Genomic DNA, 72,089 nt, shown 5'->3' on the forward strand with positions numbered 1-72,089 from the left:
GGTGATCAACAATGCCTTTACCAGCATGATGGAGCACCTTGCCATAAAGCAAAGGTTAGAACTAAATGGCTCAGGGAACAAAACATAGAGATTTTGGGTCCATGGCCTGGAAACTCCCCAGATCTTAATCCCATTGAGAACTTGTGGTCGATCATCAAGAGACGGGTGGACAAACAAAAACCAACAAATTGTGACAAAATGCAAGGATTGGTTTTGCAAGAATGGACTGCTATCAGTCAGGATTTGGTCCAGAAGTTGATTGAGAGCTGCCAGGGAGAATTGCATAGGTTCTGAAGAAGATGAATCAACACTGCAAATACTGACTTGCTGCATTAACTCATTCTGTCAATAAAAGCTTTTGTTACTCATAATATGATTGGACTTGTAATTCTGTATGTGATAAAAACATCTGACAAACACACATAAAACCAGAGGGCAACAGATCATGTGAAAATATTATATTTGGGTCATTCTCAAAACGTATGGCCATGACTGTACTAGCTGTAGCTGGTAACTAATGAAGACTGTAACAGTCCCACATCCCATGATGATACAAAGAAGGTAAAAAGGTAGAAACCAGCAGTATTGGAGTGACCGTGTGTGTCACTATATAAAGTGCACACACCAGATAGCTGCAATGTTTTGCCCAAATAATTAGAAATATTATAACATAGAAAATGGCTATTTTATCCCTTAAAACAAAGAAAAAGACAGAAAATTAGTCTTGCTAATAGCGGAGTCAAGAGAACCATCTACCCCCACCCTAAAGACTTAGGCCGCGTGCGCACGTGTGCGTGTGAAAAAAAATGCAATTCTGCAAAAGCCCATTGATCACAATGGGTCACAGTGCAATGCAAGTTCTTGTGTCCGTTGAAGCTATATAACAGTATAAGTTCACTCCCCATTAGTTATATTGTTCCTATCAGAAACCTATTGAGTCAATAAATGGATACAACTCACATTTTGTGTAAAAATTGTCCTTTGGATATTTGTACATTGTAGTAATATTGCTTAGTGTAATGAAGTATAGATTCTTCTCAAAGGTGGGATGTTTTGCTGGAAAAATCTGAAATATTTATGTAGGGAAAGTCCTTATGATGGGGGAAGATGTTTCTCTACTCTAGGCTCTTCTATTGGCAATACACTGTAATGAGTGTCTCTTAGTCTGATCTCGGTCCCTTGCACATTTGAAGGGGCACCATGTAATACTTTATTTTGTCTTCAATTAAAATAAGGGCAGACATACATTTGATGGCTGGAATAACTTGATAGCAATGATAATTGGAAATGCTATCATATGAGACAATAAAGTATACAATGTACAGGCAGTCTCTGACTGCCCATGAAAATGCTCAAATTTCAATCCCCTAGTGATGTTTACACAATTAAGATAATTTTCAACCCTTCACTTTACAATTTTATTCTTTTTAATTGCTGTTTTAGCTTTTATCACTCCCTATCCTGGTCAGTGTAAAATTCCAGAGTGTGGGTGGGGACTCTCTAAGCAGATACATTGATTCCTCTAGTGCTGTGGGATGCTATGTGCTGACAATGTGTGCTGCTATGTGGTTAGATTATGCTTGTAGATTTACTCTCCTCACGTGGCTGCTGTTTGCCAACAGGAAGTCTCTGTGTATGTGTAAGCTCTTCTTGGAATGCCAAAAACGAGCTCACTGTGTTAGGATTGGTACACAAAAGACAGGGGATAGTGTGCCCTGAGCTTGCCCCAACCTCTGTCCCTTCCTATAGCCCCCCCACGCTAAACCGTGGGGCGACTACTTGAAGACTCGAAATATTCTGGGTAAGTGTGGGAAGGGGAACACAAACAGACTGACAAACATAAAACATAAAAGAATCGTAAACAAGCCGGAGTCACAACTAGAGGGTACGTCAAAAGCAGAATCAGTAAGCAAGAGTCAAAGTCCAAAACTAGCCGAGTTAGCAACAATATAGATACAGATACAGAGCAATACAAACTAGCAGCAACCAGGTGGAGAAAGGGATTTTCAAACACTGGCACTGGTGACTAGTGAAGCTGCAATTTATGCAGCCAGAACTCCACCTCCAGAACCTGATAGGTGCTGGACAGCATCTGGGAATTAACCCCTCATGGTGCAGAAACAACCAAGCACCAAGCAGAGGTTCAAAGTCCCAGCCACTCCTAGACAGCGCGAGATCTTAGCAGCCGCTGCCCAGGACGAGAGGTGGAGTTTGCGCGGATACGCGCCGGGGTTCGGAGAACGCTGCTGGTACCACCAGAAGAACCAGAAGTCCCAGCAATCTCCCTAGCGAACCTGACAGTACCCCCCCCCTGACGGGGGGCCTTCGGACCCCTAGATCTTAAAGATGGCTTCTGAGGGTAGGTCTGATGAAATAACCTGAGTAACCGTGGAGCATGAACATCTCTAGCCGGAACCCAAGACCTATCCTCAGGACCAAAACCTTTCCAATGGACCAGGTACTGCAGGGAGTTACCTACCCATCTGGAATTCACCACCTTTTCCACTTCAAATTCCAGATTCCCCTCCACAATAGATGGAGAAGGAGGGTTAGAAAGAGGCAAAACAGGCTCAACATAGCGCTTCAGAAGACTCTTATGGAAGGTGTTATGGACCCGCCACCCTGCTGGAAGTGTAATCTTGAAGGAAACCGGGTTAACAATATGAGTAACAACAAACGGACCCACAAACCTGGGCGCAAACTTCAAAGAGGGGACCTTCAATTTAAGGTTTTTTGTTGATAACCACACTTTATCCCCCACCACAAACGTATCAGATTTAGTGCGCCTTCTTTCAGTTTGTTGGACCATAGAATTTTGTGCCCTCTGAATATTCTCCCGAACTTGCGACCAGAGCGAGCGCAACTTGGATGTAATAGCTTCCGCTCGAGGAATATCAGAGACAGGCACAGATGAAAAAGAGAAACGTGGATGAAAACCATAATTGCAGAAAAACGGAGATACCTGTGTGGACGAACTACAGTGGTTATTAATAGCAAATTCTGCCAACGGAAGGAATTTCACCCACTGGTCCTGACTGTCCGAGACAAAGAGTCGCAGATATTGAATCATCTCCTGATTCATTCTCTCGGACTGACCATTAGACTCAGGATGAAACGCTGAGGAGAACGACAGATTAACTTCCAGTCTAGAACAAAATGCTCGCCAAAATTTGGAAACAAATTGTACGCCCCTATCAGACACAATATCATCTGGTATACCATGGAGGCGTACAACGTTCTGTATAAACAAATCAGCCAATTCTTCAGCTGAAGGTAACTTTTTTAATGGAACAAAGTGTCCCATCTTGGAGAAACGGTCCACTACCACCCAAATCACTGTATAGCCTTGAGATGCTGGCAGATCAGTGACAAAATCCATTGACACTTTAGACCATGGCCTGGTGGGAACTGGAAGCGGAAGAAGAGGCCCCTCAGGACGTCTCCTGGGAGTCTTTCCTCGCGCACAGACCTGACAGGCTTGGACAAATGCGTGCACATCATTAGTCATGTGAGGCCACCAGTAACTTCTCTTTAAGAGATCCAAGGTACTCCGCATTCCCGGATGACCTGCCAATACTGAGCAATGCGTCTCCTCCAACACTCTCAAACGGCAAGAAAGAGGAACAAATAATTTGCCTTCCGGAAGGTCTTTGGGTGCAGATTTTTGTCCTGCTAAAATTTGAGAGGAGAGGTGGGAGGAGACAGCTGCCAACACAACACCTGGAGACAAAATATTACTGTCCGTAGTCGCTGGAAGCTCAGGAGTCCCGAAGCTACGGGACAAGGCATCAGCCTTCACATTTTTTGACCCAGGTCGGTAGGTGACCACAAAATTAAAGCGAGAGAAAAACAAGGCCCACCTAGCCTGACGTGAGTTCAAACGCTTAGCAGTATCCAAATATACTAAGTTCTTATGATCTGTGAGCACAGTTATCGGATGAAGAGCTCCTTCCAAAAAGTGTCGCCAGACTTCAAATGCCCACTTAATGGCAAGGAGCTCTCGATTACCAATATCATAATTCCTCTCACAAGAGGAAAACTTTCTAGAGAAATATGCACAGGGCCTAAGTCTGGTGAGAGTGGAGGACCCCTGAGACAACACTGCAACTACTCCTACCTCGGAGGCATCAACCTCCACAACAAACGGTAGAGAGAGGTCAGGTTGAACCAAAACTGGGGCTGACGAGAATGCCGCTTTTAAAGTTTCAAACGCTGAGCAAGCGGCAGGGGACCAGTTGTTTGGATCAGCACCCTTACGGGTTAGATCCGTGAGGGGTTTGGCGATCACAGAAAAGTTCTTTATAAAGTTCCGATAATAGTTAGCGAAACCTAAAAATCGTTGTAGGGCCTTAAGATTGGTAGGCCGAACCCAGTCCGTGAGCGCCTGAACCTTACTCGGATCCATCTGTACATCAGAGGGAGTCACAACATAACCTAAGAAGGAAACCTTCTGGACGCAAAAAACACACTTTTCCAGCTTAGCGAAGAGGTGGTTTTTGCGCAACCTGGTAAGTACTTGGCGGAGATGTTGCTGGTGAGAAACCATATCAGGAGAGAAAATCAAAATATCGTCTAGATACACCACCATAAACACACCGATGTAATCATGAAAAATGGAGTTCATAAAGCCTTGAAAAACCGCTGGGGCATTACTCAAACCAAAGGGCATAACCAGGTATTCAAAGTGCCCCAAAGGTGTATTAAATGCGGTTTTCCACTCATCCCCTTCTCGGACCCGAATCAGGTTATAAGCCCCTCTGAGATCTAATTTAGAGAAAACTTGGGCCCCAGAAACCTGATTTAAAAGATCCGGGATCAAGGGGAGGGGACCTGAGTTTTTTACCGTTATCTTATTTAATTCTCGATAGTCAATACACGGCCGTAAACCACCATCTTTTTTCTCAACAAAAAAGAACCCGGCCCCAGTGGGCGACTCAGAGGGACGAATATGTCCGATTGCCAAACTCTCATCAATATAACTCTTCAGTGCCTCCCGTTCTGGTACCGACAAGTTATATATACGACCCTTTGGCAATCTAGCATCAGGAAGAAGGTCAATTTTACAATCAAACTCCCTGTGAGGAGGAAGGACTTGGGACAAGGGTTTTGAAAACACATCTGAGTAGTCCGAGAGAAAACCTGGAAGACCCTGATCTTCCGTCACTACTGTACATAGTGAAACTCTGGTCAGGTGCTCCTTACAGAGAGGACCCCAATGAACCAGCTCCAGAGTTTCCCAATTAATTACCGGATTATGGATCCGGAGCCAGGGTAGACCAAGAATGACATTTTCAGACAGGTTTTCCATAACTAGAAAAGAACACCATTCTTCATGCATAGCTCCTACCATAAGCTTTATCTGCGGGGTTCGGAATTTGATCAACCCTGCCTGTAGAGGGGTCAAATCCGCACCCGACATCTGGATAGGAGTGGACAATGGAATCAATGACATGCAAAACTGAGAGACAAAATTATAATCGATTAAATTAGTCGCAGCACCTGAATCCAAAAAGGCGCGACCAGTGCAGGAAACAGACTGAAACTTAACCGTACAAGGTAAATACATTCTAGACACAATAGGGAGTACCTGAGCTCCTAAGCAGTCCCCCCGACTACTGCTTAGGAGCGGAAGTTTTCCTGCTGCTGCCTCTTGGAACAGGTGTTGATCTGATGATCAGGACTTCCACAGTAGAAACAAAGATGGCGTCTTATTCGATGTTGCTTCCGCTGTGCAGGAGAGATGCTATCCAGCTCCATGGATTCCAATTCTGGACTACCTGGAGACGGACTGGCCGCTGGCTGACAGTCCGAGGACACCCGAGGTGATCGCCTGGATCTTAGGCGACGATCAACTCGGATGACCAGAGTCATAGCATCATCTAATGTCTGAGGCTCGGCATAAGCTAAGACTAAGTCCTGTACTCGGTCTGACAGTCCGGACATAAATTGGTCTTTTAGGGCGCAGTCATTCCATTGAGAGTCAGTCACATACTGTCTGAACTGGGCACAATAATCTTCTGCTGTCCGTTTTCCCTGACACAGAGATCTAAGGTGGGAAACTGCAAGTGCTCGGCGGTCAGGTTCGTCATAAATCTGGCCTAAAGCTGAAAAAAAAGCGTCAAGAGAAGAACGGGATGGAGAGTCAGGTGGGAGAGAAAAAGCCCAATTTTGCGGATCCCCACGCAACAGGGAAATTACCACGCCCACCCTTTGAATCTCTGTGCCCGATGAACGAGGGCGTAAAGAAAAGTAAAGTTTACAGCCCTCCCGAAATGAAAAAAATTTCTTACGGTCACCAAAAAACACGTCAGGGAGAGGAACCTTAGGTTCAGGCGTGGGTGGCAGTGGATCCTGCGGTGATGTCTGCCGTGGAACCTGCATAGATTCCTGAATTTGGAGACGGGAAGCTAGATCCTGAACAAGCTGAGTTAGGGTCTGGACCTGAGCGACCACAGCTGACAAAGGCTCCATGGAAGGAGAGAATGTAGCAGGTCGGATACAGGATGCAGACCTATGTGTGGCCAGTGTTTCTGTTAGGATTGGTACACAAAAGACAGGGGATAGTGTGCCCTGAGCTTGCCCCAACCTCTGTCCCTTCCTATAGCCCCCCCACGCTAAACCGTGGGGCGACTACTTGAAGACTCGAAATATTCTGGGTAAGTGTGGGAAGGGGAACACAAACAGACTGACAAACATAAAACATAAAAGAATCGTAAACAAGCCGGAGTCACAACTAGAGGGTACGTCAAAAGCAGAATCAGTAAGCAAGAGTCAAAGTCCAAAACTAGCCGAGTTAGCAACAATATAGATACAGATACAGAGCAATACAAACTAGCAGCAACCAGGTGGAGAAAGGGATTTTCAAACACTGGCACTGGTGACTAGTGAAGCTGCAATTTATGCAGCCAGAACTCCACCTCCAGAACCTGATAGGTGCTGGACAGCATCTGGGAATTAACCCCTCATGGTGCAGAAACAACCAAGCACCAAGCAGAGGTTCAAAGTCCCAGCCACTCCTAGACAGCGCGAGATCTTAGCAGCCGCTGCCCAGGACGAGAGGTGGAGTTTGCGCGGATACGCGCCGGGGTTCGGAGAACGCTGCTGGTACCACCAGAAGAACCAGAAGTCCCAGCAATCTCCCTAGCGAACCTGACACACTGCAGCGTCAGACAGGAGAACAATTTGTCCTGCCTGACCATAGACTTCTGATTTATGGTCGGATCCAGGGCAACCGAAATTGTATACACAGGGACTGATAGGGACAGGTTGAAATTATATCTGTGAAATTCTGTATTTTTGTTAATAACAGTGAAATAGAGAATGTTGTATTTTTTTAAAATCCTAAGTATATTTCCGAATCTTGTCTTCGGGGGAATACCCATTCAAGGACACCGACTTACAGACTACCCCTTGTTACCCACAATTTTAAAATCCAACTTCCACTGGGTCGAAAAAAAATTGGTTTGGAGTTACAAAATATACCTGTTCCAACTTACATACAAATTCAACTAAAAAATCTATCTTGTACGTAACAGAGTACTTTCTGTATGAGCTTCTATATAATGATAAGGTTATGCCTTTGAAAGTTTCCACCACCACTTTGGAAATGATGAGTTCTGCAGGTGAAAGATATTAAATGTCTAGAAGAATGCACCTCCGTTTCAATCAGAGATGCATTATATTTTTTAAAAATTTTGTTTGTGTGTTATTTTTTCCTTTTTTAAATATTTCATCCCCTGTTCGTTTCTGAATTATTAATTTTAATAAAGTCTTAAAAAAAACAGAACCTAAAATATTTAGGTTATTTTACTTCAACAGCCTACAAATAAAGTTCCTGCTCAATATCATGCACTAAAATGCATAGTCGTTATATAGAAATAGGCCCATACTCCTCGTAACCAACACTTTACCAAACACATTTAGTTACGTGGAGAGCTGACAGAATACATTGGATACATACAGTAGTTTATAACTCTAGTGAATTTCTTTGAAGATCGCTACTTCTACATTTCCTTGCCTTTCCATACCCCTCCGCAAAAGTGACTTACAGGCTGCCATGTAGAACTGCAGAAAAGGATGAAGAGAGGCCACAACTACCAATACGAATCACTTTTATAGAACCTCTTATAAATACATTGTTTAAAGCATCTCTTATACATTCACTAGAACATACCACATACAATGTTTTTATATATATACTTTATTGCTCTGTTCAAATAGCTTGTCCTTCATGTAGACATGGAATGGAAGCATTTTTAGATGGATCCTAACAAGTCTTAGTGGATCTCATTGACCTAGAAGATGCTGACAAGGTGATAGTATCCATTAAAAACAGTGGAAACCTTAGGACCTTTCTAAACAGAAGACTCGTGTGCACAGAGACTCACACATAACCTAAAATAATGATGTCCTTTTTCAACTGCTTTACCACCCAGATTAATAGTACAATGTAGTCTACCTCTAAAACAGAATCATAGAAATAACTATAGACTTTTTTAATAATAAAATATGGAAATGGTCAGCCTTAATGGGACCCTATAATCAGCTTTTACCCCAGAAAACTAACAGCTAATTTTCTCATATGTATAACTATGTGAGATAAGTCACTTTTAGCTGATGGAGGTGAACAGTCATTTTAGATTGATCTTTGGAAACAATCTGGGACTCTAAATTGAGAAAGCATGTTAAATCTAATAAACAATCTAATCTTTCACATGATTGGTTCTGTGTGCTAAAAAACCAGAGACAACAGCGGTTACACATATACCACCATATATACTCGTGTATAAGCAGAGTTTTTCATCAAAATGTTTTTTGATGAAAAAGGTCCACTTGGCTTATATGCAAATATATATAACCCTTTCTGGGTTCCTCCCAGCATGAGCAGTTGCACATCTATGCACTTTGCCCGTGCACACACTATGACACAGCGATGATGCCGCCTGGCGATGTCATAGTGTGTGCGTGGTTAGAGCACATAGATGTGTATTTGCCCATGCTGCCGGGAACCTGAAGAATAGAACAGGAGATGCAGGGAGTAGAGCACCCTGAATTGTAAATACTAAGTTTATTTTTAAGGAGGGTCTGCTGGACATTTTATTGACAAGGGGGGATTGCTGGGCATTGTATTAATGACCGGTGGCTGATGGATACTGTATTAATAAGGGGAGGTTACTGGAAATTTTATTAAAGAGTAGCGACTGTATTTTCCACCCTAGGCTCATACTTGAGTCAATGGGGGACATGTATCATTATTTCTGCTAGTCAAATTGTCTCATTTTTGCGACTTTTGTTGTTTTTGTGACTTTTCACTGCAACTTTTGCTGTCGTTTTTCAAGTACACCTTGTGCAGTGTGCCTTATGTATCTTTGTTTTCCAGATGTTCTGTGCGACTTTTTTTTAATCTATAACTTTTTTTACTTATTTTTGCACCTTTTTAGGCACAAATCTGCACCTGGTCCAGGGCAGGTGAAAAGAAAATTTTTTTATGGACCCTATTTTAACATGTAAATTGGAATTATTTCACATGCTTTCAATGTTTAAAATTTTGCACAGTGACCTCTTTTTTTGAAAATCCATAAATATTAGCATTTTACTTTTTTTAAAAAAATGTATTGGTTACTTCTAAGGGTGAGGTAACATGTGTCGTTTTAATTGCATTTTAAATGCGTTTTGAAACGCATTACAACAGCTGTGGAGAGGTGATTTGCCTCATTACATTACTGTTAACATTTGTATTTACAAAGCCCAATAAAAACGTTATGTTAACGCATGTGTTAACATCGCATTTACTATACATTTTGTAAATGCAAATGTTAACAGTAATGTAATTTGGCAAATCACTTCTCCTCAGCTGTTGGAAAAACGTAATGTGTGACCACACCCTTAACACCACGTGTGACCGCAGCCTCATATGTCATAATCTCCCGGGGGTGTGACTAGAGTGCTTCAAAATGCAGGACACAGCCTCAAATCCAAAATTAACAGTAGTGTCCACTCCTGCACATAACCCCTCACGTGGCTTGTGTCCATGTGGATTTGAGACATTTGCAACAAAAAGTCTCAAAAAGAAGCCAACATTTGCGCCTGCCAGGATAGGAAAAACTGAACATGTATCACAAGTAAAAAGACATGATCATACATAAGGTGCAAAAAAGAGCTGCCAAATGTCTCAAAAATTCACCAAAGAAAAAAAAACCTTTGATATATGTCCCCCAAAGAGTTTATTTATTGCCTGTATCTTTGGCTCAGTAGCTCACAGAACCACAACCATGATGCTGAAATATGAAGTTCTCATATATAAAGACACAATGATTCTAGGTGCTATAAAGATGTTGGGGGGGAGGGGGGTCTGAAATTATGCCCCTTTCCAGCCTCTAAAAACTGACTCATCTCAGGATAAAATTACTCTCAGCCAATTTGCATATGTTTTTTTAGTTTCACCAGAACCTCTTTTTAACATTAAGTTATAATGCTGGAAAGAACATTTTTATACCCTACTGCCAGATTATTGGTGTAAAAGCTGGTGAAGGTGTCCCTTGTAAAGTTATTGTAAATATACTGCACATAATATGTTGCTGTAGGATAAATATTTGCAAAACATAATGTCTTTCTTATAATAACACTTTTGTACATCTTTTTAGTAAAATTATTTCTTTTATTGGCTTTATTGTTTTTTGTTATTATAAAGAATCTTGATAATAGAAAACATCAAAAGGCTGACATTCTGCCAAATGGGCCAGTGATGCAAATCTACATTGAATAAATATGAAATGTAGCAAAAATACATTATATCATGCAGTTTACTTAATTTCTATGTAAAGAAATTAAAGTCTATGGTAGCTAGCAAAGAGATGTCTAATTTCTTATATATTCTGCATTTCAAGTCTGCTTGTTTGAAGCACAGTTGTTTGCATGCCATTAAAATACTGCAAGAGGTTCAGAAAAAAATAAAAACAAAAAATAAATAAATAACAAAAATACATTATGGTACATGTGATATAGTTAAATGTAAACATTTCGTAAAAGATTATTTTTTTTATTATTATTAATGCTGTCATTTTTAGTCATAACCATAACACCCAATGTAACAATGTATTACAGGAGGTTCAAAATATTTCAAAATAAAAATCTGAATAAATCTAACAGTCCCACAAAGACCATTTCAACATGTCCTTTGTCCATCTTTAAACTGTATTTGAATATTCTGTCAATAAAGCAATGATAAAACTTCTAAAATAGCTTCTCCCAAAAAAATAAAATAATTCAGTAAATCCAGGAGGTAGACAGACTTGCTGCCTAAGCGTTTGAGTAAGCCAAACAAAATTGCCATAACCAAGCAATTACAGTACTGACATGCCATCAGCAGGGAAAAGATCTACCATAGCCGAAAAAATGAAGTGCACAGCTATTATCAAAATAATCTGTCATTTCATAGTAAGAGTTTAAGATGGGCTATTTCAATGTTTAATAATACAGTTTGGTTTCAATCATACATACAGTTACAATCAGATGTTTGTGACGGTTATCAATACGTATGACAACTGTTGCGACACTGCAGATCTTTGGATATTGGCAAGCTCCATGTAAAACAGCATATTCCGGAACAAATCTCAGAGTGGATTTTGCTAAATTTGCATTTGTGCCTTAAATACTTGTGTTATCTAGATCATCTTCTTCAGACTTAGCGTGAGACCTGGAGAGCATCAACAGTTTTTCTTTATTAGTGTACTGCTTCTGAAGATGTACTACATGTTCTGTGCTGGTATCTTCCAAGGGAATGTCTATGTCTATAATCTTGGTATCCTCACAGTCCTCCTGGGTTTTATTAGCTGAGGTGTCTATAGATTCAAAGGAGGTTCCTGCCTCCTCCAGATGAACATAGCCCTTATTGCTTGATTGGTCAGACCCTGAGCTCTGCGAATCTCTTCTGATTAATGGTGCTGTCGTAAGAGAATCCACAAGAACTGCAGGTTTTGTTTTGCCAAATGGAGAGGATTTCACCAAAAGGCTACAGTCTAAATCTGTGCTACTTAAAGACTGGCTACCTAAGTCTGACAGTGGACCAGGTGAGAAAGGTCTCCTGAAGTCTGGCAGACAACTTGTGCTCTGGCGCCTCAAGGGTAGTTTTCTATGGGTTTTGGGAATTTCCCAATTTAAGTCTACATGGCTAAAGTTTTTCAAACTTAATTCAATCTCACCCTTCTGTACTTCTTTGGCACTGTTACTTTCCCCACACTCTTCTTTCTTCTCCAAGAGACAGCTATCTAAATTCACAATGGGCAATGTAAATGCATTGAGTGAGTGGCCAACAATAGAACTTGTGCTGCTTCTACCCCACCTTAAATCAGGTGATCCTGAAAGTGAATCATTGTCATGCCCCCTCCCAGAAATTCTGTCAAATGGCAAGGCAGAGTTTGACCTCTCCCTGTAAATACTGTATACTGCCTCATTAATTGTAGGGTCCTCTGCTGCATGACGATGTTCCTTTGGAGAAGACGTCCTTGCTTCCCGAGGATTTGGCGGGGTAAAGGTAATTGTACCTCCAAGAGCAGAGTGCCAAGAGCTCTTGGCTAACATTGCAGCCCCAAAAGCATCTCCAGCCTTCCCATCCATGCCCCGTGATTGCACATAATTTACAAAGCCATTCAATGGAGCTCCATCCTTACATTTCATGCCGTGAACATCGATCACTGTAGAGTAAAGATCCCTCAGGTTGATAATCTTAGTTTTCTTATCTCTGTTTTCATGAAGAACTGCATTTGCACAAATAAATAGAAAAATTCCAATGCCCATTATTAGAGGACCAAAGACTTTAAGATTATCCGAGTGTAAGTATCCAGAAAACAGACCTGCAAGAAAACCAGAAGACCCAGAAGATTTTTTTTGCTGACGGCTTCTTAAGTTTGTGTCATTTACTTTGAAGGTATTAGCTCCTTGACTGTTGTGATGGCTCCATGAAAGGTTTCTATTAGCACTGCTTGTATTTGTATCCCCTGATGAAAATTTGGCTTTATTTGTCCCTAGATTTCCATGATAAACTGAATGACTTTTCGGCCAGTATCCCATAACAGCCATTGCAATTCCAACAAGAAGTACTAAAATTCCACATAGCGCAATTAACCCAGAAACAGAACAAAGTTTAAGTTTGCCTTTCACAACCACCACATCATTCTTGCGCTTCTTTTTTGCTTTGCGTTTGCGCTTTGGAGGTTGGCTTTTAGTTCTTAGAGGATCCTGTTTCCGTGCAGAGATCCTCAACAGACCTCCAGTGGCGATCATGCCGACCTCAGATTTCCTGTTAATTCACTCCAGCACCTATGGATCGAAAAGAAATAGTCAATAATATAAGTTTAAAACATAAAAAATGTAACACTGCAACAGTTTGAAAGGCTAACAATGGTTAACAAAACATAGGTCCATCCAATTGAGAAGTGATCCTACAAGGTTCATCCGGGGTTAGGCAACAAACCCCATGTTGCAAAAATCATTTACTTTTTTTTATCACATATTGTAAATATATTCTATGAAAATCATTTGTTTTACATATACTGTACATTTGAGTGCCACTCCTTTAATTTTAGTGAAAAAGTTCAAAATATGTCTCAAAGGAACACTACCATCAAAATAAAGCATTATCATTGATCCAGGCATGAGACTTCCAAATTTGTTATCCATGGTCTCCTTCCTTCTAAAATCAACTTTTAGAATTATGCTTATTATCATCAGCTGGAGAACCCCTCTCTGTGCATAAAATTGTTTACTTCATGTAGATAAAGTGGATTACTGATTCTAATGAGCCTTGCACCTGTGTGATATCACATAACCATAATCCATTTTTTTATCCACAGGAAGTAAACTATGAAGCTTCCTGTTAAATGGCAGCAAGAAGAGATCTAGAAAACTGAGGATCTGATACAGAAAGTATATTGAAAACTTTTCATTACTAAAACAATATCAATTATTTGCTGAAAGTGGACAATTCTTTTAAGCAAGGTAAGCTTCTTTCCTTTGCTATTCGTTCTCCTGCAGTGAGCAGTGTACCTGCAGCTCCATACACAGCTTAGACATAAGGAACTCTTTACATACTTAAAGAATATATTCCTTTAAAGGGGTTTTCCCACGAAGACAAGTTAGGCCCTATCCACGCAATAGGGTCTAACTTGCTGATCAGTGGGGTTCTCAGTGCTGAGACCCCCGCAGATTGCGAAAACGAAGGGTCTGACAGACCACTTGTCGCTCTATGAGAGTAATGGAGCAGACGGCCGCACATGACCGCTCTGCTCCATTAATCTTTATAGAGTTGATGAAAATTGCCAAGCGTCGTGCTCACCGATCTCGATCAGCTCCATAGAGATTAATGGAGTTGAACGGTCATTTGCGTCCATCTGCTCCATTACTCTCATGGAGCGACGAGGGGTCAGCACTGAGACCCCCACTGATCAGCAAGTTAGGCCCTGTCCCGTGGAGAGGACCTAACTTGTCTTCGTGGGAAAACCCTTTTAATATTTCCCTTGACGTATATTACAAAGTTTAATGCTATCACCTGTTATTAATTTATGCAATTTTGCAATTTTGCTAAGTTTATTTACACTTTAATCAGAAATTTTGATATACACACAGAGTAAAGTGCCTCTTTCTCCGCATACTTTGGCTGCCCACATGCTTCCTCTAGTCCTGATAAAATATGTTCCATTCTAAAATCTCTTTTTTTATTATGTCTCGTTAGTAAGATTGCAACTTACTGATGGGCAGCCAGAAGCTCTGTGCAGGCGTAGGGGAAGGAGTGAGTGGCAGCAGCTAGGTTTCCACCAATAAGCCTTGAGAAGACTGCATATTATGGATAGTAGCTGAAGGGGGGAGGACAACTAGAAAAAAGAAGATTATGACGTCCAGGAACAATGTTACTCCTCATGAAAACATACTGCAAAGTTTGTTGAAAGTTGACAATCATACATGTGTTTTCTCTCATTGATGCTATTTTTAAGGCTGAAAACAGAAATATAGTGTTCTCTACCCATTACCCACTAGTTTTAGTTTCACAAACCCTCAATAAAGTGAAACAAAGGGAAGGGCTTTGATTTCCATGAATATATAATATTAGAAACATTTGAATGAAACCTTGAAATGTTGAAATGTACAATATTAAGAACCTTCAGGGGGATTTGGAACACTAAATCACCCACAGGTCCTTATGGACATGTGGTGTAGTGTCCCAAATTGCCCTTTTGCAAGTCCCTCCATGGGCACTATAAAAAAAAACGCTTTGATGGGTGAAATGAGATGCACTGGACCCATCTCTGGTGCTCCCCACACCTCCGCACTACTTTAATAAAGCCAGAGCTGTATACCTTGCTTTATTGTGTAAGTGTTGTAACTACGGCGCATGCGCAGTGAAGCTGTGTTGTCCTATGCTGGCTTCACTAAGCAACTTTGCAGGCTGGAGAGGACCGCAACGAGGTAACTATAAACATTTTTCATTTTAATTACAGGAATATGGGCTTGCTAAACGGCAATTTGGGACACTAAACCTCCAGTCCATAAGGACCTATGGGTGGTTCAGTGTCCCAAATTGCCCTGACAATATTAAATATTGAAACAGTGGGGCAGATTTATAAAAAGTGTCTTATGGTGCTATATAAGACTGTCTAGTCCTACTCTGCACCTCCTATTAGTTGGCTTACATTACGCCAGAAAATTAGGACATAACTCTGTCTGGTTAGCAGTATTTCTGGCGCACAGAAATTTTTGGTGAGAGACCCCGCCCTTTTGTCAAGCTAGTCGTAGGAGAGCCAGAAAACCCATTATAAATGTGGTACAGTAAGTTTTTTAGTGCAGACAGAATTCTGCTATGAGCAGATTAATAAATCTCCCCGATTGATTTTGTGATACACATATTTGGAAGAGCAAGGAAGGATATGTCTGTATGGAAACACTATGACAACTATTGATACGTGAAAGTGTATCCGCTTTAGGAGTGGAAATTTGTAGAGGCTTCAAAAAATACTGCTCTTAAAATTTGAATTCGTCACACATGGCACCCAAGGCAATGGCAATCAACCAACTGGAATTTGGTGCACAACCCGGATAACCAGTGGGTCATATCAACTGATATGACCCACTGGTTATCCGGGTTGTGCACGGGGTAGCTGTATATCGATCCCCACAGCCTGCCTAATCGCTTGACCTAAGTTTACCTCGCACTTCAGGAAGGGTATCTTTGGCAATCTCATATATCCCCTGATGAGCCCAGGTAGAGTGAAGCAGGCCCTGTCAGGATTTGGTTGCTTCACCCTTTGATCACATTGCATTACTATTGGATTGGTTTCACCATCCCTGCTTTTTATTTTTGCTCTTACACTATTGGGACCATACCTGTATACTAGGTCAATACCAGGGCCAGTTACATAGGGTAAGGTTCCGGTCGGGGCTGTGGCCGTTTAGGACTGCTGCTCCAAGGTTAGGATCATAGGGACTGATAGAAGTACTAACTAGGGTGTACTAGGGATAGTGACTATGTCATCTTGACCCTTATTTTTGACACCAACTCTCTATCATCCCCTCTTCTGTTCCGTGCACCCTGTGTGGATGAATATGTGTAGCATATGACTGTACTGTCATATAGACATTCTTTTTTCTATCTGCAACCATTATCCTCAGACATACATATGAAGGAACGTGGACGGATTTCTTTTTGATGTTTAATACTAGCCCATAAGGTGAGCCCTCCATTAGCTCTGCTATAGCATTACTGTTGCTACATTTTTTGATAGGAGGCCAAGGGTCTCTTACACGTCTATGTTTTTTCTGTTTAGATGGGCACTACATGCAGAATATTTGCCTTGAATTATGCTTTGTTTTATCTTGTATATTACAGTAAAAGTTACGTTTTAAATCACTCACTTTGTATTTTAAGGCATTTTTAATATATATTTAGAATTTTGAGTTATTTTTCTTGAACTTTCTTTCTTTTTAGACCAGTCACCGAATCCAACCCCATGAATAATAAATAATGTTATCTTTTAGAAATGATGAACATGTAAGACAAGACCTGAGTTTTTGCTTATTTTTAAAATTTGCTTTAGTATTGTAGACATAAACCATGATTTCTGTGACATTTCCATAAATAAAGCACAGACATCACAGAATTGACAGTTTCTATATAGTGCCAGAACCTGTCCCTGTCACTGCTGAACAATCTGTCACATTATCACTGCACTGCCACTAGTTTTATGCCAACCAAGTATAAAGCAGTCATCCTACTGCTACTAACATGATAAGGCTAGAAACGTCATCTATTATCTTGTCATTAATAACCACACAGACAGCTATTCAAGGGCATATTGAATGGGTGCTAAGTATCAGAGAGGCCTCCAATGTGCCCTAGAGGCCTAAGGCAGCAACCTGGACTATTGCACTAGGCTCAAGAAATGATATGATATTACTATTTCACAGCAGATATAGCTGTGAGCTGCTGCCTTACATCATAACACACACTTGAGCTGCTGCAGAACCTCATAAGGCACATCTTGGCTTGTGCAGAAGCTCATCAGACACACCTGAGCTCCTGCAGAACCTCATAAGACACACATGAGCTGCTGTAGAACCTCATTGGACATGTCTGAACTGGCGCAGTACATTACAATATACACCTCAGCTGCTGATGAACCTCATCAGTACACACATCAACAAATACCTTGGTTATCTGCACCTAACCCCATACTACCATTTGCTATGGCTTATACATTGTTAATGTGCCTCCGACTACTTGTGATGGTCCACCTACAGAAAAATTGAACCTGCCTACATCAGAGGGCCACTTTAAATTCCCATTCTACCGCTGTTGATATCGGAGGGTACTTCCAGATATGTCTGGTTAGTCTACATTTCATTGTTGCACTTTTAGTACTTATCCTTCCTCTGGTAACCATAGAAACTAGCATCGACCTGTATATAAGTTCAAAAGCATCCAAACTGCATTACTGCATTATTGCTGGAGCACTGTCTGCCTATACCCTATCTGTTGTCTTTGTTGTCATCTGCCGTTAGCAGCCAACTCAGAAAAAACATGTAACAATACTTTCCAAGGCATCAAATTTTGTATTTTATTCAGTAGAATGTAGCCATTCCTACTGACAATTAAAGGGGTATTCTCATCCAGACATTTAAATGTAATTTAATTCATTTGCCATATGTAAACATTTCTTCAATTGGATGTTATTAAAAAAAAATTCCTGTGTGAAGATAATTTCTCATAAATGTAGTCATGTTGTTCTTTAGAAACGAGATAGCTTCCTCGGACACGACCAACTCACATCTTGGCAGTGGTGGCCAGACATGCGCTATTGAGTCCTGCCGGACCACTAGGATTCTTTACTACAGGACGGCTGCGGGACATGTAGTAACTCCCGGACATTTCATATACGAAAACCTTTTGTTTCTATGTGCAATCCTTTCATCAGAGGTGGCCGTATCCGAGGAGTCAGTCTTGTTTCTAAGGGACCACATGACTACATTTATGAGAAATTTTCTTCATACAGGAACATTTTTTTAATGACATTTAATTGAAGAAATGTTTATATATGGCAGATTAATTAATCTGGATGTGAATGAAGATAAGAAGACCCCTTTAACAATATAAATAGTAAAGTTACATAGCACAAAATTAATACTGGAGCTGAGGTCTCTCTATACCAGTGTATAGCATTAGGTCCTGGTAGGGTCTTGTGCAGCGTTTATCTAAGCGCCACGGAGGGCCAGCAAGGGAATATACGCAACCTGTGATGTTTCACATATGAAAAGTCGCTGGCTGCAGGGAGTGCACAGGCATGGAGACCTGATAAATATCCCCCATAATCTCTTCTCTAGGTGTGGAGGATGCCCCCTGTCTATGGTGATTTTACAACCACCCTTACTATAGGTGTAGAAGATGCCTCCTGTCTATGGTGATGGTAGAACCATATCTACTCTAGGTGTAGATGATGCCCCCATGTCTTGGCACAAAAAAATCTTGTGAAAAGATCTCTGTGCTGCCCCTTCAAATATTTGTAAATTTTTATGAGGTCTCTCTTCGTCATTATTTTTCTGAGCTGAAGAATCCAAAGTTTAATAATCTTGGGGTTATTCATATGAAAAAAGTTGTTACTCAACTGGTGTCATCTTTTTTTGCAAACAGGCCAAAAACCCTTATTGGTAAATCTTAATGAGAAAACTTGAAAGCAGTTATACAACACTAGTTTGTTAAACACTTGAGGCCATTGATCTATTTTATTGTTTGTAAAGCTGTAATCGGGAAGTAAGGGCTCTCCTTACAGAGACTTTGCCTATTAAGACCACCTTGGAGAAGCTCCACTGGGGGATTCAGAGAAATATACAAATATGTTTTCCAGGATGGGTAATGCTAAACCTCCCTGTGGCAGTAAAAGGATAACATCATCACAGGTCCTTTAACCTCCTAACATTAGCAAACATCACACCATGCATATATATGATGACGTAAAATCACAGCATGCATCCATAGACTTCTACTCCACCCTATCCTCCATGGAAATCTTCTTCTCCACAACTAATGCTGTTACCATGTGCTTTTATTTATTTCATGGTGTTACCCTGTGCTGTTATTTAGGCTATGCTGTTACCCTATGCTGTATTGCCGTGCTAGTACTGTGCCAAATGTTTAACATATATGAGCTCTGTACTGTGAAGCCATAGTGATTGTATGTGCTGCCATACCATAGATATATGATACTCTGGTATCTGCTAAGTGTTGCCCTGGAATATAACATCTTATAAAATATCAGATTTGTACATCTGAGAAAAAAAACAGTCCAATAGAGACATATTTTCCAAACCTTACGCAGATGGGGGCTGTTTTAGAAAAATATGTACTAATTGTGCCATCTTAAAGCATTATAAATTAGATTAAGCACTTCTGGGGACTACGTATAAAGCTAATAAGGTAAAAAGGTATAAAGGTACAGAATGTGTTGAAATAAATCTGTAATAAAAACGGTGTTATGCCAAGCAGATTCTGTGAATCACTGACTCTCCTCTATAATAACTATTGCAAAATAATAAATAAATAAAAATTTGCGTCCTTATATTTGTGTCTGAGTTATCATAATCCGATTTTATTTGGGTGCTTGTGTTCGATACAAATGAAATGCTGTACCAATACTCTGTGTCTGAGGTCTTCTTTCAGTTACCATGACAACCAGCATTGGCCTGTATGCACTGTCAGACGCGTCCAAGATACATTGTAACCCTGATCTCGCTCTACATCTGCTTTCAGCACTCTCTTATAGTGGTTAGCAGCAGCTTGGGCTTTTAGTAGTTTAGTAGAGCTCAAAACATATAGACTATATAGCGGATTAACTGGTCCTGGAATTATGAGTTTCTTATCTTTAGTTTAGTATACACTTTGTCTTTAACCCCTTAATGACATAAGGCTGCATGGAAAGTGTTAACGGTGTCTGCTATATTACACTTAGGCTGCATTCACACAACCGTATGCCCGCCAAGCCGTAGCCCGAAGAAGTGGAGGGGTGCCGTAACATGCGCCATAACATGGGCACGTAACAGGGGCTCCGTATCGCTCCATACGGAAACTGCCGTCTATGGGGGACGTATATACGCCCTCAAGCTTGTGAACGTATGTACGTCCCCCCAGACGGTCATGTGAATTCAGCCTTAATATGCACTGTAGTCACTGTCCCCCTTTTAGACCAACGTAAGAGTAAATCTAAGTAGTAATCTTCTTATATTTGTTTTCCATTATGCTAATGAGTCTGTAGGGTTCCTAGCTTCACACGCTGTAAAATTGTCTCCCCTTCCCCTCTGATCTCTTAGTGCTCCTCCTCCCTCTGTCTGATGTAATCTCACTGCAGCAGAGGATAATTAAGCACACAGTGGAAGAAGGAAGAGCTCCTTGTACACTGTAACAGCCTGTGAATCTGCAGCACAGAGGGGCTCTGGAGATGCCCCTCAGAGTCCTTCTGACTCATTAATATAATTTTCAGAGTTGATCTTAGAAGGAAGAAGGTCATAGATAACAAATATAAGAAGATTACCACAGTCAACGTACCTGGATCTAGAAGTAAGTGTTCCTGGTTTATCAGCACCTGTCACTGTGCACGGCTGTCTATGCATATTTATAGGATGACTACTCTAATATATTGGCTTGACCAAGCAATCAGATGACAGCTTGTTCATGCCCCAGAATGGGACAGTAAAAAATGTAAAAATAAAGTTAAAAAATAATTACAAATAAGAAAAAAGTGATTAAAGTCCCCTAAATGCACCATAAATACTCATATAATGCTCATATAAAAAAGTAAAATCACCAAACAAAGCACACACATAACATATTACAATGTCCGCACAATAAAATAAAATCATTACTAAACACGTACAGTGAACACCGTAAAATAAATATTTAAAAACATTGCAAAAATTAATTTTTGAGCATCCAACTAAACAAAAAAGCAAGAAAAAGATACAATACAGCTCAATCAACCAAAAATGTAAATGTTACGCCTCTTGGAAGATGCAAAACCAAATGTGTTTTTATTCAGCAAAATTATTCAAACACAAAAAAGCTATTTAAATGGCTTAAAAAAACATAACATAAATAACATATCTAAGCAACATGATGTATAAAACAGAAAATAAAAGTATCAAAATAGCGTTTTTTCATTCCAGCCAAAAAAGTTAAAAATCAGTGGGGTATAACCACTCCAAAAATAGTGTTACTATACTCCATGAGGGGGTCTCGTTTTCAAATGAGGTAAATTTTTATGGGTTGCTCTTGTTCTGCTATATTATAGGCTCAGAAAATGCTACATAGCACCTGTTTGTTTTATCAAAATTTGCCCTCCAAAAGCGTGATGGAACTTCTGTGGTTTGTTATGGGCCCATAGAGTGGTTTACATCCGGGGTATTGCCATACTGAAGGGAAACTGTACAACAAAATCTGACAAGTGTTTTCTCATTTTATTCTGCATGACCTATCAATTTTAGGGCTGAATAAACATTTTAATGTTAAAATTTTAATATTCTATATAGAGTCTCAACTTTGTTTTATTTCATGTTCACTGCTTGAAGGGTTAACAAGCCTAACAAGGGCTGTTTTGAATAGTTTGAGGGGTACATTTTAAAATATGGTACTTTGTGGGGAGTTTCTAAGAAATAGAACTTTTAAAACCCCATATGAATATGTATTTGATGGTTTTATACAATCGTCAGGATGATCTGCACTCTGTATACCATCCAGTTTCTTCAATGCAATCAATAGTGCTGACTTTCACTGCAGTAGGAGTCTAGTGTGTACAATGTTTTTAGGAATCTGATGTGGTAAAAATGTGCCTTGATCCCAAAAGCATTCTATGTTTCTACAGTTCTGGTGTGGTACATCAAAATTCATTTCAAGTAAAGTCCATTAACAATCCATCAGACACATTACCTCGCTGTAAAGGCGTTGGCCACTCTTTTACAAATGTTGCCCATGTGCTTTTACTGCCTTAATAATAATTCCTGAATGTTCATAAAGTGTTTCTGCATTCCTGCTACTTTGATGCTTTTTGCAAACTCTGCGTGATTCTTTATTTACATGTGTGAGTCCTAATGAATAGGAGGGGCAGAAGCAGGAGAGATATAAAATACCATCCCTAGGAAGTACAATTTCTTACACAGAAAACAAGCCCTCATATAGCTCTGTACATTGAAAAATAAAAAGGTTATTGATTTTTGAAAGTTGGAAGCGATAAACAGAAAGCAAAAATGAAAATGCCCATTAGTGGCAAGGGGGTAAAATGTCCCCTATAACACATGATGAAAAGTTTACAAATTCTCTGGGATAAGGTTCAGTGGTACCTGGGGCCACACTAACATGTGGGATTTTGGTTGTGTTATGGAATGCAAACCAAAGGCTCCACTTGTGATCATATGTTTTGGTAACAAGTTAACTAAATGTGAAGGAAATGCAATCTTACCTAGGGGACACTGCCAACATGTCAAAGCACCTTAAAACTATTCTATCAAAATCTGACCTACAAAAGCTCAATGGCACTCCTTCCCTTCTGCGCCTGCCATGTGCCCAGACAGCCAGGTACATCCACATGAGGGGTGTCCTCTTACTCGGAAGATTCATAGATGCATTTTCTACTTTTATTCAGTTGATGTGCGTAAATTTTAGGGATAAATGAACATAGTAATGATAAAAATTAGTGAATTCTAAATCAGACCTTCATTTGGTTTGAAGTTTTGTAAGATACTAAAAGGGTTTAGGGTTGAGAGAATGCTATACGATTTATGATCTTTCTAGTTCCGTAACAAAACAAAAGGACACTTCTAAATTGATACAAAGCTGAGATATGGTAAATGTTAAATAGTAACTACTTTGGGTAGTAAGACAATGGGGCAGATTTATCAAGCAGTCTGAAAGTCAGAATATTTCCAGTTGCCCATGGCAACCAATCACAGCTCCCCTTTAAAATATTCATGAGCACTGGTGAAATGAAAGCTGAGCTGTGATTGGTTGCCATGGGCAACTGGAAATATTTTGACTTTCAGACTGCTTGATAAATCTGCCCCAATCAGTTTGAAAAACAGAGTATTTAGAATTTTGAAAAAAAGCTAATTTTCCCATTTTTTTCATAAATAAATGCAAAATAAATAAATAAATAAAACCAAATTTTCCCACTAACTTGTACAAAATGTCACTGTACAAAATGTCACAGAAAACTACCGTAACTCAAAACTTTAAAAGGCTTTAACTTACCCAAGTGTTTTTAACTGGATAAGTGACACATGCTGGTTTCAAAAAATACGCCTTGGACATCAAGGTGCAAATGAGCTTGGTCACTAAGGGGTTAAACCGTAGTGACCAAAAAACCTCTACTCAGAATGTAAATAAGAAAATGTTCCATTCAATTTTAAGAAAACCCCAAAACATCATACAGTGTTGTTCTGAAATAGTCTGTAAGTCCCTGTAGGGATTTGTCAAATACTTGCTGTAAAACATTATGGCTCTAATAAAAACTGGCATCAGCCAAAAGTAGTAACATGATTTCACCTCTAGTTTGTTTCTTTAGCTGTGATCCCTGTTCTTGTATCTGCAGAGAGCACATACTGTATATACATTAAAAATACTTCAGGAATAAATCCTGAAGTGTTTCCCTAAGGGTACATTCACACACATGGTTGCCTGCCCAGCCGCATATAGTGGCAAGATGGAGAGGAGGAGAGGCCGGTGCCGGGCTGCCACTGCCGCCTATGGGGACATACTGTATATGCGGCCACAGACGTGTGTGTGAATGTACCCTAACTGTAATGTATAGTTTTATGGACACCTCTCATCAGGTCTCTGTCACTATTTCTGTCATCACTACCTGCTGGTGCAGTTCACAAGGATTCCATCCCAGCCTTTCTGCTACACACAGACACAGACATCAGCTACACAAGTACCTGACATGTTCTGCAATACACATGTGTGAGACACAGACATCAGCTACACAAGTACCTGACATGTTCTGCAATACACATGTGTGAGACACAGAAATCAGCTACACAAATACCTGACATGTTCTACCATACACATATGAGAGACACAGAAATCAGCTATACAAGTACCTGACATGTTCTGCTATACACATGTGTGAGACACAGACATCAGCTACACAAGTACCTGACATGTTCTGCTATACACATGTGTGAGACACAGTCATGAGCTACACAACTACCTGACATGTTCTGCTATACACATGTGTGAGACACAGACATCAGGTACACAAGTACTTGACATGCTCTGCTATACACATGTGTGAGACACGGACATCAGCTACACAAGTACCAGACATGTTCTGCTATACACATGTGTGAGACACAGAAAACATCTACACAAATACCTGATATGTTCTGCTATACACATGTGTGAGACACAGACATCAGCTACACAACTACCTGACATGTTCTGCTATACACATGTGTGAGACACAGGCATCAGCTACACGACTACCTGACATGTTCTGCTATACACATGTGTGAGACACAGGCATCAGCTACACGACTACCTGACATGTTCTGCTATACACATGTGTGAGACACAGACATCAGCTACACAAGTACCTGACATGTTCTGCTATACATATGTGTGAGACACAGTCATCAGCTACACAACTACCTGACATGTTCTGCTATACACATGTGTGAGACACAGTCATCAGCTACACAAGTACCTGACATGTTCTGCTATACACATGTGTGAGACACAGTCATCAGCTACACAACTACCTGACATGTTCTGCTATACACATGTGTGAGACACAGACATCAGCTACACAAGTACCTGACATGTTCTGCTATACATATGTGTGAGACACAGTCATCAGCTACACAACTACCTGACATGTTCTGCTATACACATGTGTGAGACACAGTCATCAGCTACACAACTACCTGACATGTTCTGCTATACACATGTGTGAGACACAGACATCAGCTACACAAGTACCTGACATGTTCTGCTATACATATGTGTGAGACACAGTCATCAGCTACACAACTACCTGACATGTTCTGCTATACACATGTGTGAGACACAGACATCAGCTACACAAGTACCTGACATGTTCTGCTATACACATGTGTGAGACACAGTCATCAGCTACACAACTACCTGACATGTTCTGCTATACACATGTGTGAGACACAGTCATCAGCTACACAACTACCTGACATGTTCTGCTATACACATGTGTGAGACACAGACATCAGGTACACAAGTACTTGACATGCTCTGCTATACACATGTGTGAGACACTGACATCAGCTACACAAGTACCAGACATGTTCTGCTATACACATGTGTGAGACACAGAAAACATCTACACAAATACCTGATATGTTCTGCTATACACATGTGTGAGACACAGACATCAGCTACACAACTACCTGACATGTTCTGCTATACACATGTGTGAGACACAGGCATCAGCTACACGACTACCTGACATGTTCTGCTATACACATGTGTGAGACACAGGCATCAGCTACACGACTACCTGACATGTTCTGCTATACACATGTGTGAGACACAGACATCAGCTACACAAGTACCTGACATGTTCTGCTATACATATGTGTGAGACACAGTCATCAGCTACACAACTACCTGACATGTTCTGCTATACACATGTGTGAGACACAGTCATCAGCTACACAAGTACCTGACATGTTCTGCTATACACATGTGTGAGACACAGTCATCAGCTACACAACTACCTGACATGTTCTGCTATACACATGTGTGAGACACAGACATCAGCTACACAAGTACCTGACATGTTCTGCTATACATATGTGTGAGACACAGTCATCAGCTACACAACTACCTGACATGTTCTGCTATACACATGTGTGAGACACAGTCATCAGCTACACAACTACCTGACATGTTCTGCTATACACATGTGTGAGACACAGACATCAGCTACACAAGTACCTGACATGTTCTGCTATACATATGTGTGAGACACAGTCATCAGCTACACAACTACCTGACATGTTCTGCTATACACATGTGTGAGACACAGACATCAGCTACACAAGTACCTGACATGTTCTGCTATACACATGTGTGAGACACAGTCATCAGCTACACAACTACCTGACATGTTCTGCTATACACATGTGTGAGACACAGTCATCAGCTACACAACTACCTGACATGTTCTGCTATACACATGTGTGAGACACAGACATCAGGTACACAAGTACTTGACATGCTCTGCTATACACATGTGTGAGACACTGACATCAGCTACACAAGTACCAGACATGTTCTGCTATACACATGTGTGAGACACAGAAAACAGCTAAACAAATACCTGACATGTTCTACTATATGCATATGAGAGACACAGACATCAGCTACACAACTACCTGACATGTTCTGCTATACATATGTGTGAGACACAGACATCAGCTACATAAGTACCTGACATGTTCTGCAATACCCATGTGTGAGACACAGAAATCAGCTACACAAATATCTGACATGTTCTGCTATACATATGTGTGAGACACAGACATCAGGTACACAAGTACTTGACATGCTCTGCTATACACATGTGTGAGACATGGACATCAGCTACACAAGTACCAGACATGTTCTGCTATACACATGTGTGAGACACATGTGTGAGACACAGTCATCAGCTACACAACTACCTGACATGTTCTGCTGTACACATGTGTGAGACACAGGCATCAGCTACACGACTACCTGACATGTTCTGCTATACACATGTGTGAGACACAGACATCAGCTACACAAGTACATGTCATTTTCTGCAATACACATGTGTGAGACACAGACATCAGCTACATAAATGCCTGACATGTTCTACTATATGCATATGAGAGACACAGAAATCAGCGACACAAATATCTGACATGTTCTGCTATACATATGTGTGAGACACAGAAATCAGGTACACAAGTACTTGACATGCTCTGCTATACACATGTGTGAGACACTGACATCAGCTACACAAGTACCAGACATGTTCTGCTATACACATGTGTGAGACACAGAAAACAGCTACACAAATACCTGACATGTTCTGCTATACACATGTGTGAGACACAGACATCAGCTACACAAATACCTGACATGTTCTACCATACACATATGAGAGACAAAGAAATCAGCTATACAAGTACCTGACATGTTCTGCTATACACATGTGTGAGACACAGACATCAGCTACACAAGTACCTGACATTTTCTGCTATACACATGTGTGAGACACAGGCATCAGCTACATAAGTACCTGACATGTTCTGCAATACCCATGTGTGAGACACAGAAATCAGCTACTCAAATATCTGACATGTTCTGCTATACACATGTGTGAGACACAGACATCAGGTACACAAGTACTTGACATGCTCTGCTATACACATGTGTGAGACACGGACATCAGCTACACAAGTACCAGACATGTTCTGCTATACACATGTGTGAGACACAGAAAACAGCTACACAAATACCTGACATGTTCTGCTATACACATGGCTGCATCCTGGAGCAGTTGTATCTCTCTTACACACAAAGATTGCAGGGGAAGTGGCCTCCAGCATCGGGAGGTATGGAGAGGAGCCAGAACCAGGAGTGCCTTATCATTATACAGGCTGCAGCCATGCCTATAGGAACATCTCATACATACACAGGCTGCAGGGGGCACCAGCACCAGGAATTATAGAGAGGAGCCAGCACCAGGAGTATCACATCATTATACAGGCTGTCGGTCCCGTGTATAGGAACATCTCATACACACAGGCTGCAGGGGGCGCCAGCACCATTAGTCTCACATCATTATACAGGCTGTCAGTCAAGCAATGGGGGGTGTGGCTGTGCCTCCCACTCATGAATAAGCTGGACAGCTTGAATATGATAATGACTCATTGGACATAACTCAGGTCGTTTGCATACAGCTTTAGTACCTGATTGGTAACATTTACAGGCATGTAGAGGGGCAATGAAGGTAAAGGGGTAATTCTTCCTAAGTAGCTGTAGCTACTGTTGGTTTCTCTGCGACTGCAAGGTTCCATTCACCTCCTCTACGTTAAAAGACACAAAGGTATTGGCCCACATTTATTAAAGTCCCTGCATCAGTTTCCCGTCTGACTTTGCACATTCTTTTCAGTGCAAACTGCTTGCACATGTATTTATAAAGTGTCCATGACGCATTTGTGTCACAGGTACACTTTGCCCGACGCAATACAAAATTCTGCACTGAAAGTGGAATTCCGGTGCTCAATCGAACCATGCGACACATTTATCATACCGTGTCCGACAGAATTGTGTTGCACACTTTGGGGCACATGAATTATCGCATCTGTGCCCAAAAAAGCTGGGATTTTAATGTTTTTTTGGCGCAGAACTGTTGCGGATCATTTATAATGAGTTTGCGACAGAAAGAACAGATGTTTCCGACTATCCCGACACCTCTGTCTTTTTTTGGCGCAAGTGGGCGGGTCTAACGTTTCCACATTATCCTCCACATTTATGTGTATTTTGTCTCTATTTTTAGGCGCAATTTTTGGCGCACAATAGACCAGGAAAAAAATGGTCAGATAGCAAAATTAAGGCGCAACCCTTGTAAGATTTTGGCACACATCTCATTGATGTCAGCATTTTTATGGCACCCGACTGATCAGTTCCATCTACCCATTAATTACTAACAGCCTTGCCCCACTTAAATTCATCGGGCTGTGTTTTGTGGATACTGATCTCCGATGCCAACAGACGTGCTTGCGCAACAATTATTAAATCCCCCCCTTTATGTTAAAGGTGCGCCAAAAAAAGCTTGATGCACGCCGTTGAAGCAGTGCATGGGGCTCCAGGTTCATGAAGAACGTGCACCACAATTCCTGAATCTGACGCACCCTGCACGCTACACCTAATGCAGTTTGCATTGTTTTTGATAAATGTGGGTCATTGTGTTGTTGTCTAACTGACATCCAGAAATCTGGTAAATCCCTCTTCTGTAAGGTAGCTCTCTGTTCAAGCATTCTTGATGCCTATCCACAGTCTCTGTGGGGAAAAAAACTTAAAACACAAACAATCTAATCTTGGCTGTAACGGCAAAGTAGGCTCTTCCTCATGTATATCAGCAAGTAATAAAGGGTAGATCAATACATGCTGTGACAAATGCTCAGTTAGGCCATTTATTTAGCCCATAAAAAAGTAGAATGGAATAAATGCAGGATTAGTTTATATAAAATCTATTCATTGTATTGATTCTGTACTCAGTACAGAGAGTCTAATGACATGTATGTAGTGAAATAGTGCAGCTTAGCAAGGAGGCCAGAATGTATTTGCCCTATAGCCTCCTTTCTTTCAAGGTGACATCTGACATAGAGAGAAGTTGAAGGATCCTTCAATGCTATAAACATCAGCTCTGTAATGGAAGGTCAGGAAATAGTCGCAGCCATAGTTATACAAACATCAATCCTCCGTGACTAGTTAAATCCACATTCATTCCTGTAATAGGCGAGTCATACAAATATGTTGCTGTTCTCAGGAGAAAATGTAAATTATTACATCATTACAAAAAATAGAATAAACCTTTTTTAATGTGTTAAAGCAGAGGGATATATTTAACAAGGTAAGTGGTCTCTATACATGAAGAGTTATATTTGCTATTCAGCACTAACCAATCAGACATCACATTGGGCACATTTACTTACCCGGTCCCTGCACGATTCCCAATCCGGAATGTCCGCCGGAATGCACATCTGCCGCGATTCAAGAAGATTGTGTGCCCCATATCCTGCATGTGCCGCTCAGGTCCGCCGGAGTTCACCATCTTCTTCCAGGTGCATGTAAGTGCATTGGATGTGACACAAATTTAAATGTTAAATCCTGCGCTTAGTCCGAATCAGTGGGATCGTCTGACGGCCCGTCCCCGAGTGGTCCCAAATGGGTGGACTCCAATCTATGATGTCTACACATCTACTTGCTATTAAAATACAATGAGGCAGATTTTTTTAGCATACAAGGCATGAAAAAAGTCCCAATTCCTTGTGCACGAACAGGGATTGCAACTTTTCAATGGTTTTCCGCCCAGCATTTCACTTAACCAAAAAGTGGGTTTAACAGGGAGTACGGTAGGTGGATGCCTTGGCCATCTGTATCCTCTATTTAGCTCTATACTAACTGACCTAAATATGACCTGACGGAGATTCACACGAGCACTGCACAAGATTTACTAAGAGGCCGGAATGTGTGCCAACGGAGGAATTTTAGGACAATGGGGCAGATTTACTTACCTGGTCCTGTCGCGATCCAGCGGCGCATTCTTCGTCGAGGATTCGGGTCTTCCGGCGATTCACTAAGGTAGTGCGCCTGATGTCCACCAGGTGTTGCTGTTGTGCTGAAGTCCGCCGGAGTTCTCTGAGTTCACCATCCTATCCTGGGTGCAGGTAAGCGCGTGTCAAGCGACACATTTTTTTTAAATACCACAGTTTTTCTGAATCCGTTGGGTTTTCCGCCGGCCACGCCCCTGATTTCCATCACATGCATACCGCCGCCGATGCGCCACAATCCTATCGCGTGCGCCAAAAACCTGGGGCAATTCGGCGCAAACCGGTAAACTTCGGGAAACCCGACGAAAAATAGCGATTCGGGCCCTTAGTAAATGACCCCCTATGTGCCAGGATCTTTGTAGTGAGTTTTACACTCCACTACACTGAGCAAGTGTCCTGAGCAAGGAGCTGATCTGTGAGCGAATAACACATATGTACTTTTTATTTACAGGGATATTTATCAAAGGCAGCAAAGCTGGCCAAAAATGATTTTATTGAAATATAGCTTTTATTGTCTTTCATAACAGGAAACATAATTAACTTGAAGGGGATGGTTAAAAAGATCCTCCTTATGTTAGCTCACGTTGTTTCCTCTTAAGAGAGAAAATAAAGCTATATTTTAATAAGATAATTTTTTGGTATTATATGGCCTTTGATAAGCACCCCTCTATATATATTATTTAGTATGACCTGTACCAAAAATTCTTCAATCATTTGTTGAAAATATATGTACCTTACATCACACTTCTCTTCTTGTTATGTATAGGAATAGCATATTTCAGTAATGTGTTTCATTACATAACATTGTTTTTTTTTTTTGATTTGCAAATTTTTTTTTTAATTATTTTTAAACATTAAAAAACATGACAAAGGGGATAAATACACCACAATAGGGGTCTGGGCAGCAATACTTTAATATATACATAAAATCTAAAGTGCATACGAATAACACTAGATGCCCTAAAAAACAAGGTGTAGCAGCAAGGTCATAAGAGTGCATAGAACTGATTATATATCAAAATATATACCTACAGTACAACGAGATCAACCAGAAAGACACGCTGCCCAACCCCCACTTTAACACGTGTTATAGTTGTTTTTTACAATTCATACATCATACAAATATATATCAAAAAAGGCTATGACATAGAAAAATCTTAATTACCATGTGGATGGTTGTTATACAAATATCCCCTATAGAACAGAAAAAAAGCATCCCCAGGCCCTCCCTGACCCAACACTCCCCCCTTACCCAAAACCCCCAGCCGGGAGAACAAAACAAAACAAAAAAAAAGGAAAAAGGAAATAAAAGAAAATAGGATGAAAAGAGAAAAGAATATAAAAACAAAATACTAGTACCTCTCAAAGATCCTGACACCTTTGCCACCCTAACAACCAGGTCTTTTCCCATATGTGTAGGCGACCACTTCTATGATAGTTAATCCTCTCCTAGGCCTTTACTTTTCTAATCATCTCCAGCCATTCCTTGCTAGATGGCCTTTGAGCACTGCCCCATTTTTTTGCAATTACCAGTCTTGCCAAAAATAAGATTTTGTTGATAATTCGTTTTTTTGTAAAGATCCTGCTTATCCAGTTCCAGCACCCCAAGGATAGCAACCTGTCCGGACCCGGGTAGGGCTACAGATAACTGATCGTCTATAAATTGAAAGACTTCCCTCCAAAAAGGGCCTATCTCTGGACATGACCAGGCTACATGGATAAAATCCGCTTCAGGTTCCGAGCATCTAAGACATTCGGAATTTACTCTCTTAGCTTCAAATTATATAACATCTTAGGGGTATAATATAGCTGATGCAGAAAATTAAACTGGGTCATCCTGTGATTCCAGGACATGGATGAGCAGAAAACTCCTTTATAACAGTTTTTTCCAAAATTCCTTAGATACTTCCCCAATGTCCTTTTCCCATTTACTGCAAGATGGAATAGCTACTTTTTCAGCCCAAGCCTGCAAAATTAAATTATATATATGTGATATCACTTTCTTCCTAGTGGTGGAGTTTATTAAAAATTCAATACAAACATTTGTTCCTACTATGAATCTACCCTTATCACTTGTTCTAATATACGCATAATACAATTGAAGAAATTTAAAGTAAAAACTCCTGTCTCCTTCCCCATACTGTGTCCTCATTTCTTCTAAATTTAACATCCGTGTTTCTGAAAAAATTTGTGAAAGGAAAAACAATCCCCTCCCTCTCCAATATTCCTTCTCTGTGACAAGCCTAAACTTCTCAAAATTAAAATTATCCCAAATAGGAGAGAATGATAAAAAATATGATGGAAAATTTCAACCTTGCCCTTTTCCTATTCCAGATCAACTCAGTAAACAGGGAATCTATTAGTTTAAAAATCCTTTTCGGAATCCAGACTGGACAGACCGCCAGCGGGTATAATAATTGTGGCAGCAAAATCATTTTTAGCAATCCAACTCTATCGGCTCTTGAAAATGGCAATTTTAACCAGTTAGAGATGGTATGTCGCATTTTATTTATGATTGGGATAATATTCAAATCAATAAATCTGGAAGGGTCAGTTGCAACCGTCACCCCCAGATACTTAAATGCCCCATCCGTGTTTAAGACATCCACGTGAATCCCAGGGTCAGAAAATTCCCCATCTAATGGTAATAAAACCGTCTTCTCCCAGTTGATTTTAAGGCCCGAAAAATGTCCAAATTTTGAAACCAGGCTAAAGATTCCCGCCAGCGTGTCATTCGGTTTCCGTATGGTCATCAAAATATCGTCAGCGTAAAGGGAGATCTTGTCCCCCTCGCCCCCGCTTCCCCACCCCCTAATCCATTCTGCTTGTCTTTGTCATTATAGCCAAGGGTTCTATATAAAGGGCAAAGAGAAGCGGGGAGAGGGGACACCCCTCCCGTGTACCGCGAGAGAGAGGGATAGGGTTCGATAGATCACCATTAATACTTATCCTAGCCAATGGGGCACTATAAAGAGTGCAAACCCCTTTAACAAAATCATTCCCTAGGCCAAACCTTAAAAGTACTTTCCAGAGGAACGACCACTCCACCCTGTCGAAGGCCTTAACGGCGTCTAACGACAGGATGGAGCAGTCCCCCCTTCTCTGAGTTGTATATCAGAGAACAGCCTATGCAGGTTATAATCTGTTCCTCTTGCAGGAATGAACCCGTTTTGATCTGGATGTACCAGATCTGTTATAACCCCTCTCAGCCTAGAGGCCATAATTTTGGCCAATATTTTTATATCACAATTGAGAAGAGAAATAGGTCTGTAGGCCCCCATATCCATGGGATCTTTACCTTTTTTAAAAAAAAGTACTATGGAAGCTTCCCTCATTGAATTCGTAATCCGACCCTCCTTAAGTATAACAGAAAAAACTTGAGTCAAGATGGGAATCAGCGCGGTACCCCATTACATAACATTGTTGATAAGACCTCAATATCTGCAGTATGTAGAGACTGTGGACTGCTTCCTTTTTGCACACAATGCAGTCTTGAAAATTCTGCTTGGTAAATATAGATTAAATTATTATTATATTAAAAGACTATGGGGGGGATGTATTAACGCACTTGCGCCACAATTCGGGTGGTTTTGCGTCTAGAACACAGTGTGAAAAGCCTTACACCACATTTATCAAGGCTTTTTAGACCTGTTTTTAGCCATTTTGCGCAGAGTTTAGACCACTTTAACAGGTGCACGATCGCCCGCCGTGTATTCACAAGGAGAGGGCTCACGGGCTGAGCCCACTTCATAGCTGGTAAGTCTTTGCTGCACATTACAGCAAAGACTTACTGGTAACACCCGCGATCGGTGCTAGCCATCATCGGGGAGCGGCGATCTGTCACCATGACAGCCTCGGGTCTTCCGAAGACCCGAGGCTGTTTCGTTTTAACCTCTTCATTACAATGTGCACATTGTAATGAATGAGGAGGAAAATCCCCATATACTGCCATACTGTAGTATGGCAGTATATGATCGGATTGATCAGACAAAGTACCCTAGAGAGTCTGAAAAATAGTAAAAATAAAAATAAAAAAAAGTTTAAAAAAAATTATAATAAAAAAACCTAAAAATTCAAATCACCCCCCTTTCTGTAGAGCTGATAAAAATAAATAACCAGTAAAAATCATAAACACATTAGATATTGACGCGTCCAAAAATGCCCGATCTATCAAAATATATGTTTTTCACTGCGTTTAACCTCGTAATGGAAAATAGTGCCCAAAATTTAAAATGGCACTTTTGTGCCATTTTGAAAAATATAAAAAAAATCTATAAAAAGTGATCAAAAGGTCGTACAGTCCTAAAAATGATATAATTGAAAATATTATCAAATGTAGCAAAAGCCCCAGCACCGTACAAAGTATAAAAAAGTTGTACAGGAGGTTTTAACTTTTGTAAGGTATGAAAACATTATAAATCCTATAAAACCTTATAAAACCTATACAAATTTGGTATCCCTGTGATCGTACCAACCCAAAGAATCAAGTAGACATGTCATTTGGGGCACACAATGAAAGCCGTAATACCCAAGCCCACAAGAAAACGGCGCAAATGCGGTTTTTCACCATTTTCACTGCATTTGGAATTTTTTTCCTGCGTCCCAGTACATGGCATGGAATATTCAATACCATTACTATGATTTGCAATTTGTTACACAGAAAACAAGCCATCACACAGCTCTTTACAACTCCTTTTTCAACTTTCCACAGAAACCAGAAATTGTTACACAGCCTTCCTCCACCTATCTCTCTTAATACAGAGAGGTTTACTTTTTATGGATTCCAATGCTCAGTTCACCAGGGGTATCAAACATTTCCCTCGATAGATGGCCAAGGAACTGGACTATAATTGAAAAACTGCTTTGAATTTTTTTTTCCCCATCACCGCACACCTCATCTAACTATCACATTGCACTTCTTATGTATACAACACTCCATGATCAGAAACCATCTTTACTTGTTGATTTCTCTTTTCCTGCTCTGCTATTAATCTCTTATTGCCTCAGCAGGTCATGATACATACTACCAGAGATAATACCATCTCTATCTGCTGGGGGAACTATAGTTTAAAAAAATCAAAAAGAACATTCATATAGTCAGTGAGGCTACACTATCTTCTACATTATACATGGTTATTGGACAGGCTCCTGTCACACAACAATAAATGTTATAGGAGTATGTGACACCCACCTTGTGGAGTGCCATTTTGGTACAGTCCATGAAGTTTCCTCACTTCCTGTCACTTTAGCTCTCAAAATTCTTCTCTTTAGAAAATGTTTCCAAAAAGAGACAGTAAATATAAAGTCAGGGAGGCTGTACTGTTATCTCTATTCTTGTAGTTGTGACAGGAGCCTGTTTAATCATCAACAGTAACTGTGATATGGCTTTCCCCCAGTCCTACACTCCTATTCCTAATATCTGGAAGAAGGCGGCCAAGACTTCCCAGTGTGTTCTATTCCAAGAAATATATATTCCAATATAAAATGTTATTACTTTTGTTCCATACCCAAGCTTTGCCCCACCAATTCTGTCCGAAGCACCAGATATCTGTTGGAGATGCGGGTCGGGGGAAGGGGGGGGGCTGGATCAGAGCTCAAATTTCACTTTATAAACTGCTGTGGGAAAATGAAAGCTAAGTCCTTATTGGTTGCAATGAGCACCTAGAACAGTTTCGCTCTCAGACAGTTTTGATAAATCTTGCCCATTGAATTTAAAGGGCTTGCCTAATCAGCACCTTCCTATATACTCTTTAATAGTATATGGGTATTATAAAGGTGACCCCAAGGGTGTTAGCACCTTTTTGGTTTGAGGGGCTGTCAGAAACAACTGAGTGGGGTGTAGGTATATGGTCCTACTGACTGGATGCTGATTGCTCAGACAATGGAAAACCTCAGTGTGATTTCCAGGAACTTACGGCATGATAATGGAGAGGCCATCCTATATTATTGGAATTGTGGCAGATTGTATGTTTCCCTACTCGTTTATATGTTGAAGCTGTCACAGAGTCACTTGTCTCCACTATATCCCTGAATAAACACTTTCATCTGCATATTGTAGTAATCCAGCAGTTGCCTGCACAGTATCATTCATTGCAACAGTGAATCAGACTCAAGTTGATTCTCCCTGCTTCATGGTGAGCCTGATCTCCCAGCCCCCATCATGCTTGGAGTCTCAGAATTTCAGTGAATATATTACAGTCTGATTTACTGGCAATGAGTCATTAAAATGACGGATATTGAAAGTGAAGGCTGATCCTGTTCTGCATAGCCTTGAGCTGGTGGGACACAATGCATGGAGTACTGGGTCTGTATTGTCTCACAATACTTATCATGTCACACACACACACACACTATGGAGGTTTCATTTAAAGGGCATCTACCAGCAGTATGAAGGTCTCCAAAGGTGGTAATGGACCCTTGTAACCCTCAGGTTCCTTTGGTTCAGTCTTTCATCCTGGTGGTAGATGTCCTTTAACTAATGAAATTACATCCCATTTATTTTATGTAATCATAAATACCTACGAAAAATCATATTCCAAGGACATTGTCAACTTGGTTCAAATATTATAATTTTAAAGTACAAATTCCACAAAATGTTTATTTCTTTGATCTATAAGGAAGCTGAATCACACAGGACACACAGGTACACGCAGGCTGCAGTTTCCCCTCCCCTGGGACTTACCACACACTGCTGGCAGGGATCCAGGCAATGTGAATTAAACTTATAAAGTACTGACATGATTCAGAATGCTGACAAAGTCAGCATAGCGTAGGCTATTGGAACCTGAAACGAGCTAAAAATCACATTCCTGATGATAGTTTTCCTTTAAATACATGGACAATAACTTTCACATTAAAAGGGTTGAAATACCTTACAACTGTTAACTTATAACTGATTACAATGGGGCACATTTACTTACCTGTCTTGTTGACGTCGCCAATCCGGAATGTCCGATGAGGATTGGGGTCTGCTGCGAATCACTAAGATTCACAATTTCCTGCATGTGTCGCTTCCCCGCTGAGGTCCGCCTTAGTTCACCTTCTTCTTCCCGATGCATGAGTGCTGATCTTGCGACACAATTTGCTTTTTAAATTGCGCGGTTTGTCCAAATCAGTTGGGTTGTCCAACTTCAACGCCTCCCGATTTGTTTTGCATGCAGGCCGGCGCCGATGTGCCACAATCTGCTCGCGTGCGCCAAAAACCCGGGGCAATTCAGGGCAAATCTAAAAAAAAAATCACAAAACTGACGGAAATTCAGAGCCTTAGTAAATGCGCCCCATTGTGTTAAAAACTATAATATATGGCGCTAAATTTCTGCTCTAAAGTTGTGGATTGTAAAAAAACAAAGGAAGCGTCCAGAGTAATTCTTATATTCAATTAAGTTTGGGTTTGACATAGTTATTTTGATGTAAGGTAGTGTATGTGGCATAGGTCATAGAATATATTACACATTTCAACTTATCCTGCAGAAATCAAGCCCTTAGACAGCTCACTGGATAAAAAAAAAACAAGTTATTTGTTTTTTTATACATACAGTTTTTGGTATCAAGTTAATCATAGTGACTAAGAGTATAAAATCTACAGTTTCTAAAATGGCAAGAAGTGTACCTGCTCCTCAGTAGCTGCTCAATTCTCTGCCCGGACACCTGATGTACCAGAGGTTTTACTGCATTGGGTGATGCATGGGCAGTGAATGACATCATCTGAGGGCTACAAAAAGTGATAAGGTCCTTACTACTCCGAGCTGGAGAAAAAAAAGTGGTCCTACAATGACAAATATCTACAAGGTTCTTTGTTCCTCTCGTTTTGGTGATTTTGTTTTTCTCATGCTGTTCTAGGTTTCTCTCCATATGAATCTGTAACATATAATCATTCTGCCCTTAGCAATGATTGTGTTCCCAGACATGCAGATCTATAAAATACAATAGGTCATATATCAGATTGGCGGCAATAAATTGCTAGCAGTATTTTGTTTTCTATAGTATCTGGGAGAAAAAAAAACTCTATATGAACAAGGAAATGGAAAGCAAAAAAATCGATAAAACACATCACCGTACCTCACAATACATTTCAATTATCTGATGTTAAATCTATAATAAACACAAGCAGTGGGTCTAGAAAACCACTTTGCTGGTGATTGCTTCCTTTCATATCTTAGATCAGGCCAGGATAAATTATCAACTAGTCCCATAGTAAACATGTGTGATTGCAGCTCTTTAACCCTTAGAGAGGTATTCTTATCTGGGCGTTTGCATTCAATGTAATCTGCCATATACACACATTTCTTCAATTGCATGTAATTAAAAAAATTATTAATGTGAAGATAATTTCCCATAAATGTAGCCATATAGTCCCTTAGAAAGAAAATAGCTGTCCTTGGATATGACCAACGTCGCAACCAGGCAGTGCTGGCCAGACATGCGCTATTGAGCCCTGCCTAACCACCAGGATTCAGGGTTCAATAATATGGGATGGCTGTGGGATATGCAGTAACTCCTGGCCATTTCATAAGCAAAAACAATTTGTTTCTTTGTGCAATCACTCTAGTAGATGCGGTCGTATCCAAGGACAATAGTCTAATTTCTAAGGTACAATATGCCTACATTTACATGAAAACATTTTTTAATAGCATCCAATTCAGAAAATGTATATATATGGGAGATTTATTCAATGAAACATCAATGCTCAGATAAGAATACCACTTTTAAGAGGATGAAGTATTGACACATTGAGACTAGTATTCATACTGTCTGCAGTGGAGATACTGAATGTAATATACAATATTTATAGACAGAATATACTTGTAATGTCCTAATAACAGACATACAGGACTAAATACAGGTTCATTGCAGGCAATGGGCTCATACAGATTATGGCTCATACAATTCCTGAGTAATTTTATAAAAAATGAATTAGGAAGTCTGCTTGCTTTTGGAATGCAATTGACTGCAGCATAATTACCACGAATAGGAAGAGTTTACATTGTTTTTCTATCCAAATCGATGCCTAATGAACAGCGCCACAGATCTAGTTCTGGGCACTGTACCAACGCCAATAGTCCATTCATAGCTGAAACAGAGAAGCAGATGGTACCTATTCCCCCAAGTGTTTTGCAATCAATATCAAAAACACAAGTGACTGGTCAGATACCAGAAGAGATAAAGGAGAATATACAAATGTAATGTATACAAAAGTCATTTTCTAATCCGATACTACTACAACATTTTAAATGATTCATCTTCTATGCATGGGCCAGATAACATTACCCTTATCGGAATAACTGTAATTACACCTGAAATAAAAAAAATAAATAATGTTGCACGTTTATTTCTTCTATTCTGCAGCAATTTGATGACAACTACAGGGATTTACAATCTATACTGGAAAAGGTTTCAGCAAAACACCTCAAGAGGAAGCTGAACAGAGGTAAGTAATTTTTTTCTTTTCAATTCCTCCATCCTGTATTTTTCCAGCATAACTGGAACACCTCTTTAATCCCTAAACAACTTGTCAACCAACTTCACCAAAATTACTACCGTAGTAAGTCTGACAAGACCTCACGTGGTTATAATTAGCCACAAGAGCTTCATGTAAAAATAAAAAAGATGTTAACACCGTTTGTTTTTCTTATACAGGCGATCCCCTACTTAAGAACACCCAACTTACAGACTACCCCGAGTTAAAGACAGACCCCTCTGCCCACTGTGACCTTTGGTGAAGATCTCTGGATGCTTTACTATAGTCCCAGACTGCAATGATCAGCTGTAAGGTGTCTGTAATGAATCTCTATTGATAATCCTTGGTCCTGTTACCGTTGAAACTCCGGTTGTCACTGGGGCAAAAAAAATTATAAATATACAGTTTTGACTGTATAGAACCTATCGTGTACGTGAACCGAGGACTACCTGTACTTGCAACTTTTTTGGGCACATTGGAAAATGAGTGCAAAATTATTGTGATTTTTTTCATTCGTTGTATCAGAATCCAGAGGTTGTGCAAATTTTAGGAATAAGATTGAAAGGGGTTCCTCAAGTATTAGAAACTTTCGTGTAACTATTTATTTAAAATATAAATGTCAGATTTATCATCCTCCAAAATAGATCATACGAGCCCAAAGAAAACCGTACGCCGGTTCCTGGTGCATGGAGAGGGCTTCATATTGCAGCAAAGACTTACCAGTAACACCCAAGATCGCTACTAGCACCGATCGTGGGGGGTTTTCCCGCCAATCGCCACCTGTACCATTGGGCGCCTCATGGGCGCCGCCATCTTGCCGAGGATCGTCGCTCCCCGTGACGTCATCAGGGAGCGGCGATCCATCGCCATGACAGCCTCGGGTCCTCTGAAGATCCGAGGCTGACTTGTATTAACCCTATCATTACTTTCCTTTTTAAACATTCCTTTTTAAATTGCAGTTCATCCTTTGTGATATACCTTTTGGAGTGTACCTGTATCAGAGCCTTTACCAATTGCCATAGAATATTTGAGTTTAACACTCATCCTTTTGCACCAAGACAAACCATGTCAAGTATTATACGGGCACTTTAGCTTATGATATATTTTTAACCATCGATATGTACTTTTATATGTATGTACGTGCATATTCATATATGTTTGTATGTCTATGTGTGTATATATATATATTCATATTTATATTTGTATATTATGTATATGTATATTGTAGAAAGGCACAAGGTGTTGTGGTGGATGGTAGATACGTGTCACCGTGGTGTCTGGCCTCGGTGAAGTAAAAACCAGTATTGCTGGTGTCAGCGGCGTTCGGCCACTGACACACTTTTGTTATTTTAGCATAGCTGCAATGCAGCTGATCCGGGATGGGTTTTTTCTGGAGCAGTCACAGTGCTGGGTGGAATGGCTGCTTCCACGTTCCAGGCCAGGCTTGCAGCCCTATGTAAAGCCACCTGTGTCAGGAGAAGGGGGGTGGTTCCCTACCTGTGTGTAGCTGAGTGGAACACAGGGAATAGCAGAGCCAGAGCTGAGCCTTGCTGTGTGGGGAAGTCTGAGGACTGAAGTCTGCTCCTAACCCAGGAGGGTGAAGTACGGTACTGTGTCTGTGAATGTGAACTGTGCTTGATAACATGGACTGAGATTTATCATATGGACTATGCATTTTGTTTTGCTGGCTGGAGCAAGCCCTTTTCCCTGTTATTTTTATGTCTAAATAAAGACACCTGTTTTGTTCACCTGAAAGACTGCTGCCTGGCGCTTCTCTAAAGGCTACCATTTGAGTGAATCCCTACTACAATTGGTTTTTGGATTGCGGGCACGATCCAGGGTTAAGGCTGCTGGGTTAAGGCTGCTGCTTACATAAAAGTCCACAGAGAGAAAATGGAGGACCTTGTAAAGCATCTGGTGCAGGCCAGCACTCAGCAGCAAGAGACAAACCAGCTGCTCATTAAACAGATGGCCATGATGGCAGAAGCAATCAGTGTCAAGGAGACCACAGCGCCACCTAGCCAGGTGGATGGGCAGCGTTTGAGAAAGACAGTAGAGAGGATTCTACGCAGATTCTACTGGCCGGGATGTTACCGGGAGGTCAGAGATTATTGTCAGTCATGTCCTACGTGCCAAGTAACTTCCCCGGTGGCAAACTTTCGCAGCCCCCTAATACCATTGCCGATTATCGAAGTACCCTTTGAGAGGGATGCCATGGATTTGGTAGGGCCTCTGGTAAAATCGGCGAGGGGTCACCAGTATATACTAGTGCTAGTGGATTATGCTACCCGGTATCCAGAGGCCGTTCCCCTGAGAAAGGCCTCATCCAAGGCTATCGCCAGAGAATTGTTTCAGATATTTTCTAGAACAGGGATTCTGACTGACCAAGGGACTCCATTCATGTCCAGGGTCATGCAGGATCTCTGTAAGGCTCTGAAGGTTACTCAACTACGCACCTCTGTTTACCACCCACAGACAGATGGGTTGGTGGAACATTTCAACAAGACCTTGAAGGCTATGTTAAAGAAGGTAGTTCAGAAAGATGGTAGGGACTGGGATTACCTTTTACCTTACCTGTTGTTTTCCATTAGGGAGGTACCCCAAACCTCCACAGGGTTCTCTCCATTTGAACTGTTGTATGCCCGACACCCACGAGGTCTGTTAGACATAGCAAAAGAGACATGGGAGAGCGAAGTTACACCCTACAGAAGTGTCATTGAACATATTGCCCAATTACAGGATCGGATAGCTCAGGTCACTCCTATTGTCAAAGAGCATCTCCTGCAGGCTCAAGAAGCACAGGCTAGAGTCTATAACAGATCGGCTCGTCTTAGACAGTTTAGTCCGGGGGATCGAGTTTTGGTGTTAGTACCTAAGGTGGAGAGCAAATTCTTGGCGAGGTGGCAAGGGCCTTATGAGGTTGTCGAGAGGGTGGGCGAAGTTAACTATCGAGTACATCAGCCAGGCAGATGAAAACCCTATCAGGTCTATCATATTAACTTGCTTAAGCCCTGGAAACATACAGATGCCCCAGAGGCCTCTTGCCTAGTGACCCAATCAGAGGTCAATACAGAGAATGTGAAGATAGCAGAGACCCTGTCCTCTACTCAAAAACACCAGTGCAGACAATTGTTGGAGAAAAATAGAGATCTGTTCACAGAAGCACCAGGGCTAACTAATCTAATTGAACACGAGATAGTTACTGAGCCTCATGTGAGAGTGAACCTAAAACCATATCGGATTCCAGAGGCCAGGAGGGCAGTCATCACCAAGGAAGTGCACAGAATGCTGAAACTAGGGGTCATTGAGGAATCTAAAAGTGGGTGGTCCAGTCCCATAGTGCTAGTCCCAAAGCCCAATGGAGAGTGGCGATTCTGTAATGATTATCGCAAATTAAATGAGGTGTCAGAGGTAGATGCATACCCCATGCCCCGGGTAGATGAGCTTATTGAGAGGCTAGGACCAGCCCGGTATATCACTACCTTAGACCTCACCAAGGGGTATTGGCAAATTCCCTTATCCAAGGAAGCCAGGGAGAAGACAGCCTTTTCCACACCTGAGGGATCCTTCCAGTATGTCAGGATGCCATTCAGTTTACAGGGGGCCCCAGCCACCTTTCAAAGGGCTATGGATTGGGAGAGTCATCTTGGTAAAATCCAAGCAGTCCTGAATGCGCTTAGAAAAGCCGGTTTTACTATAAATCCAAGTAAGTGTGCCATTGGGATGGAAGAAGCCAGATACTTGGGCTATGTAGTGGGGAGAGGTGAGATTAAGCCCCAGATAAATAAGGTAGAAGCCATCCAGGACTGGCCCCGCCCACTTACAAAGAAACAAGTGAGGGCATTTCTCGGTATTGTGGGATATTATAGGAGATTTATCCCAAACTTTTCTGAAATAGCAGTACCCCTTACTGACCTTACAAAGGGAAAAAAAAATGGCCATGATCAAGTGGTCCCCAGAGGTTGAGGGGGCTTTCCAGAAGCTTAAGGTTGCTCTCTGTAGACAGCCAGTGTTGATAGCCCCTGATTTTTCTTGTGAGTTTGTGGTGCAAACAGACGCATCAGAGGTAGGCCAAGGGGCTGTAATGTCACAGGTGGTAAACGGGGAGGAACATCCGGTGTGCTATCTCAGTAGAAAGCTGTCCCCAGCGGAACGTAACTATTCAGGCTGGTATCAGACCACGCTCCTCTGAAATGGCTAAGGGAGAAAAAAGGGTAACAATGCCCGTGTGACCTGTTGGTTCTTGGCTTTGCAAGACTTTAATTTTACAGTGGAGCATAGGCCTGCAAAATTACAAGGTAACGCAGATGCGCTGTCTAGGGTTTATTGCATGCTGGCTGAAGTTGCCCAGACCCCCTGTGTTGGGCAGAGGGAGGGGGTATGTAGAAAGGCACAAGGTGTTGTGGTGGATGGTAGATACGTGTCACCGTGGTGCCTGGCCTCAGTGAAGTAAAAACCAGTATTGCTGGTGTCAGCGGCGTTCGGCCACTGACACACTTTTGTTATTTTAGCATAGCTGCAATGCAACTGATCCGGGACGGGTTTTTTCTGGAGCAGTCACAGTGCTGGGTGGGATGGCTGCTCCCACGTTCCAGGCCAGGGCTTGCAGCCCTATGTAAAGCCACCTGTGTCAGGAGAAGGCGGGTGGTTCCCTACCTGTGTGTAGCTGAGTGGAACACAGGGAATAGCAGAGCCAGAGCTGAGCATTGCTGTGTGGGGAAGTCTGAGGACTAAAAAGGTGCTCCTAACCCAGGAGGGTGAAGTACGGTACTGTGTCTGTGAATGTGAACTGTGCTTGATAACATGGACTGAGATTTATCATATGGACTATGCATTTGGTTTTGCTGGCTGGAGCAAGCCCTTTTCCCTGTTATTTTTATGTCTAAATAAAGACACCTGTTTTGTTCACCTGAAAGACTGCTGCCTGGCGCTTCTCTAAAGGCTACCATTTGAGTGAATCCCTACAATATGTTATAAATTCAATCCTCTGCTTCTATGAGCCATGTGCCATATTGGAATATACATTGAAGTAGATTTGTATAAATATTTATTAAATATTTTTGAAGTACTTGCTTTTTATATCCCCTATTGGCTGTAATGCCTCCCCATTTTATACATTTATTTATTCATTTATTTATTTTTTACCCATTATTTACTATGTATTATGCATTCGTTTTAATATCGTTTAGAGCTATTTCCATTTGTACTTGAAGAAGGGTGTTCCGCCCGAAACGCGTTTACAGTTTTTGGAATAAACAATTTAAACTTACCAGAAGACTCTCTCCATAATAGCGCCGTGCCAGCCTTTTTCTTGGTTTTCTAACCCCATTTTATGCTTGTGACACCGGTTCAGCCTTTGCATAAAGCAAATACCGGCAAGCTGTTGGGCAGCTTTTGGAGTATTTCTACGCTCGATTTAAGCTATTTAAGGTGAGCGCGATTCTCAGGGGGGGTACTGTCCATACCCTCCCTCTCTATACATATCCCTTGGATATTTTAATTTCAATTTAATTTACTATTTCCCATTTATCCTACGATAATACACGAGGCGCCGTCCTCTTGTACATTGTAATGAGTGAGGAGGAACATCCCCGTATACTGCCATACTGTAGTATGGCAGTATATGTTAGTATCGATCAGACAACCTAAGGTTAAAGTACCCTAGTGAGTCTGAAAAATAGTAAAAATTAAAAAAAAATTATAAAAAAAAAGCCTAAAAATTCTAATCACCCCCCTTTCTCTAGAACTGGTTTAAATATTAATAAACAGCACAAATCATAAACACCTTAGGTATCACCGTGTCCCAAAATGCCCGATCTATCAAAATATAATAATGGTTTTTCACTGTGTTTAACCCTGTAACAGAAAATAGCGCCCAAAGTCAAAAATGGCCCTTTTGTGCCATTTTGAAAAATATAAAAAAATCTATAAAAAGTGATCAAAAGTTAGCACAGTCCTAAAAATGAGAGCAACAAAAAAGCTCCGTACACCGAAGTATGAAAAAGTTGTTAGCGCCAGAAGATTCCAAAAAAAAAAATTGTACAGGAGGTTTTAATTTTTGTAAATGTATGAAAACGTTATAAAACCTATACAAATTTGGTATCCTCATGATCGCACCGACCCAAACAATAAAATAGACATGTCATTTTGTGCGCACAGTCCACAAAAAAAACAGCACAAATGTGTTTTTTCACCATTTTCAGTGAATTAAATTAAATGCCATGACTATGAAGTGCAATTTGTTACACAGAAAACATGCAATCACAGAGCTCTTTACGTGAAAAAATAAAAAAGTTATAGATTTTTGAAGGTGGGGAGTGAAAAAATGGAAGTGAAAAAACTAAAAAGGGCAAGGTCGTTAAGGGGTTAACACCAGCAAAACCATATCGCCATCAACCATATCAATTTTACACCTGTACCCTGTCAGATGTCAAAGGAGAGGAAGACAGGGCTGTTATTATTAATATGTACAAACCTTTCCTTCTCAAGGGTGATCCTATGTGCATGGTGAGGGGGTAGCTAACCAATGGGGGTAGTTAACCAATGTATATGACCTAGCACCTAGCATCATACATGGTGCTATTATATAGTGTATCATAGTATCAATAAGGAATATTGCTCTGAACATGGACAGCTATTTACTGCATTTGACCCTTTCTCCATAATTTCAGTCTTTACAAAAAAACTACAAGATAAATTAAGTCACCATATCAGCTCCATTACGAAGCTAACACTTAGTCACTAGTCTGTACAGCATTAAAAATGCAGATCTTCTCTCTCTTGCCATTCTTAATTTTAGATTACAGTCTCAGTGTGTTCACAGCAGAGCAGTTGCTACAGGGCGAATCTTAAAAAATCTATCCTGGATTATTGAAATGCATACAATGCAACCCTATTTTAGCATAAACAGCCCTCCACAAAATTAAAAATATTAGAGACATGCATTTATTTATGAATTATAATGTATGAAGCCCACTTCGTTAGCTTGCATATTGCTCCCCCAGAATTGATTCAAACATATTCAATACCCCCTTTTCATTAGAATTTTATTAAAGTTTTTTTTAACTTCTGGGACTTGAACAAGGCAGTCATGTAAGGTAGCTCTAGGGTCCTTCAACAGACCCCGGGGCTGCCATGGAGACAATTGGCACCCCCATACCCCTTTAGGTGCGGTGGTTATGTTTGACTGTGGCGCCTAAAGGGTTAAACAGCCGGATCACATCGCAATCCCGGCTGCTCCTTCAGAGGCTCGGCTGTCACATATAGTCATGGTGGCCCAAACAGAAGCTTAGAATGCTGTTCTCCAACATCATGGTGGCTTAAGGAGTTAAAAGATGGCCATAATGACATTAAGACCCCAAGTGAACCCTAGATCTATTCACTAAATAGTAAAAAGCCTTCTAAACTTCCCAAGAGGTAGACATCTAAGCAGGTCATAGCTGCCTTCACTCAATTTCATTGCCAGAGGTGCAATGACACTAGAACTTTGAATGTTCCATTAAAGACAATGAAATAAAGCAGAGTAATTCAAAACGTGCAGTAGTAGATAGAAAAAGCAGCATTCATCAGTAAAATCTTCTTTATTTTATTTCTTTAAAGGAAACCTACCACTTGAAGTGGCAGGTTTCAGATGGAAATACCGAGCACCAGCTCAGGGTGAGCTGGAGCTGGTGCCGGAGCTTATTTTTGTTAGTGTTTTAAACCGCGGTATCGCGGTTTAAAACACTTTTTAAACTTTATAGCCGGCGCAGGGAGGTACGCGCTCGGCGCTTATCATGCGCGCGACTGTGCGCGCGGCTACATAGGAAGTGAAGGAGAGCCGCGCGCATGGTAAGCGCCGAGCGCGTACCTCCCTGCGCCGGCTATAAAGTTTAAAAAGTGTTTTTTAAACCGCGATACCGCGGTTTAAAACACTAACAAAAATAAGCTCCGGCACCAGCTCCAGCTCACCCTGAGCTGGTGCTCGGTATTTCCATCTGAAACCTGCCACTTCAAGTGGTAGGTTTCCTTTAAAGGAAAACAACCACTTCATTAAAAAGCAAACTACACATATTCGTCCCCTCTCCTCCTCAATCCAATTCTGGCGCTGGTCATCTTTAATGTTGACAAGCCGGAATCGCGTACAAAATAAATTTATACTTATCAGGCCAGAACATGGTGCCAACATGTCCGGCGCTTGCGGCTGCTTATTATGCACGCCCCCGAACCTCCTTCACCAGTGCCGGGAGAGGACGGTGACGTCACTTAAGAGGTGTGAATTGGATAGGGCGCGCATAATTAGCAGGCCGGAGTGCTGGGATCTGTATCAAGTCTATGACCTAATGCCTGCTTCTTTGACCAGTGGCTGAAGGGGTTTAGTGCAGAGGAGGGTAACAATAGTGTTGCAAAATCAGGACAACCTTTTTAACAACCACAATCTGAAATCAAGTTGTCATCTGGGCAATTTTATCAATATCTCCAAATGGGTTGATAAGATGGACCATAATGAGTTACCCTCTTTGTTTGGTAACTGCCAACCAGGGTTCTACAGCGAAGGGAATTTTAAGCCTATGCAGACTGCCAAGGTAATGCACCCAAGATATCAGACTTATCTCTGATAAGTAGCCATCAAAGTTGACCTTCATTTCAGTTCTATGGGATAGGACTGCACTTTGATGATGGTTGCCCTAGCATGACATAGCGTCAACAGCTCATATTCACATGGTCTATCATTTCCATTATCCATCCATATTCCATCCCACCTGCTGATGTGTGTTTTATGATATATAAGTATTATGCCAGGGGATGTGCCTGCTGGTCGTTTTGTTTCATTGTAAAATGCAGATACGGTAATCTGAGGTTGGTAATCTGAGGTTGGTGCCGCAGTATATTTATTTAATTGGTTACTCAAAATATTTTGGGATACTTATACTACTTATACACTAAACAATATGCTCCCTCTTAGGTTACATACTTTCAGTTTCTTAGTTAAACGGCAGGAAATATAGTAGGTTTAATAACATGTTTTCACTCACCGGCTTTGTAGGGAGAACACCATTTTTATACCTGGGTGTTTGTTTGTGCCATATACCACAATTAAGGACCTGTCATAAACATACTGTAGAATAGCGTGCCTCCATAATGCTTCTTTTATTTAACTTTCTTGCTTGTAATTTTCATTTCAGGTAACTATAAATAAGTGACACTTATTTCTTTGGAAACAGTCACTAGAAAAACCATGTAATTATATATTAAACGAAAATAAAGTAGTAAAGCCACGTGTCAACCAAGTCCAACCCAGGAATCAATAGCTTGTAGAATCACCTTTAGCAGCAATTATTTGAAGCTATTATTGAAATTATTTCTCTATGACTGTATCTGTCTCCCACATAATTATGATGGATTTTTGTCCAACTATTCTTTGCAAATTTTCTTCAGTTCATTGAGGATTGTGGGTATTGTGTTTGGACACTGCTCTCAGAAAGAAAATCTAGGATCAAAATCAAGCATGGTAAACCAGGGGCACTTTCTCATAGATCCCGGCACTGTGACTGTGGTAATTTTCTCATATTTGTTATCCTTCCTTCTAAAATAAACTCTAAAATTATGCTAAGGAAGGGCTCTGGGGGGCTTTACCAGAGTTCCTCTGAGGTACAGATTCACAAGCTGTTACACTGTCTCAGTGCTACCTCAGAACTTCCCCTCCATCTGCCTGATGTAATCTTACTGCAGCAGAGAAGTTTCAGCACACAGTGGGAGGGGGTAAGTGCTCCTGCACAGTGTGAACTACTGCATTGAGGGGCTCAGGTAACGCCTCCCCCAGAGACCTTCATGCTTATTAGCATACTTTTAAAACTTGATTTTAGAAGGAAGAAGACCATGGATGCCAAATGTAAGAGGATAACCACAGTAACGGTGCCTGGATCTAGGAGTAAGTGTCCCTGGTTTTATCATGATGGATTTTGATGATAAATTTCCTTTAAAGCGCCATAGAACAATTTCAGTGGTCTGAGTCTTCTGACACTGTCACTGGATATTCGGGAGTCTCCTGGCAAATGTGGCAAGGTTGGCATGCAAGTTCTTATTCTTATCACTACATAGTGTTGGCAAATAAAACCCTCATTATGCACAGGCCCTAAGGTTATATACACACATAACAGACAGTTTACAAATTTTCTGTGCAGATTTACAAAAAAATCTTATTACGGAAATGGCAAAGTAAATGACATTTATTCAAACTTATCCACACACTGTAGATAAACCTGCATGAAAACTTGGTTCACTGGATTTCAAGTCCACACATCAAATTTTGGATAATTTCACTGAAAGTCCTGGGATGGATATACCCATAATGCAACCAAAGTAATTGTTTTGGGAACCGGAGTCATAAGAGGCCCTACACAGTACTTTACTGCCTAACCAAAAACTGCCCATTCTGTTCCTATGCAAATCCTTTAGAACTATAGAAAGATGGAATATTGAAAGTTTTCTCCACATGTTCATAACACATATTCTGCTAAAAATTTTGTCACTGTGGAACATGTGTGTGGATGTTCTTTTAACCCATTCATCTGAAGTAAAGGACAATGAGTAAACCCACTTAATTGTGTTATATCTTAAATATATATAAATAGTGTAAGTTACAAACTAAGTGATACGATTGGGTGCTTGAGGGTGCATCCACAAATTCAGTTTTTCAGTTGTTTTTCAGTTTTTGATGCCCAAACCAGGAGTGGAGGGGAAACAGAGGAACAGCAGAACATCTTAATTATTAGTCCTCATCCATTATCATCCACATCTGCTTTTGGCTTCAAAAACTGCATCTAAAAAACTGAATGTGTAGCTACACACTAAGGCAGCTCTTCCCCTTGTTGCCCAAATATGTACAACTAGCCCCTCCCCTTATTACCCGACTTTGAACTAGTAGCACCGCCCCTTGTCAGGCTTTGTTCTCAAGCCTTGACATTTTCTAACAGTCTGCCTACTTTCCATTAAATATAGAAAACATTCAGCTGCAAAATCTTGTCTGAAACACCATAACAATACCAAATTCTCAAAACCACAAAAAGTACCAGCCTGCTGCTGTTTAGTCATTACACAAAACATATGGAACATTTCTTTCACAGAGTAGAGCACTTTCCAGCATTTTATCAAGGAGAGTAAGGGTAGAGGTAGTATTTGAAAAGAATGAAGAAACAGAAACAGTATGTTTAAGGCATGCTGCTCAAAATTACAGAAGATCTCCAGTTCTAAGTGTTATCAAAAACTTATCCCAAACTTGTACTGAAATGAAGCCCTAGAAAAGTGTTCAGATAAACATCTTCATTAGCGATCATCTCTGTAAAGGCAGCAGGTAACACTTGGGTACAGATTCGAAGACTTTCCAGTTACACACTTGTAGCCACTGAGATTTTGTGAGGCTCTGTAATGGGAATGTTTTAGATCTCACTATGACAGAAACTACCAAAATGCTTATGGTTCTATATTTCCATGAAACAATCTTCCATGACCTCTCCATAACTACCGTATTTTTTAGACTATAAGGCGCACAAAAAATCCTTTGATTTTCTCAGAAATCAAAGGTGCGCCTTATAGTCCAGTGCGCCTTATATATGAACTGTACTGACAGACAACAGCTGCCTTGAACTGTGCACAGGTCTGCCACCTGCTGGTCATTCACCCTTATAATCAGGTGCACCTTATAATCTAGTGCGCCTTATATATGAACTGTACTTACAGACAACACGCCTTGAACTGTGCACCGGTCTGCCAACTGCTTTTCATTTATCCTTATAATCAGGTGCGCCTTACACTCCAGTGAGCCTTATATATGAACTGTACTTAGACTGTGCACCAGTCTGCCACCTGCTTTTCATTCATCCTTATAATCAGGTGTGCCTTATAATCCGGTGCACCTTATATATGAACCTAGACGTTTTAGCAGGCATTTATTGATGGACCACATTCATTAAAGTCCCAGCACCAGTTTACTGTCTGACTTTGCACGCTCTTTTTAGAACAAACTGCTTGTACCTGTATTTATAAAGTGCACTATACCCAACACAACACAAAATTATGCACACAAATTGGCTTTCAGGCATGTGCCACATTTATAAAGCAGTGTCCAAAAGAATTGTGTTGAATGCCCAATCTTAAAGGTGCACCAAAAAGGAGCTCTGTGTTAGGGCAGTGCAGACAGTACCCGGACAAGTAGGTTTTGTTTTTATTTATGCATATGAAGAATTTACATTTTTATGACTGCAGTTTATAAATTAAACACTTGATTTGGACTATAACCTGTGGGTGTTCAATACAGTGGACAATGTTCCTATTAGCAGCCACAATTGGAAAGTGAAATGTAATAGTGGGAAGAGGTTTTTCATAAACATTTATTACACTTTTAGGGTAAGAATGTATTTAGAGGAACCTTCTAGGGTCTGATGCATTAAAAGATCTTACCTAACAAGACTATTTGACATAATATAGATATGTGCTCCCTTACATCCTTTCCCCATCCCTTCCCTTTCCTTCCTTAGTTGAACATATATATAATTATATTTTAATTTTTTTATTTTTTCTACTGTACTATGTAACAGATTGATGTGTTTCACGGATTGTGTACTTGATTTGCTGGAATTCTCCCTATAATTCAGTGGGGTCCAATGACCGAACAGTAGTATAAATTCGTTTGAAACAAAGCAATCAAAGTGTGAATGGGATATTGGCTTTACCTTGAAATTGACCCTCCACCTACAAAAGAAATATTGTCTGTAGCTTAGACATGAATTGTGCATATTCCTGGTGGCCTCCATTCCGTTCTTGGAGCCACCATTGCTTCGTCCCTCCTAAAATGCCTCTTGACATTTTTAAAAAAAATAATGGGTCATTTAATAAAAATCCTTTTTAAAATATCAAAAGGTAATTAAATAAAATAGCATTATTGTAAATTAGGATTATTTTCATACTTGGACGTAAATGTTTTTCAGTTAAAATCAGTCTTAAAGAGGACCTGTCATCCATATAAAAGACACTGGAAGATGCTTACTAAACTAAGCAGCTCCTAGAGCTACAACAGACGCAGCTAGCGTTATTGTAAACCTCTGATAACATTAGCAGACACTGCCGTGCTGTACACTAGAAACGCCGGACCGCTTTGTAAGTGGTTGGGTGTATTCATGGGCACACCTCCCACTCAAAAGGCCGGCGGTGACTGCCGAGCTTCATGCATCAGTCACCGCCCCTAATCCCGCCCCCACATGAATACACCAGACCGCATTTCTATTGTACAGCGTGGCAGTATCTTCTAGCTTTATCCAAGCTTTCCAATAACTCTAGCAGTGTCACTGCTATATCTGTCGTAGCACTAGGAGATGCTTACTTTAGTAAAATAAAATCTGAAACCCATAGATGTATGAGGTCAGGAAACTGCAAACTATAGAATATTCTATAACTTTCCTGTAAAACAGCTGCCGTCCCGTTATCCTGACATTTTAATAGCTTTTTTAATGATCACCAGTCCAACGCTTGCTCCCGTGTAAGGACAAGATGTCTCTGCAGTGTCTATGATTTGTAACAAATTTGTAAGCTCTGGGTATTTACGCTGTTAATCCAAATTAGTTCCCAAACTATGAATAACAACATATGGCCCTTCTGGGGGAAGTGTTCTACCAGTGCTACTATCTGGCCTCCATAATAAGCACTGAACATCTACAGAGCATGGGTCTCAGGTTGTTTCCTTTATCAAAATGGACTTCTTTTTCTCAGTGGAACTTTCAGAACTTGCAAACTGCTTTGTTTCAGATGTACCTGAACTCCTCACCCAGAGCTGCCTGTGACTGACAGCTCTCTTTTAGGGCTCTTTCACACAATGCGTCACATTTTTTGATGCTTATTTGACGCATTCCAAAGGCTTAAGCCTCGATCACATGCTAAAGATACATTGGGGCAGATCTATCAATCTGTCTGAAAGTCAGAATATTTCTAGTTGCCAATGGCAAACAATCACAGCTCCCCTTTAAAATATTCATGAGCACTGGTAAAATGAAAGCTGAGCTGCGATTGGTTGCCATGGGCAACTTGAAATATTCTGACTTTCAGAAAGCTTGATAAATCTGCCCCATTGTGTTTTAGCAGATGCAGTGAAAACACAATGTAACCTCAGCACGTGATCAAGGCTGAAGCCTGTAGAATGCGTCAAAAAACGTGACGCAATGCATCGTGTGAACGCTCCCTTAGGTTCTTTCCTTAGAGAAAGTTGGGTGTGAGTTATAGCTTGTTTTGTCTGCAGCTGTGGCTTGAGTGATGGACGGCTGAACCAGCCAGTCCTGGAGGCAGGGTCAATTACTGACTTTATATTCTGCTCTACCCCCTTAGAGGGTGCTAGTTATTAAGTCTTCTCTCTGCTATCTGGTGCTACTGCTTTGTGTGTTTGCTTTTCGGTATTTGACTTCAGCTACTTGTTACATTTTACATTATTGCTATACGTTTCTGTACCTTTTCCGCCATCTTGATTTTGACCCGGATCTGTCCGACATTGCTTGCTTGTCTGTCTGTATCTGTTGTCCATCAGTGTTTTGTTGACCCTGCTTTCCCTGTCTCAGACTTGTTTTTGGCTTAATGCTTTTCTGTATACTAGTGTGAACACGTTTGTTTTCTGATTTCCTGTTACCTGTCCGCTCCCCCATCCAGCGGCTACCAGATGAAATAAGTATTTTCCTTACAGGTTTTATCTGCTGTAGGCAGGGCATAGCCTGCAGGGATGTTGCAGGGTTAGTTCGCCACCAATAACCCAGCCTGAAAGATTTGTGCCAACTCTGGCTGTGGTTGTGCTGTTGCTGGACAGGTTCTTTATGATACTCATTTGTTTTATAATTGTACATATTGCTTATGGTCTACCATGATTGTCTTTTTCCTGAATTTCATTTTCATAAATTAAATGTAATTTTGCTCTATATTTGGAAATCACCTGCTCTTTTTGGGAAATTGTAATAGTAAGACAAAGATGCTAGAAACAGGTGGATAGGGTAAGTGCAATATAATGCTCAGGACATTTTTGATGTGGATCTCTGTCTTCCTGCTTCAGAGAACAGTGACGGCTTCACATTTTCTCACATTTTTTTAAATTGGTTATTTTGGTTGCTGGTTTGAAAGCCCATCTGGCCATTGCATGGGGATCCACCTCCTTATGGAGTGACCACTGTCACCCACCATACTACACAGCAGACCCAGCTGATTTTAACCTGTTCTGTGTGTTTGGTCACTCCTAGTTTTATCTCCCACTAACTGTAGCGTATGCTATGTGCATAAGACAAATACTTGACCCCTTACAGTAGTAGTAGTAGTATATAGTAGTAATTTAAGTTAAAAAACAGAAGTAGACAAAAACAGAAGTAAGCAAAAAGTACAACGAAAGGATGTGGAACCCACTTGGTTTTGGTATATTAATACTAGTGTAGAACTATATTATGAAAGGCAAGGGTCAACAACATACCAGCACAACCTCCTACAAAAAAGATAAACAATACTGTTCTCATATCTGCCTAGAAAAGACCATCTTCATGTAGGTCAAAACAAAACAGATAAAAAAAGCAGTAAATCATATCCAATGTCTGAAACCTCAAGTGTAACAATATTACATCACACAGTGACCTCTAATAAAGTACATACCACTATAATAAGCAAGTCCAATTCCACCAATCATATCTGATAGCTAGAATGAGCTGAGCTACACAACCTAGAACCTGTCCTCAGGTTAAAGCAAAGGAAGTGACTGACTCCAGGGAATCACAATAAAATGAAAACTATACCACTATTAATGTAACCAGTATAAGGACAGCAGTATATGAGAACAATGACGGGTAAATCAGCTCTAAAACATGTAAATGACAAAGGTAGTTTTCATAGCAATATAAAGCGAGGACCAACGAGACATTACCTGATTGTGGGGCCATAACAAATGTTTAACTTAGTTATTTTCAATAATTAGAAAAACCTACGAACACTTTAGCATATGAATAATTTGATACATAGCTATTCATATTTCAAAACCACATAAGGAACAGGTAAATTAAGATATGAAAAACATCCAAGTTCTCTACTAAAAAAAACAAAAGAAAGGATTCATTGCATTCATTTCCATATAGTTCCTTTTCTTTTAATATCACCCCTGTCATTTATTAACACAGAACTGACAGAGATCTAATGAGTGTGCGCTGCTGGAGAGCCTCACAGGGCCTCTGGGTGCTGGTGTGCACGTGTGTGTACATGTGTGCAGATAGTGTGGACAGATTGATACATTTACCTTTGCAAAAATATCATTATAACACTGTCTACTAAGAGAACCTTAAAAAATCCATGCTTTAATATCTATATAATAGACTGATGTTTGTTGCTAAACATGTCATATAGCGAATTTATTAAATTCTCCTTTTATTAATGGATTTAATTACTGGGGTGAAATGTAAATTACATACAGGAGCACTATGATAATCAGGGAAGACAGTCATTGACCTTTTCTAGTCACTACAGCCTTGACGGCTTGTACATTAGCACCATATAGTGAAAAATGGTGTTTACACAGTGAAGCCCTTTGAAATGACCCTGCCTGTCTGCTGCAAATAGGAAATGCTGGTATATGAGCGATTACAGCCACACTTATATAACACAACTCTCCGTGCAACAAAAATGGACAGATACTATCCTGATCTCACCCTATACTAGATGTAACCCTGGTTTAAATACATATCAGACACAAGACTATAGAAGAGAGCAATGTTATCCAATCATTCCTACAATAGAAAAATTACAATGAAGCTAAATGCCTATTACCAACAAATCATAGAAGAATACCCGGAGGTCAGGTACCAGGATGCACACTCTGGTACATAGCACTGTCCCCAATATTGTGCCAGCTGATCCTACTCACCCCTACTGACATAGTCTCCAAGTCCTTGAAAGTGGCAGGGGCACATCAGAAGCTGGAAACTGCTCCCAGCTGCTAGCCTCTGTGTATATGTCACGTGGGCTCCTCCACACGTTACCATAGAGATTCAACATAGATACAAATGTATTCATGCAGCAGAAGAGCCCTGGCTCAATGAGAGCGCTCAGATATCACTGAGACAAATGCACTGCATGGGGCTACAGTATATGGCTACTCAGTGCATCTAGGAGGCCCTCTACAGGCTGGGTTATAGGACAAACCAATACAGTATCCGCTAGATGTGGTTCATTACCTTACACAAAGATAACATTCATTGATACATATTAAATAAACAAAAGCAATGATATAATGTTCTACAACCATCAGTAATCTAGTGATGTGTGTATTAGTACACTGATGTATATCCACTATGCAACAGTTTGGTAAAGATGTAACAGACATCTCCCACATCAATGGCAGAACTTGTCCTTGTCACACAATCGGCTCCAGAATGTCTCCATGCACACCATCCAGAAGCTTGTAATCCATATCACCCATAAACTGGGGGGCAATTGCACAGACAATCCATTAACCCTGTGTAAAGCAGCCATTTCAGGATAGGAATGACTACATTTTAGTCCAAAAAAATGCCCCCATGATAAGGGCCTTATGTCACATACAGGACACTTAGGTGTTTACATCAATAGTAGCTTTCTACTTTTAACATCTTTACACTTGAGGTCCAGTGCCCCTTTAAAGAACAATAATAAAAGACCACTGTGTCCTTTTTATGAAGTGTCTAATACAAATGGTTCCATATAGGAACAGTAAAGACCTAAGGCACCACACTGTATATCACCCAATCCATCTTCTATAGAAAGCAATGTCTGAGCAATGCAATGAATCTTAGGATAACACCCATTAGGGAGACTGCTGCAGGCAGTGGGTGCTACCAGCAGCACAGGGCATATTTGGGGGTTTAGCTTCCACTACTCAGCAAGTAAGATTTTGACATTTTTTGCAGCAGCAGCTAAAGCAGGAGACAAGAGCTTGTGGCTGATGGGAGAGAAATCCATTATTGCACTCACCAGTTTGCTGTGCAGGGAAGGTGACAGCACAGGCACTAGATCCTGAGACCTTCCAGGAGTCGGATTCTCATCATGTTCCTCCATTGAGCGCCTCCTGGCACTATGGGTCCGGCTCACATGATTGTGGCTCTGCCTGCAGCGTCCTCCCTGCTTCCCTTCCCTCCTTGTAGTGCTGAGACCAAAGCTCAGGCAGGAGAATGTGTAGTCCCTGCTGTACCCTTCTCCTGCCAGCAGGGGCCGCCACTGAGCCTTCTGCTTCACCAATAGTGGATTATTGTATTACCGTATAACTAACACAACTGCTTCTACAATACTACCGTCACGTTCAGCAACACCATGCACATTAATATCTGAGCTTTAAATGGTAAATGTAAAGATTTATTAGCACTGTTATTAGAAGATCTTCAATACAGATCAGCGAATCATTGAAGATTTCTATTTCCTGAAGCTTCATAGAAAAATGTTTTATGATTTGATTCAGGTCCAAATATGTTCCCTCTGAATCAATTTTGCTCTAAATTTCTTGGAAATTGATAAATAAGTATTCTTAATACACAAATTAAAAAACAAAAAAACCTCACATTACGTACAATTTTTATAAAAAAAAATTTCATTTTCAGTTTTAACCTTCAGCATTGTAATTATTGTTGCTGGTGTCACCTGTATCTTTGCAACACAAAGGGGGGGACTTATCATGGCTTATATCCCCCTATGTCGCTTTTATGCCAAGTGGGCTGGGAGGGAATGTGGAGGAAAGGGAGTTTCGGGCACATATTGGGGCAGATTTATTTACCCAGTCCATTCGCGATCCAACGGCGTGTTCTGTGTGGAGGATTCGGGTCTTCCGGTGTTTCACTAAGGCAGTTCCTCCGTGTCAAGCGTCACTTTTTTTTTGTTCAAATGCAGCGTTTTTTTACAAATACGTCGGGTTTTCATATGGCCACGCCCCCCGATTTCCATCGCATGCATGCCGGCACCGATGCGCCACAATCCGATCGCGTGCGCCAAAAACCAGGGGCAATTCAGGAAAAATCGCAGCAAAATGGAAAAATTTGGGTAACTCGCCGTAAAAACGTGATTCAGACCCTTAGTAAATGACCCCCATTTTGTCTATTGCTTGCACCAGGCTATAGAAGAATTCTACATCAGGCAGGACCAGGATGGGATTTACCTGGGTGCCTCCAGGCTTTTAGTACATGGGTTGCACAATAAGTCCAGATGTGATAAACCCCCCTTTAGGGGACACTACACCATGAATATTTAGCTTGGCAAAACATAAATGTAAAATAAGAGTAAAATAAACAGGTACAACACTTATTCAAAGGGCCTATCTACCCTGAGAACAAAGAAACAGGGATGATATTAATTTACTAAACCAGAACAGAAAGCATCATGTAAAGCTAAGTTATTTTAGGCAGAATTGTCAGGTCTTAGTTTACACTGTAATGACAATTATTTAAAGAATCCCCTACCAACTGGAGTTCTTACCATGTAAGCGGTTTATGTTGCCCAACTTGGTGGCATATCAAATCGAGGGTTCATGACAGAAGTGGAAGTGCCACGTTATGCTCGAGGCAACTGGCATATTGGTTACAACATCTTGCAGTGGATAACTAGTCAAAGGGGATGGTCACTTAACCTCCTGTTTTTTGTAATTGTGGGAAGCAGTACATTAGGTAATTTACCAATATACATTTATTAAAATTTGATAAGTGAAGCCTCCTGTCAGACATTTCTGACCATACAATGACTGCAGAAGGTGAGTCATGGGATCATATCTGTTCTTGAGCAATCGCCCTGACAGGACCTGGATCCATTCATGAATACTATCATAATGTCCTTAACATATCAAGAAAGTGGTGCAGAACTTTAAATAGATGTATATTGGTAAATTACCTAATATCCTGCCCAATTACACACACATTACACTAAACATGAGGTAAAGTGGCCACCCCCTTTAATGATTACAGAAAGTTTCTCGAAGAGGGCACAGGTCTTGGCACTTATCTCTGCTTAGGCACACAGCTTATTAGAACAGAGAATGCAAGGGTTGTTGTACAAAGATGAGGCATAACCCAATAGCAGATATCCACACAATTATAATTAAAAGGACAAATTCCAAGACCTTTATCATTAACAGGACCAACACCAACAGGTCAATGATTTCCCCATGTCACTAGAGACCGCGTCCACAGCAGGTGCAGCAGTGTCTGGTATATTGTACCTCCTTATACCCTCTGATAGAAGGGTTTTAGTTGTGCCCCAGTGCAGCTTGGCACAGCTCGGCAGCTTGGCAGCAAGGACTATGTCTCACACTTGACTATTCACAATAGTGGTGTAGTCAAATGATGGAGTCTTATAAGGGATGTCACAATGAAATGGGAAGTAATGATGGTGCAGTATGGCCTCACAGATCACCTATACTATATTCCTTCACTAATTTATTAACTTAAGTGTTCCATTTGTGTTTTTCAGGGTGTGATATGACATTATTTGTAACTATGAGGCATAAATATAATACTTGTACACATACTGTGTATTTAATCCGTTTTGCAGATGAAAAACGCACCTGTCTCTCTATTGTATACAAATTCTGGATGCATTATGCTATTTGCATTGCTTCAAATTTGTAAAGGGAATAATTCATGAAATGTAGTTTTTTTCAGTAGAAGGCAACTTATTAGTACTATGGATGTGTACTATGGATTTTAACACATGGCAAATATCCAATGTATAAAATTCCCTTTCTTGGATGTGAACTGAAATGTGACTCTAGCCATTAGCACCACATTTGTATTGTGTTGAGCATATTGTGGTGCTTAAAATGTGCAACAATCATATACCCCAAATATGGTGGAAGCATTGGCTCAGCAATCTGATTTTATGGGAGTCCAGGCCATGGAGTGGAAGCATAGGGATACCCATTGTGATTACAGAAGATTTCCCATTTGGGGCAGTTTTTGCAATGCTGAGTATAGAGGAACCAGCCACATTTTTTTGTATTTTCCTGTGGGAACACAACTTTGGCCTATATGCACATGTATAAGTATAGGGGATGCAAACAAGGGTCCCATAGACCATTGTTTATGTCCTATGTATCATTGGTGGGGGAGATCCGCTCAGACGCTGATGACAATTGAGTTTCAGATGCAAATGCAAGAAGGAATAGGACCTTTGTGTTTCAGCCAGTCAGGGGTTGTGGGAACGGCAGAGCACATTGAAGTGAAAAGTGGACTTGTGCTAGCTGATGAAACAATGGCTAGCCCACATGCTGAATTTTTCAACGTGTACATGAGCCCTTAGACGATGAACACATGCAGAGTTTTGTTGCGGATCTTGCTGCATTACTTTAAGCCAAAGCCAAGTGTGAATAGAAAAGGAATGAAAAATAGAAAGAAATTAGACTTCTTCTTACTGTTGAATCTACTGCTGGCTCTTGCTCAAAATAAGAAGCAAAAAAGCAACCTTCTTTACAGCTTAAAGCAATAAGAACCTTCACCGTTCTGTTCTACTATGAGCTGGTTACCTACAACATCAAGACATCCCTAATGCTCAATTTATTCTGTATATGAGAAATTCCAGTTCAGTTCCTTAGGACATCATAGACTCATCACTGAAAAGCCAATTCATCTTTATTGTAATGTGGTATAATTACTTGTTAATGCCGTTATCTGTCATTTTTAATCAAATTAAAAAAAAAAGACTTTAGATTGGCAGAAACTATTATTGGGAGAGCACATTAGGGCTGATTTTACAGATCCTTTTTTATATTTATTTTTTGATTACCGTATATAAAAAAGATGATGGTCCAAATACATCTGGAAAAAAAAAAGTGAGCAGGATTAACATATGCATCCTATGGGGAGGCTCTGGAGTGCAGTATTTGCGATAGGTTAGGTTAGCAGTGGCTAATCGGCTGCCATCTACAGCAGCAATACAGATCGCATACACAGGAGGTGACTAAACACTGAAGCATAGAATGACTTGAACTGAGTGTTTTAAAGTCAGAATATGTCAATCACTGCTGTGGGTTTTACTTACAGCTTCTAAGCCTTAGTTTAATACCAACTGCTGCTGGAAGTGAAATAATTTATTTGTCATAACCCTTCTCTTTCCTCTAGAGCAGTGATGGCGTACCTATGGCACGGGTGCCAGAGGTGGCACTCAGAGCCCTTTCTGTGGGCACCCGGTCCATCGCCCCAGCACACCAGACAAGACTCAAAGAATCTTCCTGCAGTACCAAGAAACTTAAAAGATGCGGCTTTCAGTCATATTTTGATACTTCCTTCGCTACGTGGGACTGTAGGAAGAGGGAGCATTAGACAGGGTCGAATTATCTTTGGAGGACCTCCTGTTGGCCCCACGATTCTGTGTACAGAGGGACACTGGAAAGATGTGATGTAAATTTTCCATCTTTCTACTGTGTTGCTGTTCTCAGGAGGCCAATATGATTGAAAGTTGTTGAACAGGGAGCAATAAGTTACTGCGATAAATAAGGGGGGTTTTGGGTTGCAATTTGGGCACTCGGCCGCTAAAAGGTTCGCCATCACTGCTCTAGAATGTATGAATTTTTGGCAGGGTTTTGGAGTCCACAGGTAACCATATAGACCATAGAGCTAACATCAGAAATAAACAATGTTCTTCTCTGTTACTGGAGTGGAAATTATTTTCCAAAAAATACAAACAATTGATAAAAAAATTATACTTGTATTGGCTAGTGATAAAAATGATATGTGCAAGCTTCCGACCCTGTAATCAGGTTTACAGTCTCTTTTTTAAAAAAAAAAAAAAAACCTGCCTGATGAAGGGCCAGTGAGATCTATAAGACTGCACACATTATTTTGATTAGTTAATGAACTTCGTTTATTTAACACAAGTCTCCTAAGTTTTTGTCGTAGGTTTTTCAATGCAGCTTAAAATATGAATATTGAGACAGACTATACAGATGCGTAAGCTAAGATATGACAAGATGTTATACACACTTTAGTTATTCAAGGCAATAACAAGTGGTGTAATTAGAAAGAAAATGTGATATATTATATACCCAAAAACAAAAGAAGCCATAAAAATGGTACATTTTTTTGTGAGAAGGAAGGAAAACATGGAACACATCCCAAGGGGGCACCAAGTTCTCAATGTCATGTAGGATTTCAGATAGTCGACCATGGGGCACTATGGTGGGGATTGGAAAACCACATCCATGATTGAGATATGTTGAGATACAGACAGGTGTGGGGAGGGACCATATGATAGGATAAATGTGGTCAGGATACAGATACCTGTAAGGAACTCCTTGGACAAAGAACCACATGTACTTTAGGGGTTGACCATGATTTTGACCAATATTATGCAGTAAGCTGATGGAATCCTAGTGATAACACAGACATGTAACCAGGTTTCCCACATATGGTGAAAGAAAACAGAGTTATTTCTGTATAGTTTTAGTCTTTCATATGTCTAATGTTCTTCCAGGGAGTCTTGCAACAACATGAGAATGTGGACTTTCTTTTTTTTTTTTTGAGGGTATAGTTTTCTTAATCCTAGGATAGCTAATGCAGGATTTGGTCGTATGTTGTGGAATGTAGTCTTGGAGCATAGTCTAAAATCTGTTTTCCATAAATGCCTTAGATAAGGGCAACTCCAAAATATACTCCAACCAGAAAAGTCTAGATTTGCCAGTAAATATTTTTCCAAACCTGATTACCATCGGGTGGGTATTTTCTAATGTATCTCTACAAGGTTTACACATTTTGAAGCCTTAGAGGCTCGGTATAAGGCTTCTTGCCATTCCTTAACAGCAAACACTTGATCTTAATTGTTTTACAGTTTCAGGAAAGTGTAAGTCTTATGTCTTAAGACATCATATATCCCCCCAGAGGATTATTGTGATTGACGTGACATAGAGGGCACTATTACTATTACTAAGAGGGCAACAGTTACCGAATGGTCTCTACAAAGTTGACACTCTCTGGGATGCTCTGTGAGATGTTATAACCTCTATTGAACCACAGGGTAGCCGATATTATGCTGTGATGCATTTAGTGTACCAACAAACCCATGTTTTTATTTTATCACTGCATAAAGACATGGTTTTCATTTATTCACTGTAAAGTGAGTTACGGTAAGTGAAAAGTAGTCATGACAATCTGGGTTGGTTGGGGAAAATTGGGGCAGTTAATGTCCCAAGATTCATGTGCGTGAATGTCCTATCCACACAAAGATTAGCACAATAGTGATTTAAAGTGGGTTATCCAGTGTTTCTATGCAAAATTTAAAAGAAAACATTATAGTAAACTGCATTCTTGTGTTTTATACATAACTTGTCAGATACGTCACATTTTGAGGTTAAGACTCAGACATGTTAGAATGAAGGCTTGTAATGACTGTGTTCATGCTTAGTATCGTGGTAATATTGGTGTTCCAGTAGTTTTTTTTATTTAGAAAACTATGGAGGTGTAATTTATGACAGTTCCTTGTTATTGCCTAGTCACAGTATGGTGATATTTTCCAGTCGTGGTATGGTAGCATTATCCAGCCATAGTATTACTAGCACAGGCAAGCATACAATCGGTTGCAGGATAGAGGAGGGGTGAGCAAATTCCGTCTTAGTGCCTAGGACACCATGGCAGTAAATATGTAATGTGCTACTTTTCCATCTTACGTATGTAAATCAGATTTGTAAAATAGGAACCAATGCCAGTAGGAGGTGAAAAGAAGACATTCTGTAAGGAAAGATTTTCCTAATGTTTTCCTCTGATTTGTCTGAAGTCTTCCTGTTCAATGTGAAATCCTTCATTGAAAAAATCACTATAATAGTAAAAATATTTGCTTATGCAAAATATGATTATTTTTTACAGTAGGAGTTAATACGTCAAGCTGCTTATGCATTTAGCATAATTACTACCGTAAGTATAATTACACTTAGAAGTGACCTGGATCAATTAAAATGATTACTCCGGATGTTGAATATCGATTGACTCCTGATCCATGAAGTCTTTAAGTATGTGGGTCTAAACAGAACATTGAAAGAGATTCATCTTTATGGTTTCTGCAACTGATGTAACAAATTATCGTCTTGTTTAGCTGTAAAAACACATGCTGTAAGTAGAGAACACTTTGCTTGTGGGCAATGTAAATCCATCTAATATGTTCAGCTGAGGTTTTTTCTCTGGGTCATGTCTTCCGCCTAATGCACTATTAAGTTGTAGAGGTTTTATTACAACGTGATTCCCAAGTGGCAACATTAGTTAAACTAGTGTGTGTGCTTTCTATCCCTCTACAGGTTAGCTAGCTGGAAATCCAGAAGACGCTGCCTTCCTGTATAATGCTATAATAGGGGGAAGCTGAGCTGATACTGTTCATGTTGCAAAAATAGAATGTGTAACCTTTACGTAAAATAAAGGGTGACTTGACACAAATGGAATTTTGAGTATAAAAATGATAGAATTCTACTGTAAAGTTGCTATGTAAATAACATCCTAGATTTAACAATTTTTGTGGATGTGGGCACGCTCAAAAGACGGTTTCAGAAATGAATAATAATTTTAATAACAGTTTCTGACAAAAATAGATAAAATTTCTTTTAAAATTACAACAAACACTTGAATTGTAACCGACAATATAGCGTTTTTTACAGATGGATATTGTATACACTTTGATGTTTCAACCACGGGGCACAAGGCTCAGTTGGTCCGTTTCTTACATATATATATATAATACGTATATAAAATATCCCTTCTCATGAAGACAATCTGTGTGTAGGCTTATATACTATGATGTTACAAATTGGTTCTTTAAGTAAACAAATAGAGAAACTTAGTTGTTTCTTAATGTCTCTGGTGAGCGTATAGCAAAAATATCAAAAATGCATGCATGAAAAAAAGAATAAAAATAAAAATTGTAAAAGTCAAAAATTTAAAATTTGCATCAAGGTTTATAGCTCTTTATGGTAGATTAGTGTCCAGGAGGTTTCGCTATTAAACAGGATGTAGGGCCCTACACCTGTGTAGACTCTTTTGTATATCGCTTTTAATTACCTTTATGTAAGTAATGTTTACAGGTTTCCGGTACTGCCATGGGCACCAGGTTCGCGCCAAGCTATGCCAATCTATTTATGGCATATTGGGAAGAACTCACTATAGATGGCAGGCTTGGCGACGGCCTGGTGCTCTGGCACCGGTACATAGATGACGTCATTTTAATTTGGGATAAAAGCGAGATGGAGCTTCACGACTTCATTACAATAATAAATAAGAATACATTCAATTTACATTTCTCACCCAATATAAGCAAAACAGGGGTAGAAATTTTAGATCTACAAATAGACATAATAGAAAACAAACTGGAATGTAGTACATATACAAAACCAACATCTAGGAACAGTTACATATCCAGATATAGTTGCCACCTTCCCAGATGGCTAGAAAACGTACCCTTTGGACAATATAGACGCCTAAGGAGAAATTGCACAACAACTGAGAAGTTCGAAGAAGAGGCAGATCGACTAACAACACAATTTCAAGAAAAAAACTACACAACTACAACCTTAGCATCAGCCTTACAAAAAGCGAGATATTTAAAAAGAGAAGATTTAATAAAAGAAAAAATTCCACTCTCACAAAACACCCAAACATCTGATGATACACAAGAAAATCGGAGTAAAATTATTTTACCATATAACACACAATATAAAAAATTACAAAAAATTATCACCAAACACTGGGATATCTTAAAGAATGATAAAACACTGTACACCATTCTACCTGAGAGACCACCCATCATTTAAAGCCCCAAATTTGGGCTCCCAAATAGCTGAGACTTGGTTAAATCTAAAAGGCTTTTTTAGATGTGGAGACTGTAGTTGCTGTAAAAAGACCTCTTTTTCGAAACGAACTCAAAAAGTCACATCATCTAGCAACAAATTAGTACATAACATCAACGAACTCCTTACCTGCAATAGTTGTGGAGTAATCTATATGATAACTTGCCCCTGTAAAAAACAGTACATTGGGAGGACGATCAGATCCCTAAGGGAGAGAATTTCTGAACATCTGAGGAACATCAAAAAAGGACTAGAAACTCATACTTTGTCAAAACATTTTAAAACAGCCCACAATATGGATGTAACACAATTAAAATTCTGTGCAATACAGTCCGTTAAAAAAGATTGGAGAGGTGGAGACTATATAGCTAAAATGTCTAGAATGGAATCGAGATATATTTTTACTTTTGACACCTTGTCACCAAGGGGCCTCAATGCAGAACTTGAGATTTTTGTTTTTTTGTAAACTGGATGGAGGCAGCCATAATATGGACCACATTAATCCGGCTGTATACCAGCACATGTGGCCACCTTCCGGTTTCCCCCACCCAGAATCCATATAAACATAAAAATAAGAATAAAGAAATAAATACAAGATGTCTTATATATGTATTAGTTCATTCCTTATATCTATCCTCTGCACTGATTTATCGGCATATCTGTGTATCGGTGTACATGTTTGTAACATATCCGCCATGTTATACAACAAAATATGTTTATCAGTTAAAACAATATGAATCTATATTCCACTGCTGAATTTCTTTTTTATCTGGGTATATTTTTATTTTTGTTTAATATTTCATTGTTCATAACCATGATCTATTACAATACATGCATCGCAAAAGTAAAATACTATCTGAAAAAGAATATAAGTAGGCTTTAAGTAGATTGGTCCAGGTCAGGTTTTTGCAGTTCGATCCAACCCGTGGAGATCCAGACCAGACAATTTTCAGCCCGGAAGGGGCATTTAACAAAGTGCATCAACGAGGAGGTTTTCATTTTAAAAAAGCTACTGAGGAAGAAGCATTGCGCTTCGAAACGCGTCTAGCTGCAAGACTCTTATAGGATTTGAACATTCCCTTGAACATCAGATCCACCAATATTATCGCTTACAAAAAACAATAAGAGGATACTTACCTCTGAAGCGCTTGTGAACTTGAGCCTACCACCTGGATCACTGGCCGATACGATTGCACTCATTGATGAGCACAACATCATCTGCGGCACATTGCAGTCGCCTAATCTGAACTGGGAGAGGAGAGGTTATGCGACAAAGTAGAACCGTGTGAGTAGACATCCTTTAACACCCTCCGACCGCGTTCCTGAACGGCGTCCACAAACTCCATCACACGTGGACAATCACAGATTCCAGCACATGTGAACAACGGCTACCAAGCAATTCACAGAGCACTTGGAGTTTGACCTCTTCTACATAGCAAAAGCAGCAACACAACCCTAAGGACACCTATACCAATTGCTGCCAACTAATCGTGAGTGCATAAAACCTCTATTTAACATTACTTACATAAAGGTAATTAAAAGCGATATACAAAAGAGTCTACACAGGTGTGGGGCCCTACATCCTGTTTAATAGCGAAACCTCCTGGACACTAATCTACCATAAAGAGCTATAAACCTTGATGCAAATTTAAAATTTTTGACTTTTACAATTTTTATTTTTATTCTTTTTTTCATGCATGCATTTTTGATATTTTTGCTATACGCTCACCAGAGACATTAAGAAACAACTAAGTTTCTCTATTTGTTTACTTAAAGAACCAATTTGTAACATCATAGTATATAAGCCTACACACAGATTGTCTTCATGAGAAGGGATATTTTATATACGTATTATATATATATGTAAGAAACGGACCAACTGAGTCCTTGTGCCCCGTGGTTGAAACATCAAAGTGTATACAATATCCATCTGTAAAAAACGCTATATTGTCGGTTGAAATTCAAGTGTTTGTTGTAATTTTAAAAGAAATTTTATCAATTTTTGTCAGAAACTGTTATTAAAATTATTATTCATTTCTGAAACCGTCTTTTGAGCGTGCCCACATCCACAAAAATTGTTAAACTCTCCTTTTGGGTCTTTTTTGGTGTTAAGACCTATTGTGGTTGCACCCAAAATCGGTTCAACAGAGATCAATAAGTGCCACTAGACCTAGTATACAAAGAAAACATCCTAGATTTGTTCAACCACTGCTGTTCATATGCAGATCACTAATTCTATGACTCTAATCCCAATGCCAAACCTTTGTCAGACCGTCCATGTGATGCAAATGAAGGCAGAATTTTTTTTTTTTTTTTTTATGGTTGAAGAAATTGGTTGTTTTTAAGTCAAAACTAGAAGTGATGACTATTTATTGTATCAATGATTATTTGTAAGTGAAGTCCAAACATTGGAGCAACAACATTTCTGAAGTATGTAACCCATAGGCAATGGAAATCAGTATCAGGAACCTTAAGACCCCTTTACACTGCTCTAAATGTTACTGTGTATGCCTCCACAGGTTACCAAGGAATAGTCAATAATTGAGAACAAAGGTTCCAAGAAATGTACCCCATCATTTCTGGTTGGCCTATATTATGAATAAATCCTGTTGATCACATACAATCATTTCTATTTAGATTTTGCCCTATATGATTAAATACATAACTGGCAAAAAAATTTCACAACTGTGTTTTTGACAATGAAAGAATTTTCCTGGTAGTCTTCTGTATTGCAAAAGAAGATTAAGGAAGGTTAGGCGGGCGGAAGATTGATGATTAGTTTTCATCTCTTTTATAGTCATTAATGTGAATTTCAAGAAAACAGAAGAACATTTTAGGATATATCGTTTCATGAAACCTTTTTTTTTTTTAAAGCATTTATGTATTACATGGATTTCTATGGATGGAGTAGAAGAATAGAAGTAAGGACCTTCCTTCCTCAGTTTCACAATGTGATAAGTCTTCAAATAAGAAAATTTTGCCATAAGGGGAATGTTGAATATCTCTAATACACATTAGATGCCATTCATGTCTCATTTTTTGCCTTCTCGTTTTTTTCCTACAGAGTGAACACTGGCAGTACACAGTGATTTGCTGTTGCCATTCTCTGCATTGTTCATTTATGGAAATTTACATCACTGAGCCCGGCAGTGTATATGTGTGTGCACACTAGTGACTAGTGTTTGAGTCTATGCTGAACATTGCAAGTTTCGGAACCTGAATTTTAGCCAAAGGAATTGTTGCTTTCTGATGACATCACATGGTCACAGTGTTACTAGAGAGCACTGTGAATAAGGGCTGCTGTGAGAGTACTTGGAGTATGGGCTACTGTGTGGGCTCTCATGTGACTATGTGCTAAAGTGGGGCACTGTGACTATGGGTTAGTGGTGCCCAAGTGACTGTATTGCTACTCTGGGACCTCAGTGACTATATTGGATACTGAGAAGCACTGTGAATATATTGGCTACAGTGGTAACTCTGTGACTATATTGGATGCTGTGATGGCTTTATTACTATATCATCTATAGTGGGACCCCAGTGACTATATTGGCAACTGTTAGCAATGTTACTATATTGTCTACTGTTGGGACACCATTAATATATTTCTTACAGTGGGAGCACTGCTACAAAATTGTGGGGTTACCATTACTTTTTTGATTACTGTGGGAGCACTGTTTGTATATTGGCTTCTGTAGGGGCACTGTTAATTTTTTGGGTAATGTGGTACTAGTGATCTCTATGGGAGCAAGGAAACAGTATAAAGTTTGTCATAAGGTGGAGGGGATGTTGATGAAGTGAAAAGCCTCAATCTTTCTGTGCTAAATATGCAAAGAGGAGTTGTGGCTGGAAGAAGCTGGCATGGCACACAGCAAATTAAAAAAAAAACATTTCATCTATGGCAAGGAGAAAAAATAGATTTTGACCTACAAATTTCCAATCCTAGCATGGATATAATTCACAAAATGTATTTTGTTAGATGTATGTGAACTTCATCTTTTGACACCAAAACTAATTACACATATTACCATATTAATTATCTATTGAATATGAAATTCCTGCATGCACATGTCTCAGATGTGAACATAGAATAAGAAACATGTAAGACTTAAAAATATGTTTAGCAGAATTTTTTCTGTGCCAAAGTAGTTCAAAAGAGTTACAAGAATTACAAATACTGTAAACTGCTGTAAGATTGCGCTAAACCTATTGCTATGCTTTATCTTAGAACTGCTGTTGTGGAAATCCAGTTCACCTTTGGTTTCTATACGACTCAAAATTATAAGGGTGAGTATCAGGATAACAAGAACACAGAGAATCGGACATGCTGAGACAAGTAGTGCAAATTTTAATATTGAAAACGAAGCTCAAATTTATAACAAGATATCATAGGTCTGTGTCTCCGTTTCTTGGGAAAACGGCGCCTTTGCTATTCTACTGGAACAACATATAAGCAATAATATTGTTATTAAACTTGAGACTTGATTATTTTGCATTCTTCTCTAGTAAATATTGTTGAAACTTCACACTAATACAGGAAGTATAAAATAGCCCTTCTATTGAATATATTGTAAGCAGTCTATACTGAATATACTGACAAACTTTCTTTTGCATTCTGAAATAATTCCCCCACACTGCAAAGTAATAGAACTATGTTTCCTGATCGTCTTTTTTACATTTGCATAGCACCCAATTTAATGACAAAATGACATATTGGATGTTATACTAAAATACTGTATACTCAGCATGCTTTAACCAGAGGCTATCTCCAAACTCAAGTAATTATTTGAGTGACATAAACTGCAATATGATTCTGAATATTAATGTGTTCAGCTGCCTTGTTGAGCATTTCAGTTTTGACACACATTAGCTCTTTGAGGAGACTAAAAAAAAATTAAGTGAGCTGCAATTAGTACCCAATAAGTAAGTCTCCATAATAATTGTGTATGAATTATA

At 40.1% G+C, this 72,089-nt stretch overlaps 1 protein-coding gene and 1 long non-coding RNA gene across 4 annotated transcripts; one reads left to right on the forward strand and one right to left on the reverse strand.

The window, feature by feature from the left end:
• Nucleotides 1-8,182: 8,182 nt before the first annotated feature.
• On the reverse strand, nt 8,183-58,511 carry TMEM200C (transmembrane protein 200C). 3 transcript variants are annotated; one of them, XM_072152194.1, is made up of 3 exons: nt 58,316-58,511; nt 14,745-14,867; nt 8,183-13,317 (listed from the first exon to the last, which is right to left on the reverse strand). In XM_072152194.1, the coding sequence occupies exon 3, from the start codon at nt 13,279-13,281 to the stop codon at nt 11,647-11,649; it is 1,635 nt and encodes a 544-aa protein (XP_072008295.1). In that variant the 5' UTR covers nt 13,282-13,317; nt 14,745-14,867; nt 58,316-58,511; the 3' UTR covers nt 8,183-11,646. The 3 variants fall into 3 exon arrangements, with proteins under 3 accessions (XP_072008295.1, XP_072008292.1, XP_072008294.1); XM_072152191.1 differs by lacking the exon at nt 14,745-14,867; XM_072152193.1 differs by lacking the exons at nt 14,745-14,867; nt 58,316-58,511 and adding an exon at nt 57,231-57,345.
• Nucleotides 9,003-15,241, forward strand: LOC140132860 (uncharacterized). The gene is made up of 3 exons (XR_011855732.1): nt 9,003-9,054; nt 13,851-13,995; nt 14,729-15,241. It is a non-coding gene; the product is annotated as an uncharacterized lncRNA (long non-coding RNA).
• Nucleotides 58,512-72,089: the final 13,578 nt, after the last annotated feature.

Source organism: Engystomops pustulosus, chromosome 5 (assembly GCF_040894005.1).
Source record: "Engystomops pustulosus chromosome 5, aEngPut4.maternal, whole genome shotgun sequence".
Classification (NCBI taxonomy): domain Eukaryota; kingdom Metazoa; phylum Chordata; class Amphibia; order Anura; family Leptodactylidae; genus Engystomops; species Engystomops pustulosus.

Coding starts and splice junctions, on each gene's coding strand:
- TMEM200C (XM_072152191.1), bottom strand. CDS start 13,281: ATGATCGCCACTGGAGGTCTGTTGAGGATCTCTGCACGGAAACAGGAT.